Source organism: Glycine soja, chromosome 10 (assembly GCF_004193775.1).
Source record: "Glycine soja cultivar W05 chromosome 10, ASM419377v2, whole genome shotgun sequence".
NCBI classification, from domain to species: Eukaryota; Viridiplantae; Streptophyta; class Magnoliopsida; order Fabales; family Fabaceae; genus Glycine; species Glycine soja.
This window is the reverse complement of record NC_041011.1, coordinates 8,878,192-8,950,280: the sequence shown is the minus strand read 5'-3', so window position 1 is coordinate 8,950,280 and position 72,089 is coordinate 8,878,192. Positions and strand designations below refer to the sequence as shown.

The 72,089-nt window shown below is 33.2% G+C and overlaps 3 protein-coding genes across 8 annotated transcripts in view; all 3 read right to left on the bottom strand.

Annotated features, from left to right (window-relative positions):
• Positions 1 to 34,338: 34,338 nt before the first annotated feature.
• LOC114372548 (protein TRANSPARENT TESTA 9-like) lies at positions 34,339 to 48,427 on the bottom strand. Of its 6 annotated transcripts, XM_028330164.1 has the most exons (13): positions 48,368 to 48,427; positions 48,061 to 48,118; positions 47,620 to 47,727; positions 45,308 to 45,396; positions 45,163 to 45,217; positions 42,101 to 42,171; positions 39,506 to 39,576; positions 37,010 to 37,115; positions 36,577 to 36,651; positions 36,409 to 36,458; positions 35,762 to 35,918; positions 35,503 to 35,669; positions 34,339 to 34,897 (listed from the first exon to the last, which is right to left on the bottom strand). In XM_028330164.1, exons 3-13 carry the CDS (start codon positions 47,673 to 47,675, stop codon positions 34,643 to 34,645), a joined length of 1,152 nt encoding a protein of 383 aa, XP_028185965.1. In that variant the 5' UTR covers positions 47,676 to 47,727; positions 48,061 to 48,118; positions 48,368 to 48,427; the 3' UTR covers positions 34,339 to 34,642. The 6 variants fall into 6 exon arrangements, with proteins under 6 accessions (XP_028185965.1, XP_028185964.1, XP_028185966.1 ...); XM_028330163.1 differs by lacking the exons at positions 48,061 to 48,118; positions 48,368 to 48,427 and adding an exon at positions 46,047 to 47,305 and having other exon boundaries at positions 47,403 to 47,625; XM_028330165.1 differs by lacking the exons at positions 48,061 to 48,118; positions 48,368 to 48,427 and having other exon boundaries at positions 46,252 to 47,624.
• Positions 48,428 to 48,676: 249 nt separating this feature from the next.
• On the bottom strand, positions 48,677 to 49,897 carry LOC114372550 (protein TRANSPARENT TESTA 9-like). The gene is made up of 4 exons (XM_028330170.1): positions 49,507 to 49,897; positions 49,054 to 49,105; positions 48,885 to 48,974; positions 48,677 to 48,801 (listed from the first exon to the last, which is right to left on the bottom strand). The coding sequence occupies exons 1-4, from the start codon at positions 49,557 to 49,559 to the stop codon at positions 48,754 to 48,756; spliced, it is 243 nt and encodes an 80-aa protein (XP_028185971.1). The 5' UTR covers positions 49,560 to 49,897; the 3' UTR covers positions 48,677 to 48,753.
• A 15,168-nt stretch (positions 49,898 to 65,065) lies between these two features.
• The window catches only part of LOC114371320 (probable aspartyl protease At4g16563), a 17,273-nt gene continuing 10,249 nt past the window's right edge, over positions 65,066 to 72,089 (bottom strand). Inside the window, exon 2 of the mRNA XM_028328789.1 lies at positions 65,066 to 66,959. Within this exon, the coding sequence (XP_028184590.1) occupies positions 65,428 to 66,959 (1,532 nt within the window). The 3' untranslated portion in view covers positions 65,066 to 65,427. The remainder of the gene's footprint in view (positions 66,960 to 72,089) is intronic.

Sequence of the window (72,089 nt, the reverse complement as noted above, 5' to 3'; positions counted from 1 at the left end):
CCAACTGACACAATATAATGGCAGCCTCATTTTCCAACTCATCTAACTTGACAGGATCAAGTACTTTGCTACATATGACATTAAAGAATAAGCATAGCCGAGTTATGGCAAGCCTGACTTTGTTAAGCAAAATGTCTCGTATGGCCACGGCTAACAATTATTGCATCAAGACATGACAATCGTGAGACTTTAAGCCTACCAACTTAAGATCTTTCAACTGCACAAGACTCTTAATATTTGAAGAATATCCTTGTGGGACTTTGACACGGTGCAGACACTAACAAAAACTCATCTTTTCCTTTCTGGACAAAGTATGACAAGTTGGAGGCAAGTATTTCTTTTACCATCAGACCTTGGATATAACTGAGCTCGTATACCCATCTCAGCTAGATCTTGACGAGTATTCAAACCATGTTTCGTCTTGCCTTGAATGTTAAGGAGCGTCCCAATGACACTATCATAGATATTTTTCTCTACATGCATAACATCAATACAATGTCTAACATCTAGATCGGACCAGAATGGAAGATCAAACAAAATCGACCTTTTCTTCCATATGCAAGTCTTACTTTTTTCCTTCTTTTGGATATTTCCAAATATAGTATTCAAGTGTTCAACCCGTTGAAAGACCTGGTGACCAATTAACGGTATCAGTGCACTTTCATGCTCTTGACTTCCATTAAATGCTTTTTTCGATCGCTGATAAGGGTGATAAGGTTTCAGAAAACGTCGATTCCTAGTGTATACTATTTTTCTACCATGTTTCAGTTGTATGTAGCTTATGTCTTCTTCACATATGGGGCATGCAACATGGCCCTTAACATTGTACCCGCTCAAATCTCCATATGTTGGAAAGTCATTAATGGTACAAAAAAAAAGCATTGCACTAAATCAAAAGTATCATTTCTAAACCCATCAAACACTAAAACCCCCTCGTCCCACAACTTTGTCAAGTTTTCAATCAACAGACTGAAACAAACATCGATGTCATTTCCTGGCTGTCTTGGGCCCGATATCATCATAGACAACATCATGTATTTTCGCTTCATGCACAACCAAGGAGGCAAGTTGTAAATTACTAGCAAAACTGGCCACGGAGTGCGTTAAGTGCTTAAACTGCCATATGGATTCATTCCATCAATGGCAAGTCCAAGCCTAATATTTCTTGCCTCTTTGCTAAAATCTGGATACAAACGATTAATCTTCTTCCACTGGGAGGAATCAACCGGATGACAGAGAATTCCATCATAGTTTCTCCCATTTTCATGCCATGTAAGGTCTTTTGGGTCGTCTCTATTAGCAAACAGACACTTAAACCTTGGAATGATTGGAAGATACCACAACACCTTCACTGGGGGCCCTTCTTTGAGTTTTCGTCACTACTATACTCGTCATAATCCTTCACTTTGTACCGTGATATCCCACACCTATTGCATTTGTGCATTTCCTCAAACTCATGTATATGCAGTTTGCAATCATTAGGGCAAGTATGAATTTTTTTTATACTCCATACTCATCGGACACAATATCTTCTTGGCCTGATAGTAACTTTTTGGCATATTGTGCTCTACTTGAAGCAGTGAACTGAAGCTTTTGTCACTCCACCCATATCTGGCCTTCACATTAACCAGACTTAACACCACTAACAACAACGTCAAGGATTTGTTGCACCTTGGATACAAAGGCTTCTTTGAATCAGTTTGCAATGTATTATGTGTAGGAGCATATGCTTGCTGAAAAGATTCGTGTCCAAGATCACGAATCATATCCTATAAGCAATCTCCCATTTCTAGATCAAATGGTTCAGATTGAGACCCCCTCTGCATTTCTGTCAATTCACTATGTCATACCCACGTTGTATAATTCTTCTTAATCCCATCACACAACAAATGCTCTCATATGTCGTCCAGTACTTGTCATCTCATATTCAAACAATTTATACAAGGAAAAAAAAAATTGTCCTCATCCTGTCGACTTTTTTCAGAAGCAAATTGCAAGAACTGTTCCACGGCCTTCCTCATATGCAGGGCTCATGCGACTATCGTTCATCCAACTTTGATCCATCTAAATAATAACTCTGTGACACTCACAAAGTTATTCGATGCATGAAAATCTCACTTTTTCATTAAAGGTGTAGCCCTATCCCATTTAGAAAGAAATTTTTTATGGTAGCTTCATACGTCAAGGTTAAGTCTATTTTGTTAAATTTGACAAAATATCGGCAACATTTTGCATTGATTTCCAAGTACACGACATGAAAGCGGTGACATTAATTCCACGACAATCAAGTATGCACTTAGAGAACAACTAGAAATGCATTGTATCAAAATTTTGTCTAATTCAACAAAATAATCTTAACCTTAACGCATGAATCTACCATAAAAATATGACTCTCCCCAAACTTTCCAAATGAACAATTCAAGATTCAATAAAATAATTAATGCAAACTGTCCTCAAGAATCATTGTATGCAATCTCAAACGAGAATCTAAGGTTCACTCATGATTAACATAATTTGTATAGCATATATCAATTCTCATTAATCGTAGTGAACAAGTAATAAAAACATTGGTAACAAACAACAACATCAAAAGTTTACAAAAAACATTTGTACCTATGATGATGAGCAGCACAGTCCAAAAACAAAGCAGCAATCCAATAAAGAGCTCCATCACCACCTACATCAATCATCATTCCCAAAAATATTATTATTATTGTCATTATTTGTGGTTGCTGGTGCAAATAAAATCAACATTTCAATGAATCAAATGAGTCTCATTTTTTAAAGAAAAGTATACATTTGAATGATTTCATAGACTCAACAGATTGAATCTAGTCACTTTCTAACTCTTTTCCAAGGTGCTATTTGTTTCACGATGAAAGGACATAAGATTCTAGAGATCAAATCTAATTCTACAAAATGATCCAGACAACTCAACACAAATTAACACAATACATTGAAATTATATAACAAATTCCATACTTGACTTTGCAGTAATCAAGAGTAACATTATGGATAATCATGTAACAGGCCAAGTTGTTCTTTTAAACTATATGGTAAATTCAAGAAACTACATATTCAAGAATCACAAAGATAAAGAAAGTAAAAGAGAAAGCAAACGAAAAAAAATTAGAATGTTGGATAAGTGGCCTCAGTAACTTAAAAGGGGAGGTGAATTAAGTTTCAAAATTTTCCCACTAAAAAATTTTAACCCCCTTTTAAATGATATATGATAGGCTTAGAATGCAAAAGAAGAAGAAGCAATCAATTTAATAATGTTCTTTTAACTGCACAAGACAAAGTAAACTGCAATAAAATAACTGAGATAATGGAAAAGAGAAATACAAACTCAATTTATACTAGTTCGGCCACTTCCCGTGACTAGTTCCAGTCCTCAAGCAACCCACTTGAAATTTTTCACTATCTCTGTAAATCCTTTACAGTCTTTGAACACACATTGGGATCCCTCACCCTTGTGTTCAATATTCTCAGAATCCAAAAGACAAACAGTCTCTTGATTACAACTGAGTTTATGAGATGAACAAAAAGATTTCTCTCCTTTAGAGTAGATGATACAAATTGAAGTTCCTAGAAGAATTCTCAATAGATTTGCAAGAGTTTGGCCAAGAGTTGTTTAGAGAGGATTTGGCAATTAAGTTCTCTTTGAAAGTTCTCTTTGAAACTCTCTCAATCTTGTGTACTTTTCGAAGTCAGACACACATATATATAGGCCCATTGTGCCTTTTCAAAATGGTTTGAAGAGATGTATCTTTTCAAAAAGCTTTTCTGAAGTTTTCTCACTGGTAATCGATTACATGATTCTGGTAATTGATTAAACAATTATATTTCTGAAGATTCATGACTTTTCAAAGGTTTTTTGAAATCTCCTCACTGGTAATCGATTATAGGATTCTGGTAATCGATTACACAAATAAGAATTTAAACAGTTTTGTGTTGTTAGTAAAAAATATCTGCACAAACTCTATGGTAATCGATTACACAGTCTAGTAATCGATTATCAGTTCAAAAATATCTTTTTGAACTAATTTAGCCTTTGATAAAAGAGTGTTTGATACTAAAGATGTTGAGGTTAAACTAAAACAATCAAATTGAGATTCTTTAAACAAATTTACTAAGTTCTTATCTTAGATTTACTTGATCTTGTTCTTTTGACTTGATTCAATCCATGCTCATCAAGTAACCTTTTTGGCATCATCAAAACCTGCATGATATTCATTCACATAGAAGTCCTAATGAACACTAGGGAACTTGGCATGTTTTTAAGTTCTAGGGTCTAACAGTAACCTAATGAAATCTAACAAACTTTTCAAAGATCATTCACATGTACAATGTAGAGCGACTAAAATTACGTCTATGGAACTTGGCAACACGTTCAAACGACCAACACAAGATAGGGATAAGAAAAACAGATTAAAAAGGCAGGACATGGAAGTGACATAAAGGAATGGTAATATAAATTTCCACCTCTTAGTAACTCTGTTGGAGCTAGCAACATAACATATAATGCTATAATTTTTTATCCTTGTCAAACGGTTTTAATTCAACTCCTTCTTTTCTTAAAGGGTCATTTTCCTTTACGTAAAGCACAAAGGGACAGGTACCCCTACCCGATGTTAAAAATCAAGTTCAACATCAAAAAAACAAAATACATTTGTTTAATAAAGTACTTGGGACTATTGAATTTGTCTCAGCATAGGGTGTTTCATCTGTTTACCATGCTATGGAGACTACAAATGCTGAAGTCATCAAATTAAGGGAAACAAAGCTCTACCCTCAACTCATTAAGCTTGTCAAAGGGTTAGTCTTCTCTTCTTTAATAGTACACTATAATACTATATATTTGAAATTTCCCTTGAATATTTTTCTTCTTCATAATTAATACACTACTAGTGAGTTTCTTGACCACAAAAAGTCATGGTATGGACATAGGGTGAATCTATCTAGCAACCTAATGATAACACTGCAGTAGCAATTAATGTTAATCCACTGTGTTTGAATTGTTGGAGTAAAGGAAGGATAAGTTATCAGAAAGGCATGTAGTAGGCAGTGGAACTAGAATTTTTTATGCTTTCAGTTTGGTATTTGTACATGTGTAGTAGTATAATACTGCTTTTGATTTGAATGTTGTTTATTGATCTTACTTTGCTTTTGTTTTTAACTTCTTTTCCTGTAGAAAGTGTTGACCACCCATGACTTTAACATGTACTATTTGTACAACTAGAATCTCATTTTGATAAAGTTGCTTACAATAAGGGCTTATATTGGTTCTAAACCTAGCATTTACTTAACTTGCAACAACAACAATGTTACACCACTTGCACACAACTTACACTCAAATATATGTCCCCTATAACAAGTTCGACCTACTTCTTTTTTAACAAGAACATAGTTATTAGTTCCTAGTTTGAATCAATCCAAATTCTTAACAATGTCACCCTTTTGGAATCATTGCTCAAGAGGATCCGGAGGACAACCTCAAACAATCTTCAGCTTCTTATTTGCATAATGCAGAGAAAACACAAAGGGTATGCAGACTTGAAATGAGTTGCCGAGACAAATGTTGGTGTTGTGAGCCAATGATGCTTGTACCCAAATCTCAACAAGTTCAGTTCATAATTTTTGGCCAATTTGGCCCTCAAAATCAACGGCAACATGAATTGGCCAACAACAAACAAGTACATTTCAGGAATAAGGTAAAGAAATTAATCACTTGTCAACAACATTGTTAACTTCAAGTGGGTATTCCTAGTGAAATTAATAACTGTTGTTCTTGAACTTCTTTAAGAATTAAGCTTGTGTTGATGCATCTAAAGTGTGACACATCTAGACACTTGACAGATTATGTAGCTACCTTAATTAGCACAGAACAACATGCATGGTCAACTTAATCAGCATTAAAAACATGAAAACAGAGAACACACCACAAATCTAAACCTACCCGTACCCATACCCGCCCGACTTGCAACTTGCAGTATTCATGGCCCACTCTTAAAACATTTTGCTCCAATCATAATTATGTGTGCCAATTCGTGAGGACCCTACTTTAATCTAATGCATTGATGATAACAGTAAAATGTGATAAACAATAACCATTAATCAAATGGACAATGAAACAATTGTAAAATCACAACAAAATTTTACCCCAGTTTGTGAGTACAATGAGTACAAAGAAGAGCAAATAGTGCCTAGAAAACAAAGTCTATAAGCCCTCGAGAAAGATGCTTTGGTACCAGGGGAATGGCTGCAAGGAAAGCCACAACACAACAAACACCTACAGAAAATATTTAAATTAAAGGATCAGCAAAGAAGGTGATTCAGACCCACAAACCAATCACTTAAACAATGCGGTTGAACATCGTTCAACACAACTTACCCAGGACACGGCAGTGAGCGTGACGGCGGACACAACAGTGAGTGCGACGATGGACACGGGGTCAAAGAAGAGCAGTGACGACACTGAGGAGGTCAGAGTCGTGATGAGGGTGAGTTTACGAGACTGAGCGTGGGTAGAAAAGGGTTTTGGGTTTTTATTTAAATAAGAACACAACATCGGTTTTTTTTTAAAAATCGATGTTAACATCGGTTTTTTAGAAACCGATGTTAACTAATAATGTTAACATCAATTTTTTAAAAAACCGATGTTAACATGACCTCGTTAACATTGGTTTTGACAAAACCAATGTTAATAAACTCATCTTATTTACAAGAATGCCACCAAATTTTTGTTAACATCAAATTTATCCAAAATCGATGTTAATCTAATGATGTTAAATCTATAATTTCTATTAGTGAAATTATATAATTAAATAGGTTATAAAAATTACTAACGAATATCATTATTTTTATTGATATAATGTCTTAAAACTTCAACTTAAAAATTAAATTCAAATTAACATTGATTAAAATTATAATTATTTTAAAATCCAGTCTATCCAAATAGGAGAGATATATTCAATTTAATATAATGTACTAAAGTGTAAAAAATTAATTAAAATTAATTAAGAAATGATATTTGAAATTTGTAAAAAACCTGTAAATATAAATAGAATTATATGTCTAATTTAGAAGCCAGGTAGTATTAAAGAAAATGAAAATAACTTCAATATAACATTTTCATTTAAATGAAAATTTAAAATTTATGGTTCATTAATATATTAAAAAAAATTGTATAATCCATCATATCACTGCAAAAAAATCAACAATTTGTGACAGTTAAAAAAATCATTATGACGATTATAAAATTGACACAAAGTGTTTTTTTTCTTTTTTTTTCATTTTCACAAAAAACAGTATTTTTTTTATAAAAAAAACTCATTACTCTTTCTTAGTTTTAATCATTCTCATTGGTTCTATAATTATTTCCATTCCTCTTTAGCAAGTGTGGGAATAAATTTACTAATATGTGGCAATGTGTTATGTATCACTATAACCTATACCTAAATTTTGGATAATAGTTTTAATCCCATTAAATATTATATAAAAATTGAAAGCATAAATAAAATTAAATGCTATCATTTTCATATAAAATCAAATATTGTATCATAACATATATATAAATCAAAGGTCATTAGCTCATATAGAAATCAAGTATATATCCAAAAATTACAAATACACACACATATAAACAAAAATACAAAATAAAAATTACTAAAGTACCAATAAAGTCATATTACATCCGAAGAACCGCAAGTGTATCTTATTTATTGCGTCTTAAAGCATAGATGCAGAACTTCCCCAACATTGTAGTGCCAACTCAACCATCCTCCTAGACAAGGTCAAGCCTTACCTGCAAAGGAAAGATCAGTTTCCAATCAAGTAAACACTTTAGAAATGCATAAGTTAGGTTGAGCTTAAATCAAGAGTTTAGACTCTCAATATAAAAAAAAATTAAATCTTAATAAAATTAATAATAGAAGGAGAAAACTCATACAAAAAGAAGGAAAAAAAACACCAAAAGGCATTATTGGTTTGGCTTACACTATCTCCCCACTGTTATCTACAACAAACTCAAAGTTAGATCTAATACATCCATGTCATCATCTATTATGTTAGCATATGCTGGTGATTTTAAATTCCCAGATAATGTATCCTCAATCAGAAAATGCATTTCCACATAATTGATTTAGCTTTTACTAGCCAGAACTATTATTCTTAATAAAAAGAAAATGCAATGGTTTCAAGAAGTGAGTTAAAACTAATACTCTTGTAGCAAAGTGTTGAGATTCATCCATTAGACTTACACCACTGTTTTGCATTGTACTCTTGTGGTCTTGTGATTTCGTGTAGAACAAATACTTGTTGATATTGTATCCTTGCCAAGTTATAACATTTCTTTTAGGCTCATTTGTTAACTTCCTTAATGTTTCAGATGCATTATGATCACCAAAGATTATATCTTTAAACCAATTTAGGAAAGTCTTGTTATGCTCTTTCAACACCCTATCCTTGGTCATTTTTGGGTTACTTTCCTTTACTAAAGCTTCATGACGAAGTATGTATGGTAGAACTTCATTATTGTTATTTAGTATATATAAATGAGCTTGTTGCAATTCTTCTAGACTTGGAGTGATAACATGCAGTCCTCTTGAACCCTTACCTCTCATTCTCTCATCATGGCAAGACTCTGGAACCCCAACATGTTTTTCCTTTTCCATGTACTCGGAACAAAACTTAATAGCTTCTTCCGCAATGTACCTTTCAACAATAGATGCTTTAGGATGGTGTAGATTCTTTGTATACTATTTTAAGATCTTAATGTATCGCTCAACCGGGTACATCCATTGCAAATAAACGGGATTGCAACATTTAATTTCCCTCAACAAATGAACAATTAAGTGAACCGTAATGTCGAAAAATGAAGGAGGAAAATACATCTCCAACTAAAACAAGATAATAACAGCCTTTTTTTGCAACTTATCTAACTTAAGAGGATCAATGACTTTGATACATATGGCATTGAAGAAAAAACACATATGATTTATGGCATGCCTGACTTTCTTAGGCAAAATGTCTCGTATCGTCACAACTAATAGGTGTTGCATCAAGACATGACAATCATGAGACTTTAAGCCAACTGAATTTAGATCCTTCAACTACACAAGGCTCTTAATATTTAAATAGTATCCCTATGCCACTTTGACACAACACAGACATTAACAAAAACTTATCTTTTCCTTTCTGAAGAAAGTATGACAAGCTGGAGGCAAGTATATTTTCTTTCCATCAAACCTTGGATATAACTAGTCTCGTATACCTGTCTCAACTAGATATTGACGAGTATTCAAACCATCATTTGTCTTACCTTGAATGTTAAGAAGCATACCGAGGACACTATCACATACATTTTTCTCAACATCCATAACATCAATACAATGTCTGATATCTAGATCGGACTTGTATGGAAGATCAAACAATATCAACCTCTTCTTCCATATGGAAGTTTTACTTTTTTCCTTCTTTTGGGTCTTTCCAGAAACAATATTGATGTCGTCAACCTACTCAAGAACCTGTTGACCAGTTAACAGTATCGGCGCACTATCATGCTCTTGACTTCCATTAAAAGCTTTTTTTCAATCGCCGATAAGGGTGATAAGATTTCATAAAGCGTGGATGCCGAGTGTATATTGTTTTTCTTCCATGTTTCAGTTGTACTTAGCTCGTGTCTTCTTCATAGATAGGGCATGCACAATGGCCCTTAACATTGTATCCACTCAAATTCCCATCTGTTGGAAAGTCATTAATGGTACAAAATAGCATTACACACAACTTGAATGTTTCAGTTCGATACCCATCAAGCACAATAACCCTCTTGTCCCATAACTTTGTCAAGTCTTCAATCAAGGGACTGAGATAAACATCAATGTCATTTCCTGGTTGTCTTGGGCCCAATGTCATCATAGACAGCATCTTGTATTTTCGCTTCATGCACAACCAAGGAGGCAAGTTATAAATTACTAGCAAAACAGACCATGAATTGTGTTGAGTGCTTAAACTGCCATACAAATTCATTCCATCATTGGTCAGTCCAAGCCTAAGATTTCTTGCCTCTTTGTCGAATTCAGGATAATGACTATTAATCTTCTTCCACTGAGAGGAATCAACCGGATGACAGAGCATTTCATCATAATTTCTCCCATTTGCATGCCATGTAAGGTCTTTTGCGTCATCTAGATTAGCAAACAGACTACTCTTGAACCTCTGAATGATCGAAAGATACCATAACACCTTCGCTAGAGGGCCTTTCTTGGTGCTTTCATCACTACTACACTCGTCATCATCCTTCACTTTATACCGTGATACCCCACACCTGGGGCAGTTATGCATTTCTTTAAACTCGTTTTTGTATAGTATGCAATCATTAGGGCATGCATGAATCATCTAGTACTCCATACCCATCGGACATACTATCTTCTTCGCCTGATAGTAACTTTTTGGCAAAGCGTTTTCCTCTACAAGCATATCCTGCACCACCTGAAGAAGTGAAGTGAAACTTTTGTCACTCTACCCATATCTAGCCTTGACATTAACCAGACTTAACACCACTGACAACAACGTCAAAGACTTCTTGCACCCCGAATACAAAGAATTCTTCGAATCACTTTGCAATGTATCATACCTAGGGGCATGTGCTTGCTGAAAAGATTCTTGTCCAACATCATGAATCATTTCTTTTAAGCGATCTCCCATTTGTACATCAATCGATTCAGATTATGACTCACTTTGCATGTCTATCAATCCACCATGCCATATCCATGTCTCCAACAATGAGTATAGTGATCACAATGCAAACAACAAAAGTAAAAGTGCCTACAAAATTACATAAGCAGTTAGCCTTGAGTCTGCCTGACTTTACTTTAGCCACTTTATTATCTTATGTGTAATGGGAACTATCATATCAACAAACTATATTTCATTTGATTCTATCTTGGTATTCAAGTCTCTGAATTCTTGGGCATAAGCATCTAAATCTAATGATAAAATATTTTACCAAGTTCATTTGGCAAACAACATTCTTTTCTGAATCTTGACAAATAAATGTTGGAGCAAGTTTATTGGCGGCATGACAAATACAGGCCTAGGAAGCATGCATAAGCTACATTATGATTTAGGCATTGTTCATCACAAATATTCTAGATTACACCAACAGTTATAGACAACATGTCTTTCAAAATCACAAGTCATAACAACCTTCACAAAGGTCTACAACAGTGAAAGCGCAAGTCAAACATGGAGTAGCAACCCAATAAGCAAATAGTAGTAGAAACTTTACTCTCTTGTCTCAGAACAAAGATTGCTTACAATGATTAATTCAAGGATTGCGATATTATACGAGTTAAGATGACAAAAAATTATTGATGATAATTGATCAACTAAAGTAAACAGTTAGAAGAGAAACTTTATTGAAGTTGCTATAATAATTTTAAATAAAGACAATTAGCTTGCTTTGTACACATTCGATCTACTTTTAGGATTTTGTATAGGAGGTTGGCTTAGCATTACATTTCTTTTCATCATTTTTCAGAATTAAATAACTATAGAAACTCTAGAAACCTAGGACATAATGTCTTGCCCATTTTACTAACCATTATTACTTAAACACAACAACAGAAGCAACTCTAGAAACTCAATTTTTACCAAGTTTAAGGTATGGTACAAATAAAATAAAGAGATAGAATGTAGTAAATAGAATACTAACTCACAAGTGTATAAGCAAGGCTTGTAGGGTCCAATCTTTTGCAATTGCTCACGCAATGCTTCGTGGTCACTTGCAAATCACCATGGATAAACAACATTACGACAATGTAGAATATATATTTTGTGTTCAACTGATTTTGACAGTAATTCCAAACTATTTTTTAGAATAAACTTTTTCTATGTGTGTGTGTGTGAAGAACTAATTTCTTCATTCAAACTAACTTCAATGTAAGACAGTGTTTCATCAACAAAAGTAAAACACAACAATGACAACATCCCAACAAGTTATCAGCTAACTAAAAGAAGAACAAACCTTGGAGGATAGTCACGACTAACCATGGCTAACGAAACACAACGATGATGGCGTCGCAAAACAAGTGTCTCAAACATGTACTGACGTCAGTGAACAATGACGACAAAAATGACAGACAGCGATGAAAGTGACAATGTGACAGTGGTGAGAGTCGCAAGTGACAACAATGACAATCACAAGTCACAGCAGTGAAAGTGCTCAAATGCTCTGGTGAAAAGGGGATTTGGGAGAGTGAGCGCAGGGTGAGAAGAGTTTTGGGTTTTTAATTAACTAAAATCATAACATCAATTTTTTTTTAAAAAAAACGATGTTAACAACCTCATGTTATTTACGAGTATGCCACTGTGTTTTTGTTAGCATCGGTTTTCTCTAAAATCGATGTTAAGCGAGCGATGTTAAAAACAATATTTCTAGTAGTGTCGGTCACTTCAATGTGCAGCCTAGGGCTGTATTTATAGAACGCCGAAGATAACAAATTTGTGATAAAATCGAAACAACTATCTTATCTTTTAAGTCATTTTAAAATATTGTTTCTTGTTATTTTTTGTTGCTAACCATTTAGCAATTTGAAATTATAAATAATAATTGACCAAACCCAACTTGTATGTAACAACTTTTCAAACCAAATTCCAAACATGAAATCCTTTGGTTTGTTTCTTTTCGTTCACCAAATATTTATATTATTTATATTTTCAGTGCTAGCAAAAAATATAATAATATTCCACTTAGGAAATTAATTAATCATTTGATCATATTAAATTCTCTAATTTAATTGATCATCAAATATTAAAATAATTTCCTTAAGAGAGATTAGAACACTTGTTTGTGGGTGACCCCATAGGTTCAATACTAAGCAGGTAATATATCAAACAAATTATTGTATCAATAAAGATAGGCATTGAACTACACTCCTTAACGTTCGGATAGCATGAAGTAGCGTTTTACTTTCAAGAACCATTAGAAGAATAGTATAATAATTTCTTTCATCTTTACAACTCTGGTTAACTCTAGAGTCTGGTATTATTGTCAAACTCTTTTTTTTAGTTAACTTATAATGACGTAAGAAACTCATATCTTCTTTCATTTAATTTTCCTGGTCAGGATATAATTTTATTCATAGAGCTCAAACTCATTACCAAGAGTTGATGGATTTATTCTTGATTAATTATTAATTCTACAGGTATTTAATCATATCCAATATTCATTCAACAAGTGCTCTAAAGCATTAGTTGTCCATAATCAAAACATAACAAATAACCTATTAATTACTATAACAATCTCAAATCAAAGAAAACTATTAAACCTCTTCTTGAGAATTTTCTATTGAAAGTTTATGGTAAATTTAACCATTAAAAATCTCAATTGAGTCAGTTCAATGATGACATCCACATATACATCATTTATATATGCAATTTAATAAATAAGATTTATTAATCTTTATCCAATAAAGACCATTGCATATATATATCTATCCGGATTATTGATGTTCTATTCACAATAATCCTACGATCAAGAACAGTTTAGATTAAAATTATAAAGGACTTGTTTCTCATTATCATAATCTCTATCATGATAGCAAACCTCTAATTTTAATCAAGGACTTATCAAATTAACAATTTAATAAAACAATAAATATGACAACAAAATAAAGAATAATTCTTTTCTAAAATTGATAACATGATGGATTGGATCTAGGGCATACATATTTATCCCCAACAAATTACCAACAAATTTTTGTAATATAAAGTATGTAAGAGAAGCATAGGAAATGAAAATCACAAAAATATTAGGTCCATCTTCTATATGACTTACTTCCAGTAGTAGTAATATTTATATCATAATCTGATGGTTGAACCGGGGAAATGTATGTCAAGATTGGATTGGATATACTGCTACGAAGGGTAATAAGTAAATCATCTTATTATCAAATATAGGTTATGAAACTCCTCACTTTTATAAAGCAGCTTAATGTGACGAAAATAGAGTCTAAAACATGAATTATGAATATTTATTTGAATGCATATATGATCTGATTGACACTTATTTACTTTAGTATTGGACAAGCGAGAGTAATATTATATTAGTTTCAATTTGGAGAAAGGGTATACTTTTCTTTTAAAGACTACTTGCATATATTTGATGAACATAAAACAACATAAACATTTGAACAAAAACAAGGAACTGAAGAAAAGGCATTTAACATTTAAGATGAACAAACCAATAGGATTAAGATGGACTGCTGGAGAAACTCTAAAAACCTTCCCAAATTCCAGTTAAAGAAGCAAGTAATTAATTACCTGCGAAGTAAAATGATTGCATCTTGACATTGCTTCTTTCACTCGAATGCACAAACTCTGTCTCAATAGTAAGATATTTTCTATTGAGAAGAAACTACTAAAGCACCTTTTGAGCGACTAAATAAGCAGTTCATTTTAGATAAAAAATAATAATCAGCTCAAAAATAAAATATTTAACTAAATAAGAAACTGAAAAATATGCCTATAAAAGAAACTGAAAATATTTAACCAACCACACGATTATTAGAAATCTTTCCCATGCCCTACACTTCATATATGCCTAAAAGTACATTAAATGTCCTTATATCTTTATACATCAACATAAATTTACAAGGGAATTCAATCAGTCTAATGCAAATTGCATATATATAATATTAAAGAGAAAGAAACAACACATATAATGAAAATCAGAAATATAGATGTGGGTAAAAAGAAGAAAAACACAAAACTGTTGTGAAAAATTACAGTGACTAAGCTGCTTAGACATCTCAAAATCATCCCTACAAAGAACAAGAAACTAAGTGAATATATAACATAGGAATGATCCAACATTCTACATAACCTTGTGAAAACAGAAAGTAATTGTACAGGGAAAGTACAATTATATCAAGTAGTGCAAAATATAAGCTACTATAATGGAAATTAAATCCTTTGAAGATTGGAGAGGAATCCTTACATGATCTAAGAACATAGCAAAGTACTATTATATCAAGTAGTACAAAATAGAAGCTACTATAATGGAAATTAAATCCATAAAAGTAAACATCACATTATGTCAATTACAATGTCAATGTTATAGGGAAAATCACACTATTTCTTCCTTATTTGTTACCTAGCCGATGAAGCCCTTTGTTCATGGAAATCAAACGTATAGACAAGTCCTGAAGGAGCAATTGCCCTTGCATGTGAAGCAGTCAAATATCCACTTCTAGCTCCAAATTCCAGAACCAGACAACCAAGAACAATCTCCAAGTACATGATAACAAAGACATTATATATAATATAGAGAATTTAAGTCCTGTTGTTCAATACCAGGTCCACAATTCTGGTGTGGGAGATAACAGGTACACAAGACCACCCTTACTATCAAGTCTAAATGCTTAAAAAACACAAAACAAAGTGAGGGAAGACTACGAATACCATAGATAGGGAAACCCATGAGTTCAAAACAAATTTCAACTAGGAGAATTCAATAAATGAGGGGAAATTAAACTTTAACTGAAGACTTTGAATGGAATGAGTCAATCCCTTGATGGAAAATTTCCTTAATCCTTAGGTAATCTTTATTCTTTATGCGGAAGCTAAAAGGAACAAGTAGGTCCTAACCTAGAAAAATTAGTGAAGGTCCTAGGATTTACAACATGTTTGATTATTATGGATTGAGAAATACATCGATCCGTAAATGATTCCTGATCTATGTATTCTTCTTAGGATCTATTACGAAATATTGTAGAGACAACGGATAACCAGCTAACAGCATAACTGGTGGCTTCATGATTCTTCCTCAACCTGAACCTCTTTATTCCTTAATAAGACCTTCATAATTCTTTAGATGGGAAGAAGAGAAACTATATGTGATGGCTCGGTATATTGGGGAACATAACCTTCTTATAGCGTGTTAACCTAATAGGGTCCCCATTATCCCCTAATGGGCCAACACTGACATATGCTCATTTAACTCCGCATTATTTGATTTAGTTGTCTAGCGGGCTCACTTAATTTGATCACATAAAATAAAACTCACTAATAATAAATAGCTAATATAATTGTCTTACAATATTAGTCCGCATTAATTATAAGAATAGAAAATTTCAACAATCTCTCACTTGGGCTACATATTGTAACAATTATATCAATATCTTTAGGTGCAAATCTGTATGTTATTTACTTTTAGACTTCCATCTTAACAACCTGGTCCATCTCCTGTATCAATAATGGAATCACTGCGACTTTCTTCACTACAACAAATGTAACTAGACCCCAATGACCACCACATCAATACACCTAATGACATAGGTAAATATGAATAAGCAACATGGAAATTACATGCAATGTGATCTCATTCATGTCTATTTCCAATTGGTTCAAACTTTATTCTTTATAGACATCAATTCAAACACAACATAAATATTGAAAACAAAACAAGCTCAGAATGAAGTGATACACTTCAACTTTATTTTTGCAGAAAATCCAAATAACAAAATATTTGTAAACCATAAGATATAGAACATAAGCAAGACTCCCACAAAACTAAGGTACTATCAAGATTTACACTCATATGAGCAGTGTGCTCATGAAAAAAATTTAAGTGTTAGACCTTCAGTAAATGGATTAGCTAGCATGGAATGAGTCCCTATGTGTTCTATACAAATATCTATTTTTAATTCTTTATTTAACAACCAATTACTCTATGTCAACTAACTTTTACTTGGTTGAATCCTTAATAAGATCGCTAAGATATTGTCCCAATAAACACCTGATGGCTTCTTAATGTCGGCAACAACAGGCAAGCCAGTTACAATAATTTAGCAGTCATAAATTCAAGTATGATGTCTTATAGCAAAATATTAAATTCACCAACATGGTTAAATGTGAATCCTTATGTGGAGTGATTACTATTAAAACATTCTGTAAAATTGATGTCATAATACCCAATGATCTCTAAACTTCTAGACTTTCAATATGAAAACATGTAGTTTCTTGTTCTCTTCAATTAGCGCATTATGCACTTTACTACTTTCTAGTGTTGCATTCCAAAATTACTCATATATCACCTTAGGACTCCCACTAAAAATTATTTTAAGACAATAAAATATAAACTTAAGCATACATAATAAATTGCAATATAACTCTTTTGCGATAGTAAATTGTATGATGCTAGTAGGATGTCATCAACATATATAACCAAAATGAAAAATTTACTCCAACTAAACTTTTAATATACGTAATTATCAACCAAATTTACCTCAACACCATACAAGGTAATCTTGATGAATTTTGTAATACCATAAACGAGAGACTTGTTTAAACTCGTAAATGGATTTCTTTAGTTTGCATACCATAGACTCTAGATCATCTTAAACAAGGTTTCCTGGTTGCACCATATAAATTGTTTCATCAATGTTTCCACTTAGAAACATAATCTTTACATCCATCTATGCAAAAAATTATCAAAATGATCTATAGTGTCATTGTAGTCCTATGAGAATCTTTCTAAGAAATCAGAGAGAAAGTCTTTTTGTGATCAATGTCTTCCTTCTTGTAAAACTTTTAGCGACAAGACAAACTTTTATATCTCAATATTACCCATTGAATCCTTTTCAACTATAGATATTTATCTACAACTTATGGGTTTCACACTTTCAGACAATTTGACGATATCCCAAATGTCATGTTCAATAATCGGTTTTATAACATCATTTATGACATTAATCCACTTAAGAGTTAGAGCACATGACTTGACTAAATTCGATTAGACCTTCTCAGTCAAACTAATGTCATATTCATGTTCTTAAAGAAATATAACATAATCATATCAAATTACATTTTTCCTTTCTCTAGTGGATCTTCTTAATGATATTTACTGAGAATATTAAGTTTAAACTTTAGGTGGTGCTTGAGAGGAAATCTCAGTGTTGTCTTGTCTTCTAATAATGTTAGGAGTAACAAAATTATTTAATTACCATAAAGTAAAAAGATTTATCTATTGTCAATAACAGATTATTCTTTAAAGACAACACTCCTTATGTTTTCTTTCCCTCCAAACTCAATTTCCTCAAGGAGTCTTGCATTCCCGTCTCAAACATGATCTTAAAGTGGGATTGTAAAACTTATACATGCGAGAGCTTTACATGTAACAAAAAAAATAACAACTAATTTTAAGTTTTGTACCACCCAAAATTGTTTGCAATAGGAACACTCAATATCCATAAAAGAACTCATAACTTACAACATTTAAATCATGAGAGAGACTAACTTTATTATTTTTAATTAAACAAGAATAACTGAATTTGTTCAAATTAGAAATAAATTTTGGTTTAATAAACAACTCAATATATGTCTAAACTAAATTCAAATGAAATTGGGTCTTTTAAACAAAATAAAAGTTCCTATAGCTTCAACTGCAACTTTATGTCATCGCCCACATAGATGAATTTTTCATTATCACTTGGCGGATGACTCCATAGGTAGCATTGATAGGCATGCTTATGTGGGCAGTAGAACCAAAATCTACCCACTAGCATCCTTCCGTACAAAACTAAATTAACTTTAAAACAAACAAAAATAAGAAGTTTACCATTCTTCACACACTAAATAGTGTAATTGGGACATTTTTTTATATGTCTCATCTTACAAAAAAAAACAACAAAGAAATTCCTTATATTATTCTCTTATTTCTTCTCTAGAAAAAAAATTATATTATATCCTCAACTCTTAATTGATTCCTTTCAAACTCTAAATTTTATACATACAACGTTGGGATTCAAATAATATGAGTAATTCAAACCATAGTGATAGCAACAACAACAATTAAAGAAGAGAACACTACACATACAATGCACAAATAATCTTTATGGTAAATTTCAAGACCCAAACAAGATATCTCGCTATTAATCCTCTTGGATTGAAAAAGACTAACTGCAAGTGGTACTTTTGACGTATTGATCAAACATTGATGATAAGTCCTGTCGAACAAAGGTTGTCTTTGGACACTCTATTTCTCACATGGAAAACTTATATGATGATTACTCTGGTCAAATAATGATTGTTTTGTGAGCATTTCATTATTCACATGAAAATAAATCTGATAATAATTCCTATCAAATAATAATTGTCTTTAGACATTTCATTATTCACATGGAAAATCACACTATTTATGATTTCCACATGTTTACCATCGCAAGCATGTAATTACTCTGCCAAATTGTGTCTTCCTTTGGGCCGAACATAATTCACATGAATAATTCCATACAACATCTATGTAAATTCAATTAAATCAACTTACACAACAGAAGTTACTTTGGCAACATGTTGTTTCAATCAATTTAACCCAAAATACAAGGCAATTTAATTAAAATAGTGGGGTCTTCAATTTACACAAGTTTTACACATAAGCACAAAACCCAAAATTGTAGGTTTGTATCATAACCCAACGATCAAATATCACCGCCTAACAATCTTTAACAGAGATATATCTCAAAAACTAGGGGTGTTCGCGAGCCAGTTCGAACTGGTTTTGGCCAAATTTAGGATCTAACCCAATCAAATTTGATTGGTTTTGTTCGGTTCAATTTTCATAATTTTTTTTTGAAACCCAACCCAACTCATTCATGAATGGTTTGGTTCGGTTCGAGCCAATAGTTTACCCATTTAAATTTAATTTTTTTTCTCAGAACTACTATTTTATCAAATGTCTGAAAGTAGTAAAATCGATTCATTTAATACCATCAACATAATATTCTAAAATAGACTAATACAAATTAAAACAAAATATTTCTCAACGAGATTTATTATAATAGTTTGAATTACAACTATTTCCTACATACTAATTTCTTACAATCAACTTTGCTGCAACCAAATTTGCTACAACTAGATTTGTTGCACTCGGATTGCTAAAACAAATGAACAAAATATGATCCATTAATATTATAAACATGGCAGAAAAAATAAATATGAAAAAAGGTAAAACAAATAACAATGTACCTAAAAGTAATACCTTAAGAAGTCCAACACTAGTAGTCCCAACACTTTCAGTTCCAACACTTGGAGTCTCAATATTAACAGTATTTAAAACCAAACCAAACAATTCTAAAAATTTTGATCAGTTTGATTCGATTTTGATCGGATCTATAAATCTAAACACGTGACACAATTCATACATAAACGATTTTGATCGGTTCAGTTCTATTTTGACCCAAATACATAAATGACCCAACCCAAATTGTTCGAATCGGTTTGGGTCAATTCGGATTCGCGGGTGATCCGCCATAAACACCTCCATATCATAAACTATTTTTAATTTCACCCCAAATTATTGATTAAATCACTAGTAACCTTATCACAAATTAATGCAATATATCTCAATTCATTCACGTCAATTTCTCTACATTGGAAACACAGAAAAAGGAAATCCAAGTGACGAATAAAGTAACTTTATTTACAAAACACAGTAAAAAAAACCACTATATCCAAAATAAATTTCCAAGATTCCAAAAGATTTATAATACTATAAATCACCAATATATCAGATATATCTTTATAATTACTTACCATTAACAATTTTACATATATGTAAATATATCTAAACAAAATATATACTTACCGATTTTAAATAAATAATTTACTAATTCTTGGTCCAAATCAATATCCATTGATTCCATTGCCCTTATTCAATAAAAAAATGGAAGCTTTCTATGTATGAGAAATCAATAACTTTTATGGGCGGTGTAAAAAAAAGAAAAAAAAAAGCTTGCTGGCTAATTGCTAGAATAACAATAATACTTACGCCAAACATTCTTTAGTATGTAAAACATATACAAAAACCACCAACGAGGAGCCTATATTAGCCATATATTGATATCACTATTAAAATTCATAGATTTAACATCACAAGGTTAACATCGATTTTCGACAAAATCGATATTAACAAAAACACGGTGGCATCGCCGTAAATAACATGAGTTTGTTAACATAATTTTATAAAAACTGATGTTAACAATCTCATGTTAACATCGGTTTTACCAAAAACCGGTGTTTACATTTATTAATTAACATCGGTTTCTAAAAAACCGATTTTAACTGAAGGTAGTTAACATCGATTTTTGAAAAACCGATGTTAACATAAGCTAGTTAACATCGGTTTTTTAAAAAAAACCGATGTTGTATTTTTACTTAAATTAAAAACCCCAAACACTTTTCTCCCCGTGCTCATTACCTCGCGACCACTGACGATTGTCACCGTCATGTCCGCCATCGCCGTCATTTTTCGGGGCACAACGCAACCCTAAGAAATTTATATCTAAGGTAATGAAAGGAGATGATAATGGTTAGATAACCTTTTCAATACTATATCTTCACTACTATTAATATTTCCAGTGGGTTTGTGAGTTCGTTATCCTATAAGATTTCCTTAATCATTGTTGTTTCATAGGTTTTAGAGGCACTCTTGGCTCCTAGTTCGTGGGTTGGTGAACATAAAACTTGTCCATCGGGAGGGTAATGATATGATTAGGCGGCACCTAGAGGGTCTTCCATTGGACACTTTTGATTATGTAAGTTTTCAATCTTTTTCTCTTCAAATTATAACTTGGTGTACCATTTTTGTTCATTGGTTTTTTTTTTTAATTCTTTGTATTGGGCAAAGCTTCCCACATAGATTGCAATAATAAGAAATAGCAATGTCGATAAGATGAATGCCACAGGGATTGCTAGTAGCAACACCTCAATAATAATACCCCCAGTTGTATGACTTGCATATACATGTACTCTTAAAGCATGAAGTTTGCATGTGAATTTAGTCTTTTTATTTTATCGGCAAATGTTAGTTTTTGTTAGCCGGTAGATTCAAACCCACATGAATTTAGTCTTAAATAATCAGTTTTGGAATCCTATAAATATAGGTGATTGAAATAGACAGTGTTGTAGCTAGTTGCTTACCATTTAATACAAATGTTGATGACTGAGAAAGACAAGGTAGCATGAGGATCATAAGAAAGAGCTCAAACCTAGGAGTCAAGAGATGGCTCGCACCAAGAAAATTGGTCAAATGACGTCTGAGGCAACAAAGGAAATTGTAGACAAGATTATAAGTCACTTTCAATTGTCAATTACAATTATTTATATTTATTGTTTGATTGAGTAAACCAATAAATGTGTTCGTTACAGGATTCCTCGAAGGCGCAGGCCTCACAGGGTTCCTTTGTCACCCGTGGACGTCGAGATGTACTGACTGCTGCCATTGGGCGACCAGAACACCCTGGTCATGTGCGTGCTGCTGGAGCCGATGTCACGATCAAATAATACTTTGGACCGGCTCCAAGGACCTCCCGAACGTCTTCTTCCATGGCTCTCAAAGACCTTGAGCAGCTGACACAAAAAATCAGGGATCAACTGGAGGAGTTGATCACAAAAAAAGTGACTCGACAACTAATGTTGTCCTTCAACCAGATGCAGTCCCAGTTTCAATTGTAGATGCAATCACAGGGACTCGCACTGTCTTCTAAGCCTAAGGTTAGTCCTTCAGCTACTCGCGTCAGCACAAAAGAGAGTTGTGTTGATCCCTCGGGGAACGACCCAGACATGGGTGACTCAGAGAAATGCGGGTTGTACGTCGAAGAAAATCCTCCCTGCCTAGTTGCCCTAGGAAGACTTTATGAGGGGTCGACAACCATTCACAACATCCCTTTGGGCAATGATCAATTCAAGGTTGGTGTTGAGGAAGTTAGAGATGTAGATGCTCACATTCCTGTACCCACTCAAGAGGTTTAGTTAGTGGGGCAGGCATTTAACACCTTTATTGCTTGGTCGACACATCTTGTCAAGCGTTTCTCAAAACATGTATTTCACTATCATTAAATGTTTATTTCAATTAAAGTGTTCACTATCATTAAATTATGTTAATTAACTGTGTTGGATAAACAAGGAGCTGTGGGATCGACAAAACCTACAGATAGGCCGAATCATCATGTCGATGATCCTCTATATCTAATGACATTGGCCATCTCAAAGCTTTTTCTAAAGCCATTGCAAGTTATGTAGGATGCTACCATGTTTGGGGTGTTTAATGACAACTTCTTCTTGTACATAAAACCTAAAGATCTGTCTGAAATAGTACACGGTGGTCAATGTCTCAGCATCTCTGTTATACAATTATGGATTCTGTAAGTCACTTTACATTATTGTTTATTACCTAACTTATTGTTTTAAATTCATACATAATTTACTTTATTTTAACAACAATAGGCATATGACTGAGACAAGTATGTGAGCGGGGAATGCCGATGTGTATGGATTCCTTGAGCCACAGCCCATACAGAGATCTAGGCAATTGCAATTTAAATCAGAAAGTTATATTAAGAACTGGATGCAGAATTCAAAGAAGGATGTGTACCTATGAGCATACTTGAATGGGTAAGTTAAACAGAACAAATGAATTTAAATAATGTATAATATTATAATAACTTATATTGTTCTCCACTGCAGTGCACATTGGCAAATGATTGTCATTTTGCTTAAGGAAAATGTTGTCATCTGGTTTTGTTCGTTGCACAATAGGCCAGACAACTACCTGAAAGGAATTATTAATAGGTCAATTATATTTTCGTCAATACATTTACATTAGCATTAGTCGGCAACATCAATATTTTAATTGTATAATACACATTTATGTTTGTAATGAACAGTGCTTTGAAAAGATTTGACGATACTCCACAAGGTAAATCTAAGGCTGTTGCTAGGTGGATTGTTGTTAAACTAAGCCATTTAAAAAATGCTTCTAATTATATTTTATTACTGTGTAGACTAATTTGTACTTAACATTGAATATCTAAATTTCAAAATGTATTTAGTGTAATAGACAAAAAGGAAGCATGAGTTCGGGTATTACATCATGCACTAGATGTCAACTATAATCTTAGGAAGTTTCAAGAATAACTAGGAAACGATAATTGTGTAATTCAAACCTATTTCATTTTGTTATAATTGGTATTATATATTATTAACTTATGTTTTATTATATCATGCAGTATTTCAATGATGTTAGACCATTGGAACCAAAGAGATTGAAGGTGTTTCGCATTCAGTGGACAAGCTACTATTTGAAAGTTAAAAATGAAACAATTAGTATTTAAGTAATTTTGGAATTGTAGCTTAGTTAATTTACATTTTTTACAATTCATGTAATGCATGCACATTAAATATTATTTTAATTCATAGTAAATATTCAATTTTTATGGAATTTCTACCAAACACTATCTAAAAACAGACTGAAAATTATCCGTTGTGGTTCTGATTTTAAATTTACAGGTTAATTTAGGGTAATTAAAAAATAGACAGCAAATTAAAAAAAATCAAAAAACAACATTGGTTTTTATGTTTATGTTTACAAACAACATCGATTTTTGCAAAAACCGATGTTAAGTTGGACTCACAACATCAGTATTTTAGAATTGTTATTGAATATCAACATTGGTTTTCTGTAAAAACTGATGTTGGTTAGTAGAACACAACATCGATTTGTAATAAAAACTGATGTTGGGGAGTACAAATCAACATCGATCTATTCTAAAAATTGATTTTGTATGTATATATTAACATCGATTTTTCTAAAAACCAACGTGTTGTAGGTATAAGTTAACATCAGTTTTTGTAAAACCCAATGTTGATTTGTAAAGATTTAACTTTTTTTGTTATTCTTACTATGCAACATCGGTTTTTTAAAAAACCGATGTTGTCATTTTTATGTTAACATCGATTTTAAAAAACTGATGTTAACGGTATTACATTCAACGTTGGTACTTTCAACATCAATTAATAACCGATGTTGAAAGTCCTTAATAACCGATGTTAAAATCATATTTTCTAGTAGTGTATATTAATTAATCCTGTGATGATCTTAAAACAATGACCTTATGACTTAAAAAGCCAAATATATTCACATTTGCTTTAACAAGATATGTCACGTAAAGCTAAATATATATTGATTTGCAAACACCCATTCTATCATTCTCTTGAGTATATTTCACTTTTCCTTTCGGATCCATAAAACAAAAACTAAATGGTAAAACCAATACAATGAACTAGATCCGATATTTGGAATGAATATAAAATTAATTCTTTAATATCAATATATCAACCAACAAAACACAATTTGAAATAATAAATCAAGAGAATGCCACGAATGAAAAAAGTATCTTGATAAAATATTTATGGGTCAAGATGAATTTCTATATCGAAGAAATAATTTCCCCTCCTAAAAAAAGGGTTTATTTAAAGGGAGGGAAAATAATCGTTCAACCAAAACTTCATCCATGCATCAAATAAATAAGAAAACTTCAATCCTAATAATTAAGCATTGAGGACTTGCTCTGATACCACTTGATGAAAATTTTCCTTAGTCCTTAGGTAATCTTTATTCTTTGTGGAAGCTAGAAGGACAAAAAGATCCTAACCTAGAACGATTATCGAAGGTCCTAGGATCTACAACATGTTTTATTATTAAGGATAGAGAAATACTTGAATCCATAGGTGATTCCTAATCTATGCATTCTTCTTAGGATCTGTTATAGAATATTGTAAAGACAACGAATAACCGGCTAATAGCACAACTAGTGGCTTCATTTTTTTCCTCAACCGTAATCTCTTTATTCTTTAATAGGATTTCTGTCACTCTTCAGATAGGGAGAAGAGAAACTATGTATCATAGCTCGGTATATTGGAGACTATAGTCTTCTTATAGCGTGTTAACCTAATAGGGTTCTTATTATCCCCTGATGGACCAACACTAACATCTGATCATTTAAGTCCATATCATCTAATTTAGTTGTCTAACGAGTTCACTTAATTTGATCACATAAAATAAAACCCACTAATGATAAATAATTAATATAATTGTCTTATAATATTAGCCCACATTAATTATTAGAATAGAAAATTCCAGCATCCCTTCCTTTCAATGCTCTCCCTATTCCTTCTAAAATCGAAAAAAGCAATGCTTACACAAGATTGGATGTGCTTTTCTCAAACTCTTTTGCATGCCACAAGACATTCTCTCCCTTGCTCAATTACAAAATTTAGCCACAACCCAAAAAAATGAATATCTCTTAATTTAACTCAACAACAAAGACGTAATGAAAAAATGCATCCTTACACTTATTTAAAAATTAAAAAATAAATAAAGGTAATGTAGTGTGAATCGAATCAAACTGAAGAAGAAGAACCGCAAGTGAAGGAGTAGCTTCTCAAGCACAAAAACAAAAGCTCGATCTACAGCTCAAATTGGGTTTACCTGGTGAAGTCTTGTTGCGGTTGGCAAGAAGAAAGCTTTAATCAGAATAGATTTCTAAGAAGCTTACAATGGTAGCCGGAAATGGCTTTGATGGTCATAACTAGGGTTCGATCAAAGCTTCGATCGCAAGAAATTTTCTTGGGGCTTTGATACAGGTCAACAAGATGAGGGATTCTACAGATTTAGATTGAGAAAATGAGGCCAATGGTGGCTAGAATCAGCGACAACAACATCGCGTAGAGAGAGAGAGAGAGAGAGAGAGAGAGAGGAAGAAGAAGAAGAAGAAGAATATTGATTTTAATCATATGTCGAGGGTTTCTAATTTGCTTTTGACAGTCAAGGCAATTTTTTTTCAAATGATGTCTAAGTAGAGTGAGAGAAATACTCCAAAAGCTTTAAAATTTCGATGCGTGCGAAGTCTCAAATGCTATGTGGCAGAGTTTACAACGTTGAATGAAAAAACAAAAATAAAGAATGAATCCTAAAAATAACATTTTTTTGGCGGCTTATAATGACCGCCACAAATTAACTGCCACTAAAAATACATTTTTTTGTAGTGTATATATCTAAGGTGAACGTACGTGTGTATATTGATAGTTTAATTTTTGTTAAATGCTACAATAATAAAACAATCCTATTATTTAATATTTTTTGTTCATTGGTAATAGTTTTTTTTATAGCGTATAGGACGTAAACAACATTGTTGATGTAATTAATAAACAGGAGCTGGCTAATACAGCTAATTGGGTTGGGTTCGTTAGTTGTAATTGTAACAAAATCCCAGCAAAACTGAAAACAATAAAGCAGAAATTTTCTGCACGTACGGCCAAGTGTGCCAAGTGTTCGCAACTTCTATATCCAAAAACAATATAATGATTTTTCATGATGCGAGATTGACTTCAATTTCCTGAGCTGCGTTACCGATCACAAGTTTTATTATATTTATTATGGGAGACTTTTGACTGCATGATTGATATTATTTTTGGAATAGAAGGACCACTAACTACAATATATATTCCTCTAAAAAAACTATACTATATATAAAGCTCTTAATTGCTCCTTGTTGATGAATATATAAAACATTATGGAAAAATTTGATAAGCATCATCAAAACATTTACGAGACCAACAAAGTCCAGTGTGATTGATAGATAACTTAAATTTGTATACATGCTTACATAAGTTTATTTTGTTGACCATGCATCCCAAAAAGATTTTGTTTGAAGAAGTAAATTTAGTTGATGTTGGACAAAAAGTAAATTTGGTGATCTCTACCGTTTGAGAGATTAGTTTTATGATTTTCAACTATGAAAATAATTAACTTTCAAAAAAAAAAATTAAAACATACCGATAGCAAAATGCACAAAAAATAAAAATATTATATATAGATAGAATAGAAACCAATTTGTGTCCGTGTCTAAATATATATGTTAGAATAATGATGTTTTTGGGTGTGAAAATTGTAACAAATTAACAACCAATTAGATTGAATTCTTGAGGATTCACTTTCAGTTTATGTGTAGGTTTCTTAAAGAGGGGTGTGCATTTTAGGTTTGGGGTGTATAAATTTTCAAGTCTTCAATGTTACCTTTGCATAGAAAGCAGAGAAGGCACATATATCACCCACTCAATTCACTTCCATTTATCTAGGCGTTCACGAAAAAGAATAACATAAAGAAATCGGAGAATATTTTCGAACGTAGATATCTCCCTTTCACTCCTCCATCAACTACTCCACTTTTACTTGTTTTGTGCAATGACCCATGACGTATCATTAATGTGTGAATCAGCCAGTTATAATTATTTCAGTGCGTGTCATCTTGAAAGAAAGAAGTTAAATAAAACATGCTAAGGAAACATTACAAGAAAGAAAAAAAGGGGGAAATGATCTAACAATCATATAGAAGAAAGTGAGTGATATAATGGATAACTAGTTGATGAGCAATCAATGAGAGAAACAGTGCAAACCCACTCACATAACCATGGACTTGTCTCTTTTAATTTGATAGGAAACCAGAAGGCATGCATGCATACATGAGCATTCACACGACATTTTGACAAGACCAAAATACATAACGTCATGTTTGGGGGCATCGCTACCATTGACTCTGCAATTGAAATTTCTTTTTTTTGTGTGTGTGTGTGAATTCAGATATCCACTAATTGAGAGTCGGAGATTAACTTTGTGTTTCATTTACCATTACGAAGGCTTCAAACGGGATTTCAAACATTCATAAGCATCCAACACAAAAGCAACACACTTGAAGTTTCTAAAAAACGCTAGTTAACTAATTTGAATTGAACAGTAATCCAAACAGACTGAAATTCATCTAGACTTTAAAATTCACTTAAAAGATTGATTTTTCTATAATTTTTTTCTATACACACAAAGATGAAGATTAAACTTCTAATCACATTCTTAAATAACATAATTATCTATCAATGGTAACATATCATATCATGTTAAATAGCGGTAATATTGAATTACACATGTATAAACTATAATTAATACAAAGTAATTAAATTCGTATAAATTGGTCAAAATCTTTTTTATAATTTTCTCCCTTTTCATGGTGTTTTGTTATGTTGATTAGGGCATGACCAATATTTGCAAAACACGTGACAAGTGCACGCCCCACAAGACAAGTATGTACTTAGAATTACTGAATTAGGATCCAAAATGAATCTGCTAACAGGCAACCCAAATCCAGAAACTGTTTATAAATTACTTTGTGGTTTTGGTTAGGGTGAGTGAGTGATGAGCACAAGCATTCACTGTAGATACCACCTAGCTAGCCCAGGGTTCCAGTCAAAAAGTCTCTTGCATCTTTGTTGGCCTAAAAAGACTTACAAAGGGCATCAAATTATTTGAACACAAAGCACTCTGCAATGCTAGCTAGAAAAGGAGTGTTTGAAATGATGGGTTGTGTTGTAAGCAAGTGTAAGCACTTTCTAGTATTTGAACACAACACACTTGCTTATAACCCATCATTTTTCTCTCTCCCCCACCAATAACGGTTTAACTTTTTATATTTTTAAAAAATATACTACAAAGGATAATTGTTATTATTGTAATGTATATGAAAAAAGTAATGCCCTAACAGTTGAGTTGATCTCTAAATATGTTCGGACAAAACACAATGAGATTTGAGGCTAAGTGAAAGCTACAGGACTATCTTTTCTCTTCTTTCACCATCAACCCAAACCCTTCTCTCTCTCTTGATTTTCCTTCAAACACATTTTTATTAGGGCTCCAATTTTAATATACCACCCTCCATCCATCTTTTGCTTAAAGTAAAGCGCTCTATCATAAAGCAATATTAAAAGTAAAATATGGCATTATCTACTCAAAAGGGACGCTCATTTTATGCTTTTTGAGCCTTCAAATAAGCATCTTCGACCTCTACGTGGCCATGTGGCTGCAAAGCAATATCCAAGTGAAGAAGAGAGGGAAAACAAAACTATAAAGAGAGAGAAAGTGAAAAAAGATTAGTTAATAGTATTGGGGCAGAATGGGCAGCTTTAAAGGCTAGAACGGGGAGGAAAAAGTTGCTCTAATTTTGACATGACAGCCTTGTTTATGTAAAGGTGATGGAATTACGTACCATACACTCCCTCTTTTTCCCCCAAAAGTTTCTCATTATTTTATGCTTAATGTATCTTATATGCACCAAAACGAACTTGTGTTCATTGAAGTGAAAACTTAATAGTATATTATTATAAGGGCCAGTAGTATAATTAGGAATACAAATGATTACTATACCTCGTGTTATCTGCGCACAACCGCAGATGACAAAGCAAATCTAGGTATTTCATGTCAGGCTACATGTATGTATTGAGATAATTAAAGTATTGCATATAATTAATGGGGTGGTAGTGGGTGAAGAATCTGAAAGTGTCCAATGTGACAGTCTATGTATAAACTCAAAAACATTCATTGTTTTTTGCTTTTGATTTATTTTAGAAAAAAGTTAAATTAAATTCTAACCAAAAAATTGGTAAATTTTTTAATATATTAAATAAATTATTCCAAATAGATCACTATATTTGAATGAAGTTATCCACCATGCTAATAAACTATCAAACACAATATATTATATATTTTGGTCTTGATTATATGTATCATCGACTGAATATAATCATGTTTAAGTTAAATAAATTATTATAAGTGATATATTAATTTTTCTCTCAAGTATATAACATAATTGTATACATAAAATTGGATCCCCAGACTATTCGATAAATTAAAATAATCTGATAACAATTAATTGACATACTTGATGGCAATTGCAACCCTATACTGAGTTCTTAATTATAATCACCTACATGTTAAAAACTTTACGGTAAGCATTGCAAAGGGCCGTTTTGTATCATGTCATCCTTTATTAATAATCGTATACACGCATGTTATTTTCATACTAAAACCATGCAATAACGTCAAAGTATATTGCCAGAGACATATTTCTGCAGAAACTCTGGTAAATGGCACCAGCTTTTACTGAAAGCAGTTAATGGGAAACAACTCCACCATTGAAGTGGTATCAATAATTAGCAGAAGCCATATATGGTCAGAATCTGCTTCCTTCCTAAAAGACTTCTATTTTGGCTGAGCAAAGGAAAAGGTGGAAAAAGGGGAGGTAAAAATAAACGAATGAATAAAAGGATCAGAAATAAATTTCAACCAAAGCTTGACAGTGAAAGGGAAATATTTTACTTTCCCCATCGTTATTCAACTTGGCTTAATTGGACACCTACATGACCAAAATGTTGGATTGATCATTGTTTAAATAGTGAATTACCAATCAAACGAATATGATTAAACCATCTCTCTATGTGTGTATATTTAATAATAGAAGAATTATAAAAATTACAGAATGATGTAGTGATGTTACTTGAATTATTTATAAGGTCAGATGTTCAAACCTCAATCGTAAAATTTGCTCTTAATATTTACAGCTAGCCAATTCAATCCAGTTTGTAACAAGTTAAAATAACCAATTAACAACTCGTTGAAACCAATTACCCACTGCCTTCAATTATATTGGCCAGGTAAGACCAGTTTTCACCTGAGAAAAACGAATATGATGTGTTATATTGTGGAGTACTGGGGACTCAATAGGAGAATGTGGATGAGCTAGTTACTGTTTTAAGCTCGAGAGGTGTCATATTGTCTAAAAAGTCTAGAATAGTTAGACTCGAGCACTCCTAACTTGTATACACTTTGGTTTTTTTCTATTTGAAGTGTAGTTTTTTTTTTCCTATTGCATGAGCTTATTCTTCATGTTGGGCTTACTTTCAAGTTAACTCAAAGGTTACAAGTCTGTTTTTTTGGTAATTCTTTAAGTCACCCTATGTTTTGCTTGGTGCACCTCAACTTTTCTAATATTCCTTTTTTATCCTTATTCTTCTCTTTCATCCTCTTCACCACCATGCACAGCCCCGCCTTGTACACTGACCCGCAAGCACCTCCGCCAACACCTTCATCAAATCCCGCAACCTCTCTCATTTACCATCACACGATCTTGCTCATCACCCTAAACTCCCCCTCCCTCTGCCTCAGCCTTGCCGTGTCGCCACCTCCCTGATGCACATGTCTCTCTCTTTATCCATGTCTGCTACAACCATAATGCTGAACAAATTGTAAGATATAAACTCTCACCCATTTATCCGCTTTCAAAGCATTTCATCCCTTTCACCATGTTTGATTGGATCTAACAAACACCACCTCACCAAATCGCAAGATATAGCCGACTACGACTACTTGTTCAAGTTAGTGATTGGAGACTCCGGCAATGGCGAGTCCAACCTCTTGTCCTTATTCACCCGAAACGAAGCTTGGAGACCAAATCCACCATTGAGGTTGAATTTTCCATGCAAAGTGTCCCTACGAATTGATTTATGATGTTACGGATTAAACGATCCATAGCTTGACCCCTATCTAGAGATCCAATTATTTTGTTTTCTTTCTTTTTTGTTGGCTTATTCTTCATGTTGTGTTTGTCAACAGAATCGCAGCTACCTCATAGGTTAGACATCTATTTTTAGTTCTATTTTTTCCTGTATAGACTAATTAAACTTAAGCGCTCCCAACTTAATTATATATTTTAGTTTTCTCTACTTATCCCAATGTGGGGCACGGGTATTCTCTAAATAAGAGATAAAAATATGATCCAATATTGATATGGAAATGTGGTAAATTTAAAAAATTGTAGAACACGACATAACTATAAAATTAATATAAATTAACCTAAAAAATTTTAAATCACGAGATAGAATAAATTCATATTGGCTATGTTGTCTTTGAATTTATTGGTCAAAATAATGTCATTTTAACTGGTCATTGGTCAAAAAAGAATCATATGGATAAATTATCTTAAAAAAGACTCATTAATATTTTGTTTATAAAAATGAACCAAAATCACCCATCACTCCATTCTCCTCCCCACTTTCTGGTTCCTTCACCCCTCTCTCTCCCTCCCCCCAATCTCTCTTTTATCTCTTTTCATCTTTCCTTTTTTTTTTCTCTCTCTCACTCTCATCAAAGAAAAACCAGAGTAATGAACTGTTCATTACCTGTGGCTATTGATTCATCTTCCCCTTCTCGTTGATGGATGTAATTTGATGGTCGTTGATATTTGATGGGTATGGATTTTCTTCAAAGTTCAAACATATTACAGTGAAGAAAAAAATATAATATATTTATATATAATATTATATAATATTGGCTTAAATATGTGCTTGTCTCTAATATATATCCAAATTTTATGTTTTTATTTTTTAATATTTGAAAAGTTTTATTTTAGGTCAATTACATGATGACATGTCCATTAAATATTTGATAATGTAATTTATGGTAACTAAAAAACTGTCAATATTTGTTTCAAAATTATAATTATAATTTTTGGTAGATAATAACTATCAAAATCAATTAAAGTAAAAATAAAAAAATTGAGGACCCTATTTTGAGTCGCATCAACACTTCACCTACCTTCTTCTCCTTTCAACCTTCATCTTCCAAAACAAATCTCAAATAAAAAGAAAGTTGTTGGTATTAATTAACAAAGTTTCACTGCTTCTTGATCCTACCATCAAAGCCGCAGCAGTGTGTTGCGCGATAGTGCTAGTAAGGGTTTGCGTGTGAAAAGTTTTTGGTCACGGAAGGATCGGGTGCAATCAAATCTAGAGGAGGAGGAGGCAGCATGCAACATCAAAGGAGGCTGGCGGGGTTGGTGCACAACCAAATCGAATGGTTAAGGGGTGGCACAGCGATGGTAAAGGTCGTAATGCCAAAGGGATCATTACTGCCGGGCATAGAGGGGGAGGTCATAAGCGTCTATACCGTAAAATTGATTTTCGACGGAATGAAAAAAAACATATATGGTAGAATTGTAACCATAGAATATGACCCTAATCGAAATGCATACATTTGTCTCATACACTATGGGGATGGTGAGAAAAAATATATTTTACACCCCAGAGGGGCTATAATTGGAGATACCATTGTTTCTGGTACAGAAGTTCCTATAAAAATGGGAAATGTCCTACCTTTGAGTGCAGTTTGAACCATTGATATACGTAATTGGAAGTAACCAACTAGGTTTATGGCGAAACCTAGAAATCGATCACTATAAATTATAGTTTTAATTTCGAAATGAATATTGTTACTTTTAAAACCACCACAAATCGTATTTTTGATAAGTTAACTATCACATCACCAATGGATAGATCATAACAACAAAAATAAAAAATAACTTTTCATATGTTAAGGAGCAAAAACAAAGAAAAAGATTACGAGAGATCAAACACAAAGTTTGAATATATTAAGAATAAAAAATATATTTAAATCTATAATATTTATATCATATATATCATATAAAGTTTAAATATATAAAAATTCAAAAATATGAATTGTATTAAGATAGTTATTTTTAAAAAGGGTATTACAATAATTTTTATATTATTTTGTCTGTGTTTTACATTATCCATCAAACATTACACGAGACAAACATATGTCTTGTAACTTAAGCATTTATTATGTGATGTTCTCTTTAGACTATACCTTGATAGGTATCAAATGCTTCACAAGTTTGCTTGTTGGCAGCAATAGCATAAAATAATCTACCCTAATTATTAATATGCAAAATTATAACCCTATTCCCATATAGAACCGAAATATAAAGATAAGAAAGAAAGAAAGAAAAATACAGGTAAATTAAAGAAAAGGGAGACAATGATTCAAATAGGGAAATAATATAAACTAACCATGAAATCTAATTCTAAGTTTCTAACAACTTCAACTACCTCAGCTTTCAGCTTATTCAAGATCATCCTGAAGTAATGGAGCAAGCATATACTCCACGGCTGATCTCTGCTTGGTAATTTCATTCAGAATCGCTAATTGAGCTTCTTCACAAGCTCTTGCATTCGGCAAACCAAGTGCCCATCTCCCATCTGCCAAATGATCAGGCATGCTCAGGTTGTTTCCTCTGGTTTTGATTGAATAAAACTGTGGGTCAAATTCTCTAATTTGAAGATGCAACCATGAGGGGTGGTCCTCATCTATTTTAGGCTGTATCATCAAGCAGGTAAAAGGGGTTAACGAAACACATGAAGAAATGAAAACATGATGAATTGATCAAAACATATCACCCCCTCCCCCCTCTAAAGATTAAAAACTAAAATTTAATTGTTTTTTTTTCTGTTGCTTGGTCTTTGAATTTTAAAAAGAAAAATCTTACATGTGGCAAAATTCAAGTGTTTTATACTTTATAGTTTTTCCTCTTTTGGTTTAGATTTTAGTACAGCTTATGGTTCAATAAACCTATCCAAACCCCATGTGTGCACACTCAAACAAGAAAAAACGCAAAAATGTCAACAGAAATCCTAAATGCATGACTGCACTCTACTCCTATATATCTTTGCTTAAGATATATTATATATGCAACAATCACATTAAGTATCTTCACATTGAATAGCAGCAGAGTATATGGCATTCTATTAATGAGACTATATAAATTTTAGAATAAGGCAGTTTTTGAAAACCAACTTACAAAGAATGAGACAACGGCAGGTATCTTCACATAATTATTTTTCTTAATTAATCAGACTAACATCATAAAAAAACTATAAAAGCTACACTCTAAGCAGCAAAAAGTCACAGCAATATTGACGTACACATAACCCTGCCAATGGAGCAATTGCAATCACAACTCCATGTCCACTGCGGAATGGGTGCTTCTCCACGAGAAGCAATTTTCCAATTATTCCACTTGCCACTGATATTACATATATATCCCTAATTTCCGAATTTGAAAATGCAATTCCACAAGGTATTCCGGACTCTGAAACAGTTACAAAGGATTAGAATTTTCAAAATAGAGTAAGAAAGAAAGATGCCAGAGGCACAACCAAGTATAAATATACTGATGCCTACCCAATAAAACATTTGACCCAAAGCTAGCAGATGAAACATCTGATGAACGGATTACTCTAGAATCACTGGTAGAACTGGAAATCATGTTCAATAATGGCTTGTCAACCAATCCACCTTTCAAAATAAATGTCTTCAACTGGAAGTGGAGAATAAAAGCCTGAATAAACAACTGGTATTAAAAGTATGCTCCAGGAGTATTAAAGAATGAAAGATAAATAATTAACAGCAGCAACTAAAATCATGGAACGATATAGTGTTTTGATTAAACACCCACCAAACCTGCATTGAGTAATCCCCAATTTTTCACCTCTAAATCCCACCTAACTCATCTTGTTGAACTTGCATTTCATATCCTTAGACATACAAATTTCAAGCTTCTCTCCACAACTCAAGTTTAGATTTTACTCTTTTGTCTTAACTAATCAACTATTACTATATCTCATTGACAAAAATCATGCATTGAGCACAAGCTCTTGGATGTACTTGTAAATATGTCCAGTACCACGTTAAAAACTACAATTTAACTTAAACTTATCCTTATATTCAAAATTAACACCCATCTCCGTTTGTTGTAGAAACTAAAAATTGATCATTAAAATAATGCTGCAACTAATCTGGATGACAACTGGAAAGAAAAATGACAACACCTTTACTGCATCAACCATCCTTTGCCAAGCAAAATATGAAGATGTTTGACCTGTCACACACAATCATTTTTTTAATGAAATAATAAATAGTACTTGGTGTCATTGAATATTAAAAGTAAAATACCAATCCAATGGAGAGGTCATTTGGTTGTGAAAAGATGACAATACCATTGGTGGGTTGTTGGTGAAGAACAAGCTCCAACATAAATAATGGATCTTTATATTGGGAAGATTGTTCAAGAACTGCATGCAATGCAATAAGAGGGATGCGCATTAGAGGGGTGGAAATAGACAACGCTAAGGTAATTTCATATTAGTAGTATCAAGGTAATTTCATAGTGTAACAATAACCAAATCCAATCCTGTTCCCAACAGATGGGCTGAGCTACCTAAATCAAATAAAGCCATTTATCAAAAACAAAAATTTCAATGATTCAACAAGAACAACCTTACATTTTTCCCACTTTTTAATTACGAAAATATGTATGCACCCTGTTGATACATATTAACCATATTCTAGACTTATTTTAACTGTTCAAATACCTAGTTACTCAAAAAGATGCAGCAGGTTCAATCTCAAAGTGAACAAAGTAATAAATACCTCTTTTACAGCTTGCGAATTCTGTTATTAGAGTATCTGGAATATGATCGAACCAAACTCCACCAAGTTCATTCAGAAAGTTTACACGAGACTGATCATATGAAGTCTGCCGATGGAAACTAGAAACTATAAAACTAGAAATTTTGAATGCACAAATGCAATTTTGTAATTGATGATGCTAATGAACCTGTAATAACATGGATAAATCAATATTTACTTCCAATAACATGCATATCTTATCCAAAACAAAAGATGTAATAAAACAATCACATATGTATATCATAACAACACTAACAAGAAAGATAAAAGCCATAAAACTAAAAATGTCAATATTGACATTGTTGTGGTGGTGTTTGAAGTTGGCTTCGGTTTTCAGAAGGAGATGATCAAGGGAAGAAAAGGACCAAGAAAAAAATAGAAAAAAAAGAGAATGTAAAACAAACAAAGTACAGGAAAAAAAAAAAAGATAGATCAGAATAAAATAAAAAGAGAAGAACAGAAAAAAAATAATAAATAAATGCTGTGAAGAAAAAGAATAAACTGAAAAAAAAAAAAAAAGAGACAAGAGGTTGTGAAGATATCTTATATGGCGGTAGTTGCCAGAGTTCAAGTCTTTGATGACGGGGGGTATCAATGTGGGTCAAACAGGGGAGAATGACATTAGGTGAAAAAAAGGGCTTTGTAAAAATGACAAAAAAATATGTATCCTTTATCGCCATCATAACAATGTATCATCAAGGATAACCTCATATCTTGAAAAATTGAGAAGCAATATATGATTACAAGATAAAAAAAAAAAAAAAAAGCAAAGTATCAAGTCATGGTCTCAGCTAATTGCCAAATCATTTGGGTACACTTCTATGACTGGTGGCCTTAAGTTTAATTCGGCACAAGATAGATAGGTCTGGGCATTCCCACATTTCAAACCTAAGGACTTTTGCATGAGAGGGCATGCTAGAAATGTAAAATAAAGTATTTCATGAGTTTTCATTTAACAACTTGAGCTTTAGGAATAATTGATTCATGACAATAACTTTTCCAAAATTCAAGACAATTCTAGCTTAATTTATGCATAGTTAAGTTACTTTCTAGAATTATTAGGTAATTTAAAACCTTTAAGCCAACCAATATCAATTAGCAACAGCACCAACGCACCAAAATACAAGAAATCATATATATATATATATATATATATATATAGAGAGAGAGAGAGAGAGAGAGAGAGAGAGAGAGAGAGAGAAAGAAAGAGAGAGAGAGAGAGAAACATATCATATGAGAATGATTATCTTATGCAAGAATGAGAATAATCAATCTCAATGTTAGATTAAAATGAAAGGTAAAAGTTAAAACATTTTAAATTCGAATTAACATTATTTAACCATAAAATCTCTAAAAAATTACCAAACAAAAAATCAAATATCTTAAAAGATTTAATTTATGATATCCTAAAATATCTCAAACCTATCACCACGATTACCATCACAAGCGTCTTGATCATTTTCAGCACAATTGTCATGGCCACCACCACAACCACCATGATTATCGTCACCATTACTATCCACCACCACTACCACCGCCCTATGATCATCGTCACCAACATGATCACTGTTGTTGTCACTGCCACCACCATCGGCGATAGTGTTGGCATGGCAACAGCAACAATCATGTTGATGGCGATGATGGTGGTCATGACAGCGATCATAGTGGAGGTTGTTGTGGTGACAACAATTTTGACATAAATTAAATCTTTTTTTCTTCGATAAAGGGTATAAATTAAATCTTTAAGATATTTGATTTTTTGTTTAGTAAATATTATAGAGATTTTATGGTCAAATAAGATTTTAATTTAAAATGTTTTGATTTTGGCCTTTGATTTTAATCTAATGATTGAGATTAACCATTTTCATTCTCACTTAAGATTGTCATCCTCATATGATACGTTTTACACACACATATATAAGTTCATATCTCTGCATCATCCAAAGTAAATTACTATTTATTTTCTTTGACATTTTTCATCTACCATACATATTCTCAAACCTAGAAATGATATGCTCATTGTTCAAACCCACACAAGATTTACACACATGATCACAATAACATGCATAATCTATCATGATATCATCTTTATTTAAAAGAGAAACTTGTAGGAAGAACCTATAGTCCTAGAACATTAGGAGAAACAATTTTTGTTCTTGCGGCTTACATATAACTAATCATGAGCTTGATGATACACTTTTACATAACAACTATGCTATTCAGCCTAAATTTGTACCTAGCTTAGATAATCTGAGACTTGACAATAGATGGTAGAAATATACTGAACTGAAACTCCAGGAAAAAAAAAATCAAAAGCTAAACAAGTTTACAAAATTGATACATCAAATGTAATCCACCTAGTCATACATGTGATAGAATACAAGTATGTCTCCACGCAAGTAGAAATCCACTTGTAATAGTGTGTTAAGAAATTAGCTGAAGCTATTGAATACTTACAATGAATAGGAGAAGATTATCTCCACTAAGTCCCTCTCTATGGAAGATGAGTAGCTTTTGCAAGCACCACCCTGCATGCCATAGCACCATTATAGAGAGGGGTTGCTGGAAGGCTAAAACATTTAGCAAGGCATTTAAAATCTGTCAAATTTAAAAGGAGATGGCAATTTTGTTACTTTGCATGCTCTGTGGAACCCCAATTCTACCAAAACTACACAACAAAAATAATAATGAAGGATAATTCAATTGAACACATCAAAAATAAAGTTGTATATACATCTAGCATAAATCTAAAGATACTTTCATCCACAAACTTAGATATTGATGTGTCATTAGTCTGCAACTGAAACAGGCAGAGACAAAGACTGAACTGAAAAAACATAAAACATATAATGCATCTGAAACCAACAGATATCAACTATTAACCAGATATTTTTAGCCACTTCTGTGAATGTATAAATACATGATTTTGATTATGCCAAAGAATAATCAAACAAGGTTGCTTTCAAGATTACTTCAACAAACATTCAAAGGTTAAGCATTGCTTCAAGATTAATACAAGGTTACTTCAACAAACAAGCATTGCTTCAAGATTAATTCAAGATCAAGCTTTTGTCTCAAAACAAGTGTTTCCAAGAGATCAAGGCTCTGGTAATTGATTACCAGGTAGTGTAATCGATTACCAAAAGACAATTTTGAAAAACAACTTTTAATAAGGGTTTTGAATTTGAATTTGAATTTTGAATCATGTAATCAATTAACAGATGTTTGTAATCGATTACCAGCAACGACAATTCAGAAAACACTTTAAAAAGTTATGACCCTTCAAAATATAACTGTGTAATCAATTACAAATTTCTATAATCGATTACTAGTGAAGAATTTCAGAAAAAGTTTTTTGAAAAGACACATCTCTTCAAACCATTTTGAAAAGGCACGAAGGGCCTATATATATGTGTGTCTAAGTTCGAAAAGCAAGAGAGATATTCTAAGAGAACTTAATTGTCAAATGCTCTCTCAACAACTCATGGGCAAATACTTGCAAATCTATTGAAAATTCATCCAGGAACTTCAAATTGAATTTGAATTTGAATTTTGAATCATGTAATCGATTACCAGATGTTTATAATCGATTACCAGCAACAAAGCTTCAGAAAACACTTTGAAAATTCATGACCCTTCAAAATATAATTGTGTAATCGATTACCAAAAACCTGTAATCGATTACTAGTGAAGAATTTCAAAAAAAGCTTTTTGAAAAGACACATCTCATCAAACCATTTTGAAAAGGCACGAATGGCCTATATATATGTGTGTCTAACTTCGAAAAGCAAGAGAGAGATATTCTAAGAGAACTTTATTGTCAAATGCTCTCTCAACAACTCATGGGCAAACACTTGCAAATCTATTGAGAATTCATCCAGGAACTTCAAATTGTATTATCATCTCTAAAAGAAAGAAATTTCTCTAGGAACTTCAATTTTTATCATCCACTCTAAAGGAGAGAAATCTTTTTGTTCATTTCAGAAAGTCAATTGTAATCAAGAGATTGGTTGTCTCTTGGATTGTGAAAATTGTAATCAAGAGACGGGTTATTTCTTGGACAATCTTTGAACACAAGGGTGAGGGATCCCAAGGTGTGTTCAAAGTCTGTAAAGGATTTACAGAGATAGTGGAAAATCTCAAGTGGGTTGCTTGAGGACTGGACGTAGCCACGGGAAGTGACCAAACCAGTATAAATCGAGTTTGCATTTCTCTATTCCCTTATCTCATTTATGTTATTGCAGTCAATTTTGTCTTGCATGTTTAAAGAACATTATTAAATTGATTGTTGTTTTTTCTTCTGTATTATGAGTCTATCATTTAGAAGGGGGTTAAAAGTTTGTTTGTGAGAAATTTTGAAACTTAATTCACCCTCATCTTAAGTTATTGAGGCCACTTGTCCAACAAGTGATATCAAAGCAGGATTCTTGTTTAAAGTTTAAAAACTTCAAGAATAATTATGGCCTCATCTAATTTTCCATTTCCTGAGGGAAATTCTATTAATAGGCCTCTTGTTTTCAATGGTAAGGGTTATCACTATTGGAAAATCCGAATGCAGATCTTTATAGAAGCCATAGATTTAAATATATGGGAAGCCATTAAAATTGGTCCCTTCATTCCAACAATGGTAGTGGGAAATACAACTACAGAAAAACCTAGAGAAGAATGGAATGATGATGAAAGAAAAAGGGTTCAATAGAATTTAAAGGCCAAAAATATAATCACTTCTGCATTAGGCATAGATGAGTATTTTAGAGTTTCAAATTATAAAAATGAAAAAGAAATGTGGGATACATTACAAGTTACACATGAAGGCACAACTGATGTTAAGAGATATAGAATAAACACTCTCACACATGAATATGAACTGTTTAGAATGAATAAAAATGAGACCATACAAGATATGCAAAAGAGATTTACACATATAGTTAATCATCTTGCATCATTGGGAAAAATATTTCCTAATGAAGATCTCATTAACAAAGTGTTGAGATGTTTAAGTAGGCAATGACAACCAAAAGTAACAGCAATTGCGGAGTCAAAAGATCTCACCAACATGACTCTCGCCACTTTCTTTGGAAAACTTCAAGAACATGAAATGGAACTTATGAGACTCCATCAACCTGAAGATAATGACAAAAAGAGGAAAGGAATTGCACTCAAAGACTCATCTTCTTCTATTCATGAGGAAAATGACAAAGAAGACTCAAATGAAAAGAACTTAGAAAAAGATGATGATTTCAGTCCCTTTGTGAAGAGATTCAATAAATTTGAGAAAAAAAGGAAATTAAAGGAGATCAAACGTCAATTCAAAGAAGAAAGGAGAAGATTCCTTAGTTCCAAAATGCTATGAATGTGATCAACCTGGGCACATGAGATTTGATTGTCCTATCTTTAAAAGGAGAATGGAAAAATCCGACAAGAAAAATTTCAAAGAAAAGAAAGCATACATCACTTGGGAAGATAATGATATGGATTCTTCAAGTGATTCAGAAAATGAAATCATAAATTTGGGTCTCATGGTCAAAGATTATGAAAGCAGAGAAGAGGTAATGTCTTCTAACTATGACTTATCTATTTCTTTTGGTGAACTCCAAGATGCATTCAATGACTTGCATAAAGAATCTGTCAAACTTGCCAAATTAGTTTCATATTCTAAAAAAACTATTTTAAGTTTAGAAAAATGAAATTTTGAAATTAAATGTAGAGTTAGAAAATCTTAAATCTGAAGTTAAAACTTTAAAATCAATAGATAAAAATCAATCTTCTACAAAATGCTTAATACAAGAAAACAATAAAGCATCTCATTCATGTGAACGTTGTGATAAATTCAAAGAAGAAATTGAAGTTTTAAAAATTGCTCTTGCCAAATTTACTCTTGATAAAAATAATTTAGATATTGTATTTGGCAAACAAAAATGTGTTTTTGATAAAGCTGGATTAGGATATAATCTTGAAAATCAACAAAAGATGCATAAAAATTTCTTTGTCTCCACTCAAAAGGCTGGTTCTCCCTTGTTAACATGTTTTTACTATGGTAAGAATGATCAATAGTGCATCAACATGTTATATTATAAAGAATGGAAGTACCATTGGAAAAATGGTGTGTGTTCCAAAAGGATCCTTACTCAAAACAAACATTCAAGGACCCAAGAAAATTTGGGTACCAAAATCAAAATATGATTATATGAATAATGGACTCCTTGAAGCAAAGTTGATACATTAATAGCGGTTGCTCCAAACACATGGCGGGAGATGCATCAAAGTTTATTCATATTTCTCCCAAAGATAGTGAATATGTGATCTATGGAGACAACAAACAAAGGTAAAATTGTTGGAGTTGGAAAAATAGGTACGGATCTCTCTACCTCCATAGAAAATGCTTTACTTATTGATGATCTTAAGCATAGTTTATTAAGTATTCATCAATTATGTGATAAAGGCCTTTTGATATCATTTGATTCTTATATATTCCAACAAGCAGTACATTTTCTTTTGATATCATTTGATTCTCAGTTGATAATGATTGTCATCACAAAAAAGGGGGAGAATGTGAATGTATGAATACACAAGGTTGCTTCAATAAACAAGCATTGCTTCAAGATTAATTCAAGATCATGTTTTTGTCTCAAAAAAAGTGTTTTCAAGAGATCAAGGCTCTGGTAATTGATTACCAAGTAGTGTAATCGATTACCAGAAGACAATTTTAAAAAACAGCTTTTAAAAAGGATTTTGAATTTAAATTTTGAATCATGTAATCGTTTACCAGATGTTTATAATCAATTACCAGAAACGAAACTTCAGAAAACACTTTGAAAAATCATGATCCTTCAAAATATAGCTGTGTAATCGATTACCAGTGAAGAATTTCAGAAAAAACTTTTTGAAAAGGCACGAAAGGCCTATATATATGTGTGTCTGACTTTGAAAAGCAAGAGAGAGATATTCTAAGAGAATTTAATTGTCAAATGCTCTCTCAACAACTCATGGACAAACACTTGCAAATCTATTGAGAATTCATCCAGGAACTTCAAATTGTATTATCATCTCTAAAAGAGAGAAATTCCTCTGGAAACTTCAATTTGTATCATCCATTCTAAAGGAGATAAATCTTTCTGTTCATCTCAGAAAGTCAATTGTAATTAAGAGACTGGTTTGCTCTTGGATTGTGAGAATTGTAATCAAGAGACGGGTTGTCTCTTGGAGAATCTTTGAACACAAGGGTGAGGGATCCCAAGATGTGTTCAAAGTCTGTAAAGGATTTAAAAAGATAGTGGAAAATTTCAAGTGAGTTGCTTGAGGACTGGACATAGGCACGGGAAATGGTCGAACCAGTATAAATCGAGTTTGCATTTCTCTCTTCCCTTATCTCATTTATGTTATTGCAGTCAATTTTGTCTTACATGTTTAAAGAAGATTATTAAATTGATTATTGCTTCTTCTTCTGCATTCTGAGTCTATCATTTAGAAGGGAGTTAAAAGTTTGTTAGTGGGAAATTTTGAAACTTAATTCACCCCCCCTTAAGTTATTAAAGTCACTTGTCCAACAACTTCAATAGTTACATGTTCCTAAGTTATAAATATTTTTACAAAGAATTCCTTTTTTTGCAATTTTCTCAATAATAAATGCATGTAGTCAAAAATTGGTTTTAAAAGCAAAATAAATAGAACAAAATCTTCTCAACCTCATGCATCAATTGTGATTCACGGAGGCAAGATCATGATTATATACAAGTATTTTTGACACAGTTAAAGGGTGGGTGGAGAAGATTTGCGGACACCCTAATAAGGAGAATAGATAAATGGAGGGTATCCATATTGCTAGAGGTAGAGGAAGGCCAAAACTAAGGGCAAAACCATTAAGAAGGATTTGAAGGTCAATGGTTTGTCAATAGAGATATTTTTTCAATGTAGCCAACCCCACCTAGTAGCAGGAAAAAGGCTTGTTGTTGTTGTATTTTGACACAGTTAAAAAGCTCCGCAATTTTTTGAGCAAAAAAAAAAACTTTGTTTAAAGAACAAATGATTTTTAAAAGTTTATAGAAATAGACGTGGCATATTCTGAAAAATGATGATCCTCTTCAATTCAAATGAATGTATCCATCAATACTTACCATCCATACCTCTTCTCACTTAGCCCACTCATTGGAGATAGGATACAATCAAGATCTGCAAAACTTGCATGAAATAGAAACAAATAACTCAGTCATTTACTAAAAGACAATTGTAAGGGTACATAAATGAACAAAATAACACTACCTTTACTTTCAGTCAGAATAAGCAAGAGAAATATTGAAGCTAACAATATGCTTTGATCCTTACAGAAAACAAAAGCAAAGATTCCACTCCTACAACAAAAGCAATTTCATTATGTATATTTAGATACACAAGCTCATGAACTTGCACTCATTAATGCATTAATGATCTGCCTTAGTAATGCTACCTCCTGATGTCAGGAGCTGCATTGCAAACCCTTGTTGAAGAACAAGTTCTTCATGAAAACATAAAAGCATTAATTCACCAAGAAAAAAAAATCAAATTTGAATTGGATAAAATACAATCATCATTTATTTTGGGATCTAGCTTTCTCATGAAACTCTTAACATAATCATGAAGCTTATAAGAAAAGAAGGAAAAGCAAACTACAATCCTAAAAGCTTAAGTAATATATTAGAATGAAGTCGATGATTAGATTATGCAAAGCTTCAATCAATCAATGGAAACCAAAATCCAACTAGGACAAACTATGACATCAACCAGCAACACATTTTGTATAACATTATTTCTAATCTGGCATAGTCATTTATCAACAACCATTATCCTTTATGGATCCCAATCCTTCTAACTAACAAGATTTCTCCTTTGATCTCCCCACCACCACAGGTCCTCCCCCTGGCACATACACAAAAACAAAAGGTGGACAAGATAGAACAAAAGTGTCTCAACACTATAAAGTCTATGATGAAAAAAACAATAACAAAATCTACAAACCACCAACCTTTTGGAACAAATTTCACCGTTTGAGCTATTAATATTGAAACTAGACATGAAACCTTCCCAATTAGCACTTAAATAGATCCCATTGATACTCTCAGATCCATTTGACTCATGCATATAACTTTTTCCACTTCATTCAAGCACTTTGAAAAAGTTCTAACATCATCATGGACATCAGAAGGATTCCCTTCACTTGGAATACTCACATTTAAGTTCAATATATGATACAAGATAACATCAGCCACATTATTAATCATGCTTCTTCCACCAACAACCTGAAGAAGGCGGGATATGATATATAGCAAAGTTGTAGCAGACAAATCAGATCCATGGGGAAAAGATTATAGTTTTAATGAGTACATCACATGAAAAAAATATGGAATAATATGCAAGTGTGACAAGCAACTCAATTGCAGGAGTTTCCACCAAGCTTATTTTCATGTTTCTTTCCTTTCATATCAGATTTTTGTTCAATTTTATTATTAGCACACTATAAGAAGCATGAAAAATACAAGTACAAGAGAGACAAAATTATTCAATTATGATGGTGCGACAGTTCTCTCTTCTAAAATGATTAAGTCTAAAAACTGAATGAACTACTTAAACGTAAGAAGTGGACTTTATGGTTAATTTAAATGATGATTTTCTCCTCTCTTTTCAATTAAAATAAAAACAAAATTCATGGATCTTAGAAAAACAAAGATTGAATTCCATGTGGGGAAATTCCCATTCTTTCATGCTATAGAGTATAGATCAAATATTGGATATAGGTTGTCTAAAGAGAGAAGGTGAATAAAGTAAGAAAGTAAGGGTGTGTTCACCTTGATTTTAATTAAAGTACCTTGTATTAAACTCATTTCAAATCAAGGATGGATACACTCTTACTTTCTCACTTTATACATGTCACTTTAAAGGAGTCAAATCCCTAAATATTCACAAATTGGAGGGCACTACCCTATCATAATTAACAGACTTGAACACTAAAGTTAATATATGTATGATATAAAGGCAGAGAGAAACTAAAACTAAAGGCATACTAGTTTGCAGGAAAGTTTTGCATCTTGCACATTTTTATTCTTTGAAGCCATAAATGAGAATAGTAAAGGAAACACAAGCCCATTCAGAAGATTTTCCGTAACCAGTCTAGTCAAATGAGGCTCGCCAACACTAAGAATGTCTTTAAAGTAGTACAGTTCATCTGCAATTTCGTCAGATTCAAGAATAACCCCATTTCTTCGTTTTTGAGTGTCCATTTTCTTGCTACAGTGTAGGGCAGTTAGCTCCATAAGTTAGAACTATTTTAATGCCTATAAAGTACCAACAATTATTTGATAAAAAAAATATTCGAGTAGCATACCCTTTATCATAGACAAAATCATCTAAGTGAAAGCATAGATCGCTTAATCTGCGAACCAGGTCAGAGAAATATTCAGAAACTGGAGAAATTGATATAAATTGATAGACCAGGTCATCACTAACTGTAGAATCAAGATAAAAAATGTTACAAACTTCAGTAATCTATTGCACTAAAGCATGCTTACAACTTGCAAGCAATTCAAATAGCAGTGGAATACCATTGTAGATGTTCAGAACTAAAGCAGTATAGCTGTCTGAATAATCTTTTCTTCATGCTGAGCAAATCTTGGAGCTTCAGTGTAGAAGGGAAAAGAGACTACAGCATCCTGCAGTTGAATGTTGAAACAAAGAATATTAAAATACTTTTGCCGAATTCTGCTGGACGAAAAAAAAAAAGTCTTTACATCCAGTAAAAATCAACTGATGATGATTCTTCCCCCTTCACATTGCATTCACAAGTGATTATTGATTGACTGAAAATAATATTACATTATCTTTGCTAACGAGATTATTGATCGACTGAAAAAAGTTAAATAGTTGCAGCCTAATAAGTGCAACCATAAAATAATTCAAGCCTTGTGTTTTATCCAAAGTGGGAAGATAATGATCTTGATCTAACAGACAGCAACTAAACATTATATTTATTGTTTTGAACTTACCCCCTGAACATTCACAAGAAGGCAAAGTGTGTCTCTGTTTATTTTATTGCTAATTGCCCTGTATGAAGAAACAAACAAAATTTTAATTTATTCTATAAATTACTATAACATGAAAGAAAGAAATATGTGAAACAACATATCAGAATTACAAAATTTCCACTTTTTCCAACACTATTCAAAACAAATAAATAAAAAAGGAGAAAAAAATGTTGAACATATAACTTCACGTCTTTAAACAAGCAGGGAAAACTCACAACAAATGTTTAGTGATAAAGAGAGATGCAAAGGAAAGGAGGAAAGGATTAACCTTACGAAAGAAACATAGTATAGAGCTAGATCTCCCCCATCAAATTTGTAGGGATGCAAAATAATGTTGTTGATATAACCATTGCTGACACAATAAACTGCACCATGCAAATAAGGAACACCAATTTATGTTAAGTACCAGTACTTACCCAAGGAGACAAGGACTTAAGGGTGACACTATGTTTTGTAAAATGAATACTTCTTGTAAATATCAACTAAGTATGCATACACAAGTAAAACTCAGAAGTCAATGAGCTTAACCAGAGATGTCAACATAATATCAACCATCTTAGTATCTTACAAATTGCATGTTCACTATCCATGTTTTGAATCATTATACTCAAATACTGAAGCAGTGGCCCCTCAATTTTCGAATCTTGACTAATCTTAAGTATGCGAACAAAGTCCGCCAGCACTTGTCGTTCCATGAAACACCTAAATATTTACAATCAGTCACAATTATAAAAACCACGTCCAAAAAACAACACCAACTGAAGAAGAAAGAATGAAATTTCTACCACAGATTCATACTCAAAAATTTGAGGATCTTGTCTATAACCATAAGTCACAATCTCCACAACAGATTGCAACAAATCCACCACAAGCTCCTACAAGAAATAGCATGCATAAGTGCATCGCGGTTTTCTCAAGCAAAAGAAGACGCACACACAAATTGATGCATGTTACCCTGTTATTCTGGTCCACAACTTTGATTTTCTGCAGTTCGTTGATTACATATCTGTAACCGCATCAACGACATTAAAATCCATCAGCACCGAAAAATAATTCACTGTATTATTTTAAAAAGTTCACACTCTAAAGACAAGAACAACCTCAACATGCATTCTATAAATTCAATTCGTCACCAAAATTTACGAATAGTTAAGTTAATTATGAAAAATTGCAACAAAATCTCACACCGATCCCTAACAAGGCAAACTCGAATGAAGCAATGACGGAAATTTGATTATACACTTACTGGACAAGAACAACCACAACATGCATCATAGAAATTCAATTTGTCACAAAAATTTACGTTAATTAAGTTAATTACAAAAGTGAAATCTCACAACGAAACCTAACGAGGCAAATTCGGACGAAGCAATGGCGGGAAAAAAAATCGATTCATCAATCACTTACTGGAAGTGTTGAAAAGAGAAGCGATCGATGGATCGCCAGAGAGAGCGCAACATGGTGGCGACGGTGTGAGGGAATGAATGAGAATGAAGAGAGTGATGAGGTGTCGTTGTTGAATGCGAAGGTTGAAGAGCTTGTGGAAGAAGAAACGGTGTTGGTTTTTCGCATTGTATAATGAAAAGAAGAAAAAAAATGGCGTAATTGACAGTGGGTTTTGGTTTGTCTGGTTGGTAGTGAGTTGCAGTAACCACCCAACAACCTTTCAACAAGTCAGTATCCAAATATGACTAAATCAACCATGCAGAGATGCGTCTTTTGCAACACAGAAAAGAGTGTAAAATTAGTGTCACTGGCCATGCCCGAGTTTGGAACATGGAACTGGAAAGAGGATTTATAGCTTCCTAACTACTTCGAGATTCTGGAAAAAAAAATATTTCTAAAATATTTTTGTTTTTTTATAAAATTATATCTAAAATTTGAACTATTATATATGTTCTTCTTTCTCTTTGATGGGTTAAATGTTGCAAAGTTAAATTCAGAAGCTAACAGATTTTTAAACATATATCTTTCTTTTATTCATATTTTTATTTATTAGAATTTATTGAAAACTTAAGAGACAGATTTATTAATAAAATTTGTTAAACTGTATTTTCAATAAATTTTAACTGATAATAAAAAAACATATTTAAATGAATATGTTTGTTTTAGGTAGTTTAAAAGAATATGTTAAAAGTGTATTATTAATATTTCTTTCAAATTATATCTTGAACTTTAAAATAAATATATAAAATAAAGTTTCACTTTAATAACAAAGTCATTATTGAAGCTTTCCTAGACAATGCAACTCAATTAATAACGAAAAAGGGAGGGTGATGTCATTTAATGACAGGCAAAGCATGCATTCTTCTATAGTTTTCCACTGGGAGATGTAAGCTATGTCTAGTTAAATTAAGAAAATGTTTTTCTCTTTGATTTTAATTGTAATTTTAGATATATGTATATTAAATGGTAAACAAGTAAGTAAATTATCTCTTTCAACAACAAAAAAGTAAGTAAAGCATTATGATAATTATTCTTACTACTGACTAAGCAACTATTTTGGTCTTTGCCTGAGATTTAGGTTCGGTTATAACCGAACCTATGTGTAACATGACTATGCCTTAAGGAGTGGACATGTGTCATGTCTCCCCTCCAAACCATCTCAAACCTCCATTTTCATGTATCATGGTCATTCACCAAACCCTTTCTACTCCAACGGTCTCACCATCTTTGTCATCGGCATCGTCAACTTCATTGGCATCCATTGCTCCCTCACCCTGAAAAACACAATGATGGCATGTTGGCTTAGAGTTGCAAAAGTTCATCTTCCTTTCCCAAAACAACAAGTGGGTTGTGTTTGGCCCACAACATGATCCGCTTCAATTTACCAATACCCATGACGAAATCAAGCAAGGTCATGTTTTGATCGTCTGGAAGTGAGGAGCAAAACCCCTCAATCAATTTCAGATTTCATTGAAATATAAAAAAATATGGGTGTTCTTCATTTTTCTTCTTTTGCTATTGGGTAGCTAGATCTCAATTGGATTATTGTTAGATTTTTTATTTGGCTTTGTAGTTGGTTGGTGTCAGACCCTAATTTCGTCTAGGGACTATCATTCGCCAACATTTTGATTCTTGTTAGCCGAATTGAGCTGTTCGATACCAGTCGTGCAAGACGAAAGATTATTCAACGTTTCGGTAAAGAATGCATAAAATACCCAAAAAAGGAGGGCAAAAGGGTCATTTTAAAGCTTTTTCTAACCCCTGGCTCACCCAGGCAAGCCAGCCCCCAAATAGCTTAGGGGTGAAGTAATCAGATCACTTGGCAGAGCAAGGTTACTTCAGGTTAATGCCTGGGCGAGCTGCAGATCAACCAAGTCCCCTCATTTCCTATAAATAAGCATAAGGAGGGTTGAAGAAAGGGTTCAGCTTTCAAACATTGAAAGATTTCACTGAATTTTGAAGAGAATGAGAAGAAAAATGAGGTCGAGACGCTACCGAATTGCAACCGTAATCGACTTCTACATCGTTCTTCGCTCGGTGTTCTTCGTTCGTCATTCGATTAGTATTTCTTTTACGCATTTGGATACAATCTATGCACCCTTAGAGGTCCTATTTGTTGCTTTGTACATCTTCATCTCATTCTTCTATCATCAGTAATCCCTTTTCTTCTTGTAAAGTGAGTTTTGACTGATCATTTACATCTCAAATCGTCTTTTAATGAGATTCAAAGTAAATAAGTGAAACCATAATGAAATCAACATGAATTGAGTTTTTATCCACAAAAGTCGCTTGAATCCATTCAAGGTCCAACGCCTTAACGGTCTCTTTTATTTTTTTTGGTTGAAATGAACCTTTTAAAAATTTAAAATCAACTCAACACACAACTTTTTTTCGCTTGTAAAAAACTATGTAGGTCTGAGTTCCTCATCGCACTTGAGGATTTGTAGGAGCAAGGGCAACACTCTTGTCGACCCCAAAAAGTAAAAACGTAAAAAAGGGAAAATAAATAAATAAATATTGAAGCCATGATTTTGCACACTAGATTAAAGGTTGTCATCCCTTGTGACGGACGCGTGGGGTGCTAATACCTTCCCCGCACGTAAACAACTCTCGAACCCTTATTCTTAAAATTCACAAACCCTTTTTTGGTTTTTCTAACATTTTTCTCGAATAAACGTTGGTGGCGACTCCCGCGCGTTTTCCTTTTTGGAAGACGCCCTCCCGCTGAAGGGTAGATTGCGATAATCGGGTTGGCTGGTTGCTAGTTCTTTTTTATATGATGATGAGTTGTCAAGGAAATGATAACCCATACTTATCGTTTTGCATCTCTTCGTGAGTTGGGCATTTGATCAAACAAGTGGTAGGTGGTGGGTGTGTTTGTTTTTCAAGTGATATTGGGTTCATCCTTTGGACGAAATTCTAAAATCATATTCAAAAGACAATTGTTATCACATGTTGTGTGGTTGTTTTTTCCTTGTGTGTGAAGAGGAGTTGCACTTGGGTATTTTAGTAGTAAATTTTGATGAGAGAAAGAGGTTTTCTTGCATTTTTTTATTTTTTCTACAATTTGTGGTGGTATCGAATCCACAGATCAATTAACAAGTTTAGACTAAATGAATTCCAAACCAAACAGTACATATCTGTCAGCAGCGAACTGATTGGCAACTTTGACGATGTGATACCCTCATTTTTGCTATGAGATGGAGAATGGGGGAATCATAGAGACAAGGAGTTGCACGAACAAAAGGAAAATGGAAGCAAACAGTTGGAAGAAATTAGGGGAACGTATCCACGATTTTCTTTTCAAGATTTCTAGAGGATTTCAAGGCATCAGATTTATGGGGAACCTTTCGACAGTAGGGAAAAAAATATGTGATTTGGTGATTGTGGAGAGAAGAAATAGATGGGATCACATGTTTGGCTTTCTAAGATTTAAAGGTGTGGAAAATGCTTTGAAATTGGAAAGGCAACTGGAACAAATTGTTATTCGTAATGTTAAGATGCATGTGAATCTCCAAGAGTACAAAAGGAGGAAATATGATGATTTGGGATTCTATATGAAGGGGAAGCAGTACGGAGGTGCATATGAAGGACCACAACAAAGAAGTGATGAACAAGGAGAACAAAAAGAAGTAGGTGACTAATCATGTTTCAAGCATCGATACAAGCAAAACCAAGAGCAATCAAAATGCATCTCTAAGGGAAAAACCACCAAAGTGTGGTCTTGGACAAAGGGGACAACAACACACTTAGAGATGAAAGTCAAGGGAACCAATAGAAGCAACAATGAAGGGCATGGGTGGAAACAAATAAAAGATACTTAGCAAGGTTAGAGGGTTGTTGGGTGGGGAAGTTAAAGGACATTACTATGTTTGACAATTGAAGACGTATGCTTATTAGGAGGTAATAGGGAGATGATATGGTTCTTGTTGGGGGTGTAGATGATGGTATGAGGGAAAAGATTAATAAAGGCAAAATTCATGGAATTTGGTCTTTGTTTCTATCATTGGAAAAAAGGAATCCCACCATAGTTCCAGGGAATAGAATGGCATGGATCATATGCATGGGTATCCCATTAATGGTGTGAACCAGGGATTACATGAATATGTTGTTGTGTGGTACTACCATGGTGGTGAAGATAGTGGAGGAAACAGAGGATATAAGTGATAACTGTGAAATTTGAGTTAATTTGGTAGTCAATTTTGGCTAAGAATGATTGTAATTTCTTTACTTTATTATTGTTTTTAATGAAATAATAAAGAAATTAATATCTTTGTAGTTTTTTATTAGCAGAATTTAAAAGAAGAAAATTTCAAGTGCTTTGAAGGAAAATTGATGCAAAAATTTGAAGAAAAAGTTGAAGATTGGGACAGCTCGCTTAGCACACAAGACAGGCCCAGCGCAGCTCCTCGCTTAGCATGAAGATGGCCCACGAAGAAGCCCAAAGGCGCACTTAGCGCGAAGTCGCGTGGAAATTAAGCTACCTTAGGCCTATAAAGAGAGTAGGAAGCAAAGGAGAAATACACACTGGGATACCAACCCCTAGACCACCCTAGTGACTCAGAGCTCTCTAATGAATACATCATAAGCCTAAGCATCTTTAATAGGGGAAACCCTCTATCTATGTTCATTATCCCCTTCTCCTCCTCTATCTATTCCTCTTCTTTTATCCACATCAGCCCCTAAACTGTAAAGCCTCTCATGACAATGAGATGCTAAACCCCCTTAGTTAGGGCCTAGCAGGCCTAAGAAGCCAAAAGATGTATTGTATGCTTCATATCTATCAATGCAAATAGGTGTTTTCTTTCCTATTATTCTTTCTTATTTTAATTTCATGTATCATTCATCCTTGCATCATCTTTAAGGGTTAGGCGCTCGAAAGAGGGTAATCCTTAGTATAAATACAAGGAAGGTCTTATATGCATCAGTTTTAGGGATTAGTCGCTCGAAAGAGGATAATTTCTAATAGAACTCAAAGGAAAGGGTATCTTAATAAAATCATTTCTAGACATTTGTTTTTGATGAACCATATGCCATAAACTACCCAATGGTGTTGATCCGCATGCAACATCAGACATTAAAATCACCACCCTCCTCCTCTTGAGAAAGACATCCTCTCCCTTTGTATTGCCTACTTTATAGGACACATAACCAGAAAATTCATGATATATGCATGCCAACAGGTTTCAATTATTGTCTAGCTCTATTGCATCACAGATCTAACATTGAAGGACCAATCATACATAAAATAATGAAATCCTTTCAACTATGTCGTATTCCATTTCCACGACCTCCTAATAATCTCCAACATGTTTTCCATGCATAAATTACCCTTACTAAAAACTATGTCATTTCTCTATAACTAGATTGTACAGATCACTACAAGCTAGACATTAGACCACATCAACCTTGCATCCCTTCCTACACCTAATCTGACATTTTGAATCCTCACTATGTCCCAAAATCAATATGTGTTTAAGGTTGGTTAATGTTGGAACTTTGGACAATGCAATCCTCCATCTGAAAGCTAAATTCATGGAAGGTGCTTTAAGACACTATAATTGTTTGCAAGATTGAGATATGTGGAACTCTTTTCCTCCCTGCAATAGTTCATATGTCATCTTCACAGTATACATATCTAAATCCTCCTAACACCAAGAATCATTCTCATCCCTAATTAACCTCACTAAATCTAATGAATTGAGAAAACCATTTATTAAATGATTTTCCTATATAAATAGATTTCTTTTCCAATGTAAATCCCACTTCCACTCCCTATTACCCACCTACCAACTTCATTTATACAACAATTTGATTGTGTTGATATCGAAAGCAATCTGCTGAATTTAATTCCAATTTCCTCTTCCCTGGCCATACATCTTTCCAAAAGAGTGTGTCTCCTCCATTGCCAACCTTTTGCTTCAAAGCTTTCCAAAACCAATCTTGTCGGTGATCTTTTTATCACACCTCATGCACATCTTCCTAGCATGATGGTGTTGATGGATTATGCATAAAATCCACCCCCAGACCAGTTTTCTCTTTTAAAATTCTAACCCATATAGAATCATGTTCATTAATAAACCTCCACATCCAATTTGCTAAAAAAACTTTAATAAAACTTTTAAGGTCTTTAATTCCCAAGCCACCACACTCATTTGAACAACAAATTTAGTGCCAACTTACCCAACATAATTTTTTCTCATCCTTTTTTACCCCCCACAAAACCCCCTTTATAGCTTAGCAATTTCATTAATGACCTCTGTAGGCACTTTATGAAGTGAAAAACAAAACATAGGCATTGATGATAACACCAACTTAATGAGACACACTCTACCACCAAAGGATAAAAGCTTATGTTTCCAAGAGGCAAGTTTCCTTGAGATTTTCTCCACCCCTGGTTTCCAAGTATCCACTCTTCTAAAATTGGCCCCCACAAGGATGCCTAGATATACAAAGGGAACTTTCATCAACTAACAATTTAGAATGGAAGAAAATTTATGCATGATTTCCTTCTTGACTCATACTTCTGCCAGCTTGCTTTTATGGAAATTCACCTTTAGACTCGCCATCAGTTCAAAGCTTATGAGGATAGCTTTCCAAGTGAAAACATTGTTGACCTTTGGTTGTCCAAAAAGTAGCACATCACCTGCAAATGGTAAGGAGGAAATTTGTAGTGCCACATCATCCACCCCACAACCCATCAGTATTCCTTTTGACACTGCATTTCTCACTAGGTCAACAAGACCTTCTGCCACTAAAAGGAACAAGAACGGTGCTAGTGGATTGCTTGCCTTAAACCCCCTTTGATTTTCAAACTCTTAGGTTGGAATCCCATTAACTAGAAATGAAATAGTCGAAGACTCAACACAACCTTTCGTACAGGTTATCCACTTGTAACAAAAGTCACATCTCTTCAACATGTAGTATAAGAAAGACCATTTGACAGAGTCATATATTTTCTCGAAGTCTACCTTAAAAATGATGCACTCTTTCCTCTTCACTTTTACCTTCCAAATTACCTCATTTGCTATAACCACCCCCATCCAACATATCCCCCCAACCCCACCCCAAAAAAAGTTGATTGTGACTTATGAACCACCTTATGCAACACTCTCTTCAGTCTATTAGACAAGACTTTTGCCACTACCTTGTATAGAAAACTAACAAGCTAGGGATATAGGTCTATAATCATTCAAACCAATAGGACTCTCAATCTTAGGAATATGTGCCAAAATAGTTGCATTGGAGCCTCTAGGCAATATTTGGTTTCTATGAAACTCCTTCATCACCTTTAGAATGTCCTCCTTGAGTAATTCCCAGCAAGATCGGATGAAGTGAAAGTTGTAGTCATCAAGACCAGGGAATTTATCACCATCACATTCCCATATTGATTGTCTCATTTCCTCTTCCAAAAATTTAGCCACCAACAAATAGTTATTGTTGTGATCAATAGAAGCAAAGGGGACACCATCAAGTGAAATAGCACTACCCTCTTGCTCTTTGAATTTTGCTTCAAAGAACATCTTCACTTCCTCCTTAACTCTCACTGGTTCCTTTTTCTATCTACCATTTATGTATATCCCCTTCAAAACATGTGTTCTTTTATGCCAATTTACCACCTTGTGAAAAAACTTGGAGTTTTCATCCCCTTCTCTCAACTAACTTACTATGGATTTTTGATACTACAATGACTCATGCCTTCTTGATAGACACCCAAATTCATCTACCATTTTCTTCCTTATATCTTTCTCTTGCTTTGTTATAAGTCTTACCTCATCTTTAGAATCCAAGTCTCTAATCTCCTTAACAACACAACCTTGTTTATTTTTCACATCACCAAACACCTATACATTCCATCTTTAAGCTCTAACTTCAATCTTTTTAGTTTTTTTTCTTGAACACATATGTTGCCCACCCTTCTACCTTGATGTTCTTGAGAGATTGTTGCACAAAAAGTAGAATAGATGGATGAGAGAACTAATAATTGAGGATCCGAAAAGGTTTTGAACCCCAATCATAAACAACATCTTTAACCACCCAAGGACAATACCTTTTGACCTCCAAAGTGCACGATGAGTAGATATTGAGAATAACTAGCGAATTAGATTCATTATTTATTGATCCTCTAAAACCAATGTAACCCATACCTGGAAAAACACCACTCAAATTAAAATAGTTTTTCTTTCATAAACCTAGCAAACCACCTTCTATATTTGTAGCTGAAAAAGTTTTCCATTCCACCAAATGATCACCCTATAAAGCAAAGCATATTGTATATGTCATCTCTTGTTTTTTAGTCTCCTACAACCAGGCCAAAACATGATCTTCTTCTTTAATTAACTTCCTCATCTCCCTCCACATGACACCCCTAGACCTTTAATGTTTAGGCTTAATATCTTCATAAAAAACCACATATATTCCTTCCTCCAATTACTTTTGTAATTTTGTCAATCTCCTTCTTATCTTTGCCCTACATTTCCTTGTAAGTATGTACCACCTTCTACAAGCATCCCTCAATTAGGACCCCGAATACCTCTTGAATGTCATTATGTATCCACTTCACTTTTGTTTTGTTGTTATCCTTTTGTAATGCAACATCACTAGTTGTTCTTCTTACACTCTTGATGATCATTCTTCCCTTTTGCTTCTCAAACATCAGTCTTATTGGTATTTGTAGTTGTTATTTCCCACCCTTCTGATAGAGCATTTGCCTCCTCCTCCTTTTCCATAGTATTCCAAAATAAGGTTCAAGTCTTCCATAAGTTATGATCACCTTACTTCTAATACCTTCTCTTGTTGACATTTTTCTCTTTTCTAAAATTGCATTATTTCGATACTAGACTTTGCCTCTTCCCTCTCCAATTATACTTTGGCTTTTGTCTCCCACCATTGTGATTATGTCAGCTCCCTGAATTGCTTCCTCAAAGCTCTTACCCCCTACTTCCAACCCCACGTCTATTGCAACAAGTTGTAGACCACATTACTCCTTCAACTTAGGCTAGCCCATGTTGTCGTGTCATAGCTTTTTTGTCCCTTTTTCATTGTTGTTAGGAGGATTAGAGTCCAATTGGAGATTCACGCATACCACTGGGCCAGCATGTAGTGAAGGCCCAATAATTTCCAATGACCCTGTGGCCCCACAATTTGCAAACACATTTTTCTTACCCTTCTTTTCTTTCCTAATGGTCTTCTTAACTTTTTCCATTCTACCAGGACAAATATCAAACTGAGTTGACAACATATGTATCTGCTCTTGCGAGAATTTGGAAACATCCAACCCTGTTAGTAATCCATCCCTCTACTTGACCTCCTCATCCCTTATGTCCCCCCCTAACCACTCAAAAAATTGGTAGACTTTTCTCTAGACTTTTCCCTCATTTTTTCACTAAATTGTCTATCCTCCCATAACTTTTTTTCTTCTATTAGTATGTTTCTCCCTTCTAATAACCAACAAAGATCAATAGTCAACATCACCTTTGGTCCCCATCACCATTAATGTATTTTGTTTGTTTACGCACTCTTCTTGAGCTTCCACTAGAATAGTGAACTCCTTGTTACAAGCTAATTCCAACACCATATCTGTTGCTGATAGAGGGTGTCCATATCCCATCATATGTTAAACTTCTTGAGTCATGTGAGTTATTTTCCACCAGGTCCCAACTTTCTCTCGAAAAGGCTTGTGAATATTGATCATTCGCCTCATTCGCATAAAAGCATCTCCTTTCCTCCACCATAGCACCTTCCTCCACCATCCTAATCGAGGTTATTCAACCATTTATGCATATTTTGTCAAGCCATGTTATATACTTACTCAGTGGCACCTTCACAAGAATCTTGGCATATAAGACCCTTGACAATAACTCGGACTCTTTGTCCATCTTTTGAAACTTCCTATAAGATCATACCACTTTGGAAAATGATCTTCATTCCATAGATGCAATGGCAAGCAATAACATCGAAGCCATACTAGTTTTCTGCTCTAGGATACCTCTGGGCTCCAAGGAGAAACATATTTGAACATTGAAGCTAGTCATTCCTCCTCGCCTTCAAAGATATCGTTCAGATTATCCTCCTCCTCCCAGGCTAGCAAGACCATATTTTCCCCTATATAACTCACCTTGATGGTCGAATAACCTTTTGTCATGAAGGTTTCCTGTATATCCATGAAATTTTATGGTTCATAGACTCTTCCCACCATCCATGTCAGTAGCCTACTAGTGTTTGTTTCAGCCACATCAAGCATTATACTCATTCATGACTGTAGGTTCGAGTTCCCTTTTTATACCCATATTCGTTTTGAACCTTTCCTTTTTCACCAACCACTTATGCATATAACACTCTTGGCCTTCTTCTCACAACTCCTTAAAACCCCCTTGCAGTATATCTTTCGTTATTGCCTTTGTGTTCCCACTATTTCTTTTGTCCTGGTCCAACTCCCACCCTATAACTCCTCGTGTACCCTTCACCTCGTTGTTTTTTTTTTCTCTCCCAAATTTTGGGAGATTAACAAAAAGTTTTTTTTGCCTTTGATCTTGATATTATCTAGTTGTAGTCCAAACTACCTCAAGTTGCTGATTCCTAAAAATTGAACAAACCCATATCTTGCACCATTTGAACTTTTCTTTTTCTATATGAAAAGGTCAATTACTCTTCCCCACCTACAGAAAAATGTTCCACATATGTTCTTCCTTGAAATCCTCCGGAAAGCATAGAATATGGGTTCGTCCGATTTTTAGGAAGACATAGAATATGCTTCCACAATGCATGCTCTAGAAACATGTGTATTTACTCCAGAACACGTAATCCATAATGCTAATAGCATTTAATCGAATCCCTATTCAAGAAGCACATTTTATGTCCTCTGGAAAGCCTATTTCAAAACTCGATTTGTGTTCCAGAATGGTCATTCGTAAGCATAATTTGCGCTTTTAGAATACCTATTCTAGAATAATGGTTAAATAAGTTTTTCGCACTAGAACCCAACCCCAGACGAAAAAAGAGACGGAAGGAACTTACCATCCATGGCAATGTGCAAAGGAAGGAGGGCGAACAAGGAGTCGCAGCGTTGTGAAGAGGGTGCAAGGAAAAGGAGGTGGCGCGGGAGAAGGAGCCACCATGAGTGAACCAGATGTCGTCGTGGGAAGGAGAAGAGTTGTCGTGGGAAGGAGGTGTCGTCGTCGCGGGGGTGTTAGGATTTTGAGTTTTTTTGAAGGAGGTGTTAAGGTTGGGAAAGGGATGTGTTATCTCTTTAAGTATTTTTGACTTTTCAAAAGGAAGGTACAGGATACTCGTAGGGATTGTAGGATTCAAAACCCAATAGTTTATTGTTGAACTTGGATATATCAAATATGGATCAGCTTATGCAATAAGGCCTAAAACAAAAAAGGTGTATGAAAAGTTAAGAAGATCATATCAAAACAGAACCAAATTCTCAACACCAATGGAACACGAGAAGAAAAGCTACACACTCACGCGCACATGCTAAAGCAATCAAAGTATTAATCAATGTCTCTTCTCTTTCCGAAGTTGAATTGTATGGGTTCATTTTATCTTATCCGTTTTTTCACATTTGTTTGCTAACCAAACGAAATTAGAAACTACTCCATCATCATTCCTAGGATTCACGGTCATTGTGATTATCATATTGCATAATATATGTGTTTCTATAGTCAACAGCTTATAGCAAATGTAAGGCATGCGCACAATCTCGACAGTCTCTGTTTGTTTGTATGGGAATTAATATCAGCTCTCGTGATTTCCAATGATAAAATATATTATTAAATGCAAGTTATTATAGTATTATTAGTATCTACGTGATTCTCCATTGTTTTAAATTAGAGATTAACAATGAGCCGGACATCAACTATGATGTTATCATAAATTATAAAAAAAAATTGAAATTCAAAGAAAAAAAAAGACATTTTTTTTTAACTGTCGGTATTTGCTACCTGACTTGAATAAACTACACACTAACTAGTTTAACTAACAACATTTATTCATTAAAGCTAGAACAATTCTACGTCTCTCTTGATGGTAAAAAAAAAATTATAGGAGTGACATAAAGAATTATTTAATGAAATATATATTTTTTCAGTTTTCTCTTCTTTTTATCTCATAATTAATTATAAAAAAAATAATTATAGAAATTTATTGTATAAAAATAATTTCTCTTAATTGAACGGCCAAAGAAGGGGATAAGAAAACACACTGTTCAAGACTTACATGTTAAGCAATCCAACCATCTACAAACCCATTTATAGTTAAATATAACTGATGATTTATATTTAGGACGGATTCATCATTTCATGATTTCATCACTCCCACTAGCTAATGTGTAATCCAGTTAAAAAACACAAACTCAAGCACCTTTTGGAACCCACCAACGTACTCTTTAGCCGTATTCAATGACACGTGCAATTCAACCTTCACTATAATTCATCTCATCATTTTCTTTCACAAATTCATATCTTTTTTTTATTGGGTTGAGACTGAAATGATCATCACTATCGTTTCACTTTTAACGTTTTTATCTTTTCTAGAATGTTTTTAATTAGTGCAATTATTTTCTTGAAAGCAAATCAGTGGAACTAATTAAGTTTTCTAGCATATTTTCGTTTTTTTACCAACAAATTAGATCTGAGGCTAACATCCAAACTAAGCGCAACAAACCTAACCCAACTTGTAAGAAACAACTCACAATAAAATAAGTTTAGGCTAAATTATAATTTTTATTCGCAGAGTTTCTTAAATTTATTATTTTCATCTCTTGAATTTTAATTATAATATTTGGTCTTCTTAATCTTATAAATTAATAATTTTGATTCTTCTCATAGATTATTAATAAAAAAATTTGATTAATTAAATTATTAAGTTAATTATAAATTAATCAAAATCATTAATTATTAAAAAATTAAATAAAAATTATTATTTCTAATTTTTCACAATTATGTTTCTCCTCTTTTCTATAAACACCTATTCTATTTTCAGTACCGCATGCGACTCCACCAGCAATACATCACATTTGGGTTAATTTGGGTTAATAGTCTTTTATTAAAGTTTTTTAATGATTAATAATTTGTATTTAATTTATAATTAATTTAATATCTCTAATATTCATAATTATTAATTAATAATCTTAGAGGGACTAAAATCACAAATTTATAGAATTAAGAGTACCAAATATTACAATTAAAAATCAAAAAAACCAAAATCATAAATTGAAAAAATTAAAAAACTAAAATTACAATTTATCCTTAACTTTGATTTATTGGGATTGGCCATATCTTCATTAGGTACTTTCACATCCGTGGACTTCATTCTTCTGTCCAATCTAGTGCAATTACAAGCTTACAACAAATAACAAAGGCAATAAAGTTAAACCTTAAGTGCTAGCAAGGTCTCGGATTCTCATATGGATAAAGCAAACGTAATTAAAAGAAAAGGTGCAATAAAGATAATCGGACAAATTTTGAGGCAGAGATCATTTATTGATAAAAATTGGTAGTACAAACTAATGATCAAATTAACACTAAAATCAAGTGGCAATTTGACTTGCATTACAAGTTGGTGATCATGCACAAGCACAAAATGATATTACTTTTAGCCTACAGGAAACAAAAAAGTGGGGCTGGTTCTTTGAGTGCAAGAGGACAAGCAAAAAAGAAAAACAATGCAAAGGGAAACAACGAATAAAAGATAACCCAATCCTCTCCCTCCCCATCGTTTGAAAGAAAACTTCCGAAATAACAATAAATTAGGAATCGATCCCTTTTGGAATGAAGTCCCCTTTTCTTAACTCGCATGAGAAAGGAAGAAGGAAAGAAGTGATCAAGGAATATAATTTGCACAAAAAATAAATAAAGAACTCTAGGAATCATATTCAAATCATAGATGAAAAAGAAATAAATCTATCATCTGAGTCCTCTCTTGAAAGATCATGTCACCGTAGGGCATGTTTAAAAATTACTTCCATTATTCAAATAATATTCAAACACCCAAGATGATAATCTACACCTAGGTTTTATAATAAGTGATATGATACGAAGAAAAAAAATAGAAATAGCAAAAAATGATAAATGTTAAAAATATAAAGATATTAAATAAGTAAAACCTTATTTTATAGAATTTGTCAAATCTTATTTAAGGTTTTAATACTTTTCTTGTTATGTCAGCATATTTGTACGTAGAATCATATTTTTGAGAGGCCATATAATTAAAATTTCAAATTAGAGAATCCATCATTTTCATTATCAACATATATGTATAGTCCAGCAATGAGCATCCTTACACTACAAAGAAACTTAATATGGTGAAAAGACATCAATATTAGTTACAACAAACTATTAGTATTGATAAATTTTCAATGCCAACAATAAATCTCTTGATCATAATAATGATGATATAACCCTTAATAAGTAGGGGTGGGAATAAGTCAGGTCGGCCTCCAGGGACCTACGACCTGACCTACATAAAGTCTGGTCCGAAATGACCTATTTAATTAAAAGGTTAGACTCAAACTTTTTTAAAAACTTATTAAATTAAATAGATCAGGCTTAGGTTTACTAAAAAGTCTTATAAGCATGATAGGTCGGCCTATATATATATATATTGGATACCAATTTATACTTATATTATTTTTTGGATACAATTAATTATTTTTTTAAACTAGCAGACTTTGATTACACATAATCAAGTAAGACTTTAATTACAATTTAGGTATGAGTCTATCTCTTTATATTCCTCATTATTTTAATTGACTTTCATATTTTTGCTAACGTTTCATTTTCCTTTCCTTTGACTTTCCTATTAAAGATTTAGTGTCAAGAATGTTTTTAAAAAAGCTATCAAGTCAGGCTAGACTTTTAAAAAAGGTCAGATCGAGCCAAAATAAAAGTTTTTGATAAGCTATAGGTCAGACTCAGGTCTCAAAAATTCATCGTAAACTAGACTCAGGCCTTTAAAAGCCTGATTTAGCCTATTCACACCCCTATTAATAAGTTAACTCACAATCCAGATCTTCAACGCATCAAAAAACATAATCACACTACAGTATAAAATATGCTAATTCTCATTGTGGTTACCGTTATCATCATCATAATCCCTATCATCAACATTTGGTTCATCCAGTTCTTTATTAGAATTTCTTTCATCATCATCTAATCCATATATTCATTTACAGCTAGCGGGAAGATTAATTAAGGATCCACTTCCTAGCTTAAGTTCGTTTTGGGAGTCTTGTTTCCAATTATGGTTTTAAGTACTCCAACATTTTAAATATGCTGATTTCTGATCTTGATAAATAGTGGAACCATGAACATTGCAACCAATCTTCTTATGCTTCAATACCGCTTCTTTGCTGAGTAAGATTTTCATGAAAAGCAACCTTTTACAAGAATAACATCCAAAAATATATATAAAACGAAAGTTTGCTCTCATAATTAGAAGAAAGAAAGAAATGTGATATACTAAAAAAATAAATATCTTTTTATACTCTGGCCTTCACACTTTTTGGCAACAACAGTAAAAGACTAAAACTAGATTCTCTTATTAATATTAGAAATTCAATAATTGGTTACTCTAAGAAAAATAAATTAAGAAAAATAATAATAAAAAAAGTAGCACCCTGTTACATTCTACAACTTCAGGTCTTCAACCAACAAAACAAAGAATAACTTGTAATCACCAACCCAAATTCGAATTGGCAATATCACATTTTCACGCAGTCTGCAAACTATAATAATCTGATAAAGATCAGACGGTTCGTAAATCTCGTTAAATAATTTTCAAACACATATTTATGATCTGAACCGTACGATCTTTATCCAACAGTTGCAAATCACTTACTACGTAAATGCATTGTTATTGTTTTGCAAACTCATAATTTTAATAAACCCTCTTTTGGCAACTCTGACTCCGAAACCCAAACCTTTCATTCTCCAAGTCACACTCCACGTAGAAATTCTGTTGCTGATAGTTCCCCAATATCACTGCGGGCCCCACCGCCCCACCCTGACCCGCCACGTCATCAGAAACAATCGTCAAGCACGCCACGTCACCTTTCCCCACCAGCGAGAAATAATTCGCCACCGGCAGCCTCATCTTCGCGCCACCCCTGAACTCAAACCTCATCTCGGGAAACGACGCCGTTTCAGCGCCACCCGCCAAAACAAAACACGGACTCAGCCCAAACTGTTTTTCAAGCTCCCTCGCGCGCGTGTAGTTCACCTGCTTTACAAACTCCTCCGCTACCAGATCGAAAATCGGCCTCTCCATGAATGTTAACGTTGACCCCGAGTCAACGATGAACCCGCCGTCGCCGTTAACGTCGGGCTCCAACATCCTCCTCGGAACCCTCACGCGCTTTTCACCAACAACAATTTTTCTAAGAGTGATATAATAGTACGCGCCGAACGCGGGCTTTTTTGTTGACGGATTTTTCAGAAACGCCGTGTAGCTGACGCCGTTGGTTTTTTTTCCCTCGCCGGAGTTGGTAGCTTCCATGACGAGGTCGCTGTTTTCCGGCGATTCGTCGAATTGGTGAGAGAGTAGGCAATAAGAGAATCTCGTGAGGTTCATCTGCGCCGGTAAGGACTCTTCTCCCCGGCCGAACCCGGCGATTCCGCCAGGCTGGTAGACAGAGACGACGGAGCAGCCGACGAGAAAATCAGAAACATTTTTTGCGGGAAAATTGAGATTTTCTGATAAGAGAAAACCCGCGGTGGAGCCGAGACCGTATTGGACGGTGTATGCAGGGCATGTTTGGGAACAGTTATTGTTATTACTAAAAGCGGCTTTGGCTAGCTTGCAACAATGAGACGTAACGTCGGAGCCAAAGACCCAAGCGCATTTAGGGTTTCTGCAGCCAACAAACTTTGAAGAAAATGAGTCTTTTGGGATGAATTTTGGTGTGTTGTTGTTTGAGAAAGAGTTGCATTTGGAGCAGAGGTAGTGGGAGTAGCATGGGAGCCAGACGAGGCTGCTTCCAGTGTCGAGAACGAAGGGGAACGTTTGTGGTGGGGTTCCGAATTTGAGGTCTATTGAGTAGCCTCCGTAGGTTTTGGGGTGAACTAGGGTTTTGAGTGAACTAGGGTTGTTGTGGTTTTTGAGGTGGTGGGCTCTTGTGATGGATGTGGAGACGGCGAGTTGGAGGGTGTGGAATGGGTGTGAATTACTTGAAGAGGGGTGGTGGGTGAATAAGGGAGGGTGATGATGGTGTTGGGGGTGGGGGTGGATGAAGTAATGGTGGTGAATAGTAATATGATGGAGAGGAAAGAGAAGAGGGAGAGAATAATGTGAGGAAGAAGCATTTTGAGGGAAAGAAAAAACGCAAAAACGCCTTCGAGTGTGAAGGTGATGGGATGGTTTTGACGAAGTTTTTTTGGTTTTTGGTTGTTTATTTATAACGGAAATGGAAGCTACAAGAGCAATATATATATATGAAGAGATTTTTTTAATTTTAATTACAAAACTTGAAACCAAAGGAAACGGGAGTTCTGACGTGGTATGGCTAAAAGGAATCTCCTTTGCTGTTTATTTATACTTTTCATATATTTTTGGGCTGTTCATTATCCCATCCATGACTAAAACGAATCTCTTTGTTTTCAATTCTGTCGAATTTACTAGTGGACGCGAATGGCACTGGCGTGCGGTTATTTTTTTTAGTGTCTAAGGGAATGCTTGCTTAACTTTGGAAATCAATTCGTGTTGGTGTGCATACTTCATTACTTCCTATCAAAATTAATTTTTATTTAACTTGAAAACAAGTTTGAATTTTTACTGAGAGAATTGTTCAGATTTACTATTATTCAACGATATCTCAAATAGAATTGTTTTTAAAAATATATGAGGCATCAAATGAAAACTAAATTTGAAAAGGCGTAGTTGCCATTGCTGGTGCTTAATTTGTCATCGTCAATTATTTGTCCAAAAAGGCATGCTTTATTGAAACAAACAAGAAAAAAGATATATCCATTGATTATATGTTTGTCACTTGCTTTAAACTAATGTGTTAATAAATGTCAGCAAAAGTACTCAAACCACTTTAATCAATATGTTGCACCAGGTTAAATTCGAGTATATCTGGGTTATGTTAAATGGGGAGCATGATTCGTTAGGATTTTTTTTTCTTCGGCCAAATCCCCGTTTATTAATATTGAAATTATTTTATTAATATATTTTTATTATTACTGCGATTACTTTTTATTACTGTAATTATTTATTTTTATTAATATTTATTACAATTATGGATGTTTGTGCATCTATCTAGTGTTGACTATAGTGAGATGAAGGCTTATAATGCCGACAACCCATGCACTAGCTACCAAATGAAAGCCATTGAAAGGTTATGAGATTGCCCTTTCAATTAGGGAGAGACTAAATAACCTATAAATAAATGTTGTTTGTCAGTTGTTGTTCATACGAGGACAACAATGGTGTGTGAGGTCTTTGGCACGATAAACTCTTTTCTCTAATTTCATCATATGCGAAACTAATGTGATGCCTTATTGTCCAGAGATGATGTTGAGGCAGTTTGGCCATGTACAAATGATTCCACATCAGCTACCTTCCCGTCGCTCGTATCAGCTTTGTGATAAGGAGTGGAGGAGTGGCAGCAACATATCATTCCTCTAGGTAATGTTGTGCCACCCAGGGATCCTTGGGCTTGCACCTCTAACTATCTGTATTGGTTTTATAAAGTTTCTCACATCTATGTCATTCCTTGGGAGGAGAGACAGTCACCACGTGGTCTTGTATGTTTATTGCTCAATCCACGACAGTCACAGCCTAGGTAGCCATTGACAGACTATGTATCAGATGGAAACTACTATCAACAAATTGGATCTTGTTGATTTTTTCCCTAAATTGTCACGGGAAAATAGTTACTAATTATAATTGTTATTGCAAGATCGATTCCAGATGGCGTCAAGGGCTATGTAAAGCTTATTGGACCTCAAAGTAGTGCCAAAGGACATAGGTCATTATCAATTAATACAACAAGCTTTGCAATTGTTGGAGGAGGGCTTAGCAATTGAGTGCAACTCAGGCACACTGATAAGACCCAGGAAGAGGCCAGGCAAGGATGGTGGCAAGGGTGGCAGAGGCAATTGATTATTGTATTGGACATATATTACTGTTGTTGTTATTGTTCTTTTTCTTGTTATTCTTATTCTTATTGTTATTTTGTTTGTTATCATTTCTTCTTATTGTTATTGTTATTTTTTTCTTTTTTTTTTGTTCATCAACTGTTTAAACAACACACACCTAGTAATGTAACAACAATGGTCTCTTCAACCGATTACTATTAAGACTTTTCTTTTAAAAAATCAACATACGATTTTTATAAAGTAAAAATATGTCTACACAAATTTATTATGCATCAGAGCAATGATCTCATCAATAGATCTTGGTTTCCTTGGTTTCCAAATTATGATAAGGGTTTCATCTGGAGATTGGTCAAATGTTACATTCAACTCAATTGACTTTTGCTACTAAATTTCGAAAAGATGAAAAACATTTTTCTCACATCATCGTCACATTTAAGCTTCATATACTTGTATTCATCATTTTTCCTTACAAAAACACGTCGATAGTAAAAAAAGGTCAAGTAAAAATTTGTTACCTCTAATGGCGTCCATAATTGTTTTCCTTAAAGTATTAAGCAACATGTTAACACTTATTGTGACGATTTTAAGATCATTAGGACATTCAAACAACATCCCCTTTATATGATAAAATAATATCACCATTACAATACACAACAACAAATACACTCACCATGTTTTTCGTAATATGGTGATATCAATCAAAGGTGTTGAGTTGCATCAAACTTCTGCTATTATCTATATTAGATGATCTATTATGTTCTCATGAGTCATAACAATGGTTGAGATCGCACCGAAAAAATATAAGTAGTTTAGATTGTGTCTATATTTAATATGGTTGGTATGCGTTTCAGAAAAAAAAATAGTGTTCGATCAAATACATATCATAAAAAGCAACGTGCTCAGTCCATTATTGTAGTGTTGCAATGTTCAATCAATAAAAAACACCAACTGTATTTTAAATTTATTTTTCAATTTTTTTTAAAATAAATAGTACAACTAAATCATGATTCTATTGTACTATTTTTTTCACCCCAAATAGTGCAATAAAATCACGATTTTGTTATTTTTTTTGGGTGACAAAATAATATACAACGGAATTGTAATTCCGTTGTACAATATACAACAAAATCATGATTTCATTATATTAGGAAGTGTGAAAATTACTGCACAACGAAATTATCTGTATGTTATACAACGAAATCAAGATTTCATGGGAAGGGCATTTTGGATATATAAAAGGAGTCAATTCCTTGGTAGGGGCCAATAAGAATGGGAGTGGAGCTAATAGCAATCCCCAACCTTTTTAACAATCCCCAACCTTTTTAACACACACTTATTGGGCCAGGTCTAAGTTTTCTTTTTCCTTATCCTTCTCCTACTTAGGCCACTATGAACAGTCTCGGGAACGATAAGAATTGTGCAGCCAGCGCACTACTGGCCTTCATTGTTCAGTATTTTTGCTGGTGACTTTCTTCATTTTCGGCGGGCCAATTGGCCAGCCTTATTTTATTATGATTCTATGAATTGACAAGATAAATTAAATATAATATAAACTTAACATTATACTTTTTTATTTTTAAAAAATATATTTTTATATTTTAAAAATATTTTATTTACTTTTAATTTTCATATTCAACAAATATGATATAATTTCAATAGAAATCAAAATCACCTCGTTTATGTGAAATATAAGGACAACAAATTTAATATTTTTTAGAAGTTGGATTTACTTTTAGTGTATAAATTTCTGCATAAATATTTTTATTACAAACCCTAAACCATTTTTTCCTATCCTACTTTTCTTCTCATTATTTCTTTCCACAACCAAATACTGTATAACATTAGTTCTAAACCCTGAAAGTCTCTAAATTGAACCCGGTGTTCAAAAAAGAAAAATACTAATGCTAGAAGCGAATAGGTTAAATAATTTATTGGTGTTGAAAACTTTAGCCAAATGTAACTATCGAGCACATAGTTTTATTTTCTATTTTCGTACAAAACTCTTTTATGTTCGTTTTTAGCATTTTGAATCGGATTCTAAGTTTTTCAGAACACAAAACAAACTCATTTTTTATATATAGAAAATTAACTAATTTAAAGATATTTGTACAGACACACACATTTTTCATTAAAGAATAATGTCATTTAAAATAATCATTTTAAATTCAAAATCTCTTTTAATTTAATTAGCTAATAAATTATTCATTTCATTGTTTTAAAGCATTATCTTAATTCAGTACCAAGAAAAAGCTCTATCTTAATTTAAAAATTATATAGTAGAATGTACAAGTCATCATCTTGTGTAACTGATAACTGATTTATATCCTATAAAGTCAGAAGAATCCCCTAGTATCCATAGGGATAATGTTCAAAAAGATATTTGACGGTGGTACACAGAATATGCTTTTCGCCCGGGGCATTGAAAACTCAATTCGAACATGGGAATTGAAAACTACGTCAAGAAAATCTAAGTTCATCGTGGGAGATTCATTGAACATGTCTATTGTTGGATTTGATACTTACTACAGATTGTCGTGTAATTTTTTTCGTCTTGTTGTCTTAATGCATTTCTCAAGTTAGTTCAAAGACTTGAAAGTAGGCATTGCTTTCACTTATGGCAGACAGCAATCGATGATAATTAGTGATTCACGGAAACATTTCCTTAAATATTTTGTATTGTCAAGCCTCATAATTTTATCATTTTCATGAATAATACATTCGACAATGATTTTCCTCAACTTAGTCGGTAAGGCAGGTAAAGTCGTTATTTTTAGTCTTTAAAATATTTTTATTTATTAATAATATTTTTTAAAAAAATATTATATAATAAATAATATTCCTATGTGTCATTATAATTATTGTCCAAGATTATTTTACATAAATAAAAAAAGTCAATAAATAGATAAAAAATGAATAATGATTTTACAAAATTAGCATATCATTATTAATTCATTTTTGTTGTTTTTTAACTCAAATCATTGATATCATAAGAGATAGAGATATTAGCGAATAAAAATAATTAATGTTACATTGAAAAATTAAAATGATAATTATTTTGAGATATTTTTATACGATGATTATTATGGGACGATCTTTGAATTTGAGCTTGAGTTTAACTCAATCTTAAAAACTAACTAATGAAATAAGAATTATTTTTCACTTATGTACTCTATTTTGACACATTATCTATAATCAATGTAAGACTTAAGTTTTTCTCATTACACCCCCTCAAGCTCAACAATTTTGGAATTAGAGTATGGATGACTCATTTAATGGGTTTAAGAAAAATTCTGATATCATCTTAAAATATAAATTTAAATTTAACCCAATTCCAAAAATGAACTCATATAGTGAAAATTTATTTCACTTATATACTCTATTTTAACATATTATTTATAATCAATGTGATACTTAGATTTTTTCATTAGGAGTATAGAATTA

What these genes read in the sequence shown, in the direction of transcription:
- LOC114372548 (XM_028330163.1), bottom strand. Translation starts at nt 46,162, where the DNA reads ATGCATGAGTCAAATGGATCTGAGAGTATCAATGGGATCTATTTAAGT. An exon ending in ATAATCTTCTCCTATTCATT is followed by an intron (nt 37,116 to 39,505) that starts GTAAGTATTCAA and finishes TTCCATCGGCAG; the next exon opens with ACTTCATATGATCAGTCTCG. An exon ending in ATTCGCAAGCTGTAAAAGAG is followed by an intron (nt 36,652 to 37,009) that starts GTATTTATTACT and finishes CATTGCATGCAG; the next exon opens with TTCTTGAACAATCTTCCCAA.
- LOC114372550 (XM_028330170.1), bottom strand. Translation starts at nt 49,559, where the DNA reads ATGTTGCGCTCTCTCTGGCGATCCATCGATCGCTTCTCTTTTCAACAC. An exon ending in TTCTCTTTTCAACACTTCCA is followed by an intron (nt 49,106 to 49,506) that starts GTAAGTGATTGA and finishes ATGCGGTTACAG; the next exon opens with ATATGTAATCAACGAACTGC. An exon ending in TTTTTGAGTATGAATCTGTG is followed by an intron (nt 48,802 to 48,884) that starts GTAGAAATTTCA and finishes GTAAATATTTAG; the next exon opens with GTGTTTCATGGAACGACAAG.